Here is a 72,089-nt window from a genome sequence, read left to right as displayed (position 1 = left end):
AACCTGGAAGGGATTAAGGAGCAAAACATGAACAAATAGGTTGGGCAATTAACTTTGAAATCTTTACAAACGCATATGAATATGTCCATGAAGTGGATTCAGCAGACAATACTCTGGCTATCACAGCGTTTTATAGGGTGCTAAATAATGTTGTCCCAGCCCTCCCTAACAAGCTTAGTCACTCTCAAAGAGCAGATCAAAGTTGCAAGCCGTATTCTGCCTAATGTAGCTCAGTGTAAGTTCAATCAGGAAGACAACAGCATCGGGTGTCACACGTTATTTCAATAAGTGATCAGGGGCATTACGCCCCGGCTAGCCAATCATCGCACCTGCTAACCTCTTTAAATCTGCTCTCCCCTTCCTGTCAGTTGTCATTTCAGGTGTCAACGCAAAAGGTAGTAAACGAATACTCCTCCGTAAACACTCAGAAAAGAAAGAAAAACAAACCACAATGTCTAACACAGACTCTTCCGAGAACGAACCGTTTTCGAAGGATCTCGATCCTGGCTCCGATGTACCTCCGGATGCAGCTTCGAACTCCTCAAGCCTCCGGCGCATGAGCGCCCGCCTGGCTTCCCGTGACAGCTCACAATCAGCAGAAGCAAACTTCATAATCACCCATTTACGGCAGCAGGGTATCTCTGCAGCCTCAGATCTCCCTCTCTCCCAGCTCAGGGAGCTCTCGGACCAAGTCTCCGGCGCGGTCCATCAGCCCAGGGCAGCAGCCCCAGCAGCTCCAGCCAACTCTCCAGCTATCACCCCCGAGAGGCCGGAGCGAGGACGCGGGCGGAGCCGCGGGGGGAAAAGGAAAAAAAAGTCAAGTCCCTCTAGAGCCGGTCCATCTAAAAGGTCCACCTTTCCACAGGCTCACCCAAGCGTCGCCCAGCCCGGGAGCCCCGGTAATCAGCCACTAACGGATAGCATAGCAAACTCCCTGCAATCGTTGGCTAGCTCTATGCTGCTAATTGACGCTCGCCTGCAGGCCATGGATAAAGGCCCCATCGGAGCTTCAACCTCTTCTGCGAACTGGGCCTCGGTCCCCGCTTCGCTGCCAACAGGATTTATGCCAGGTCTCGGGGGTTTCCCTCCACAAATCATAGCTCCCCCTCACTCCCTGGCTTCAGCACTCCCAGCGCCTCACTCAGGTAGGCCTCATATTCCCCAGAGCGCTCACATTTCCTCTCGGCTGAGAGCGAAAATCCTCGAAGGGAAAGACATACATTTAGTCACCCTCATCTTGCCTTCCCCGGAGTGCGACAAGTCAATCGCCACGGGAGGAAGCATCACTGCCGTTTTTAAGTCCGCAGATCCTCGGCTCCTCAGAGACCTCAACATAGGACAATTTCTGGTTGCTTTCGGCATCTTCCGCGATGTCCTGTGTTCCGTTTACCCGGAAAGAAGAGTTGAGTTAGACGCTTATCTGGGCCTCATCGGCGATCTTTATCTCAAATTCGGGAAATCCACGTTCTACTCCTATCACAAGAGCTTTTCTAGCAAAGCAGCGCTTCACTTAGCCCACTGCAACGTTCGCCTGGACTGGTCCGTGCTGGACACCGAGCTGCTCGTGATGGCGACTGGCGGGCAACAAGTTGTTTCGTGCATCAGCTGCGGGACGCAGGGCCACACCTCCCCCTTCTGCCCATCAGTGCCTTTCTCCGGGTTCAGAGCTTTTCCTGCGTCACAGTCGGGGAATAATAAACAAAAAAACCAGGTGCAGAATAGGCAAGAGGCGCAGATTAGGGCAGACGACAGGATCTGTTATAAGTTCAACGAGAATATCTGCACCTTTGCTTATTGTTCTTATCTCCATATCTGCAGTACCTGCAGGGAGGCTCACCCGAAGTCAGTTTGCCCCAGGCGCGGGCACGTGAAGTTCCCGCAGCAGAAACCACGTGGGGGAAAAAACTCCTGAAACATCACCTTTCCACCCCCATCAACATCCCACATTTAGCAGCAGCGCTTTCTACTCACCCAGATCCCGTGTTCGTAGAATATCTTCTGTCAGGGCTCTCTCAAGGGTTCAGGGTCGGGGTTATTTCTCCTCCCTCCGTGTCCCTTGTTTCAAAAAATCTGCAATCAGCATTTAAAGAACCCACCATAGTCTCCCAGCTTATCGAGAAAGAACTCAACAAAGGATACCTTATCGGTCCGTTTCACTCACCCCCGTTCTCAGTGTTCCGGACAAGCCCAATAGGAATAGCCACGAGTAAATACTCTGAGAAAAAAAGGCTGATTTTCGATCTGTCCGCACCCCGCTCCGGCCCGTTTTGCAGTATTAACAGCCTTATTCCTCCAGAGCCATTCTCCCTTCATTATGCCTCAGTCGATAACGCAATCAAACTAATTAAGTTTGCGGGGCAAGGAGCCTGGCTCTCCAAGGCAGATATTACTGACGCATTCAAGATCATTCCCATCCATCCATCCCAGTGGAACATGTTCGGTATTAAGTGGGAAGCTAAATTCTACTTTGCAGTTCGCTTGACTTTCGGGTGCAGAAGTAGCCCCTGTATTTTTAATTCCTTTTCCGAAGCTCTCTGCTGGATTCTGCTGAATAATGTCAGGATTCCCTCCGTTCTCCACTTGCTGGACAATTTTCTCCTCATAGATCCCCCTCGGGATAACTCAGGCGCTTCCCTGGCGAAACTCAAATGCTGCTTTCAGGAGCTAGGCGTCCCCCTGTCCGGAGAGAAAACCATAGGACCCGACACTAGCTTGGAGTTTTTAGGCATCACACTCGACACTATAGACATGAAAGCATCTCTCCCCATCGCCAAACTGCAGCGCATACGCGACATCACTAAATCCTATTGCGAGCAACAAGTCATCACCAAACAGCAGCTGCTCTCCCTCCTCGGGCACCTCAACTTTGCCATGCGCGTCATCCCCCAGGGGCGCTCATTCATCTCCCGCCTCCTGGACGCAGCGTCGGCTGTAACAAACCTCCACGACCGCGTGTTTCTAGACGAAGGCTGCCGCTCAGACCTATGCTCCTGGTCTCTCCTGCTCGCCCACTGGAATGGCATCACCTTCTTTTACGACGACCTCGTGTACTCCTCTGATTCCATGAGGTTTTTCACGCACGCTGCCCCATCCGTGGGTTTTGGGGGTTTCTTTCAGGGAGAGTGGTTCGCGGGCCCGTGGCCTCCCTCATTTCCCAATCATGCCTCATCCTCCGCCCTGCACGAGATCTATCCGATTGCTGTTGCCTGCCACGTGTGGGGCCACCTCTGGCTACGGAAACGCATCTCGGTCCTCTGCGACAACCAGTCAGTGGTCTGGATCATCAATAAAGGTCGCTCCTCTTGTAGTGACATCATGCCGTTCATGAGAAGCATCACGTGGTCCTCCCTCACTCACAACTTCCTCATCTCAGCTCGTCACGTCCCCGGCCACCTCAATATAGTGGCTGATTCCCTCTCTCGCTTTCAATTTCAGACCTTCCGGAACCTCTGCCCGGAAGCCAGCCCGCAACCCGTTGGGATTCCTCCTCTGCATCTCCTCTCTCTACATTAAACAAGAGCCCCTTAGCTAGGCACCTAGAGTCGGCCAGATATTTTATGAGGAAAGGCTTAGCCACTTCCACCCTCAGAACGTACGACTTTGCATGGAGAACGTTTGCGTTCTTTTGTGTTTCCGTAGGCATCTCACTTAGACCCGTTCTCATCCCCACCGTGTGCGCCTTCATGTGCTACTGCGCCACTGATCGCCACCTCAAACCCCAATACATCCGGGGCCTCTTAGCAGGAGTACAATTTAACGTTCGCTGCTTCGATCCCAGCTTCCCCAGCTTGCTTGCTAACCTATCCGTTAAACTCATACTTAGAGGTCTTCTAAAAACGTTTCCCCCAGCGTTAGACCATAGACGACCCATTACACTCTCCACTCTGCGCCTTATGCTCTCCAAACTTAGAGAAGGATTATTTTCTCCCTACATCGACGCCCTACTCGACGCCGTATTTCTGCTGGCATTTTATGCTTTTCTTAGACCAGGCGAATTTACCACAGCTTCACGATCATTCAATCCCAATCAAGACGTCTGCCTTAACGACCTATCCTTCCACGCTAGCCATTTTAGTTTAAACATTAAACACTCAAAATGCGGAGGCGCTTGCTCCGTCATCGCAGCTCGCAACGATTCCCCGTTCTGCCCTTATGGATCCATGATCAAATTCCTGCGTCTTAGACCTTCCATTAATCCTCTCTCACCACTATTTCTTATTTCAGGGGATTTTCCCTTAACTCAACACCAGTTCAATCATTACCTTAAGCAAGTTCTCATTAGATCCGGCTTATCGCCCCAATTATTCTCGGGGCATTCGTTCAGGATAGGCGCAGCTACCTCCGCTGCTAATCAAGGCGTCTCATCCTCATCCCTGCAACAACTCGGACGATGGTCCTCCTCTGCCTTCACATCCTACATCCGCCCGGACATCAGTGCCGTGCTGGCTATCCAAAGGTCCCTCAAACACTAAAAGATGGTAAATATACCTATAACTGGTGGTGGTAACATGTCAGCATGTATACGTGTCTACGGTTCCGGATCTGTCAGGCTATGACTCCGGATCTGCGTATGCTAATCCCGCAAGTGCAGGTCGCGAACGTGGGTCCGAGTCAAGTTGCCGACTCAGGTCCGCGGTTAGGTTTAACCCTGCGGGCGCAGGTTGCGGACACAGGTCCGCGCTTAGGTTTAACCCTGCGGGCGCAGGTTGCGGCCAGTGGGTCCGCGCTTAGGTTTAACCCTGCGGGCGCAGGTTGCGGCCAGTGGGTCTGCGTCATGGTAAACCTGCGTGCAGGTTTCGGGCAGTGGTCCCGCACATGACTAACCCCGCAGCCCGGAAGCGATTCCGGCGCTCATCATGTCCCCATGTTAATCTCCTTTTCATCCATAGATCTCCGCAGCCAGCCGCAAGGTAAGGATTGCTCACAGCTCCGTACTTCATACTTCACTTCTTTTGGGGGTTCATCAGAGCGATTCTTTCCCTCCTGAATGATCATCCTGCAAACCCGGGGCCTAGTCGCCAAAACATCATTACAGTTACTTGTTGTAATACGTCAATCACTATTCCCGCATATCATGTGTCCCGATAAATAAACATGTACTCATACATCACGTCTCTCCTGATTGAAATGTAGCTCAGTGTAAGTTCAATCAGGAAGACAACAGCATCGGGTGTCACACGTTATTTCAATAAGTGATCAGGGGCATTACGCCCCGGCTAGCCAATCATCGCACCTGCTAACCTCTTTAAATCTGCTCTCCCCTTCCTGTCAGTTGTCATTTCAGGTGTCAACGCAAACCCTCCTCCACCCCTTCGCCTCCTGTCTCCTAAATACAGGGCCAAGCTAAACCTTCTCCCTTCAGATCGGACTGAACTACTATCACCACCACCAGTGTCTAGACCCCGGGGGGTTCATCAGAGCGATTCTTTCCCTCCTGAATGATCATCCTGCAAACCCGGGGCCTAGTCGCCAAAACATCATTACAGTTACTTGTTGTAATACGTCAATCACTATTCCCGCATATCATGTGTCCCGATAAATAAACATGTACTCATACATCACGTCTCTCCTGATTGAACTCTTGTTCTTTTTCTGCAAACACGTGGATCAGGCCTCCGTGAATCTGTTTCGGTGAAGTTAAGAACCTGGATCCGATTAACATTCAGCGGCAGCTCTTACTTTATTTCTCGGAACTCATTATCAATTGCTCACTGTTCATGCAATTATTTGTCAATGCAAAGAAAAGACGACATGCCTCACACTTGTGAAGGACATTCACATCAGAGCATATAATTATCTCAACATTATAGACATTTTGATTATATTACATTTTACAACTTTTGCATTATTGATAGTTGTGTGGAATGGATTTTCTTTTGTTTGTTGGCTAAAGTCAATCATCTGTGAATGTGTTAAGCAAAACCCTGACACATTACAGTTTTCAGTAATTGTAAATGATTATGTTTCTTAGAAAGGCATTCGGTAAGTCCAAATGACTAGGGAAAATGTATGTTCCCTGTTGCTATGACATCAAGTTTTCCATAAGAGTCAAGTATATGGCCATCCACATTTGTCAAAGCCTGCCTCCTTTAACAGCAATCAAGCAGATGTTGGAAGGTATACTTTAGGGCAGGGGTACTCAAATACAAATCTTAAAGGTCCAAAATAAATGTTTCAATAAGACAAAGGTCCGTTTATTACGGGCATTCAAACTTTTAAACAATTGCAACAAGATTCTTAACACGGGGTTGCAAAAACAAAAATAATCTGTATGCAGCAGTTTTCATTGTTATTGTGTCTGTGCTTGATCCCTCAGAGTCGCAGTGTAAGAGCTGCACAGTTATGAATAAAGGCAGCTGCACCCTCTTTCATTCAGCATTCCCATTATTGCTTTATAAATGTCTTGCCCCCTTGTGTGTCCACTGAGGTTCGTCAGGCCCAACACATCTTCAACAAACTCCCCCTTTGCCTCATCATAAAAACTCACAAACACCAGCAACTGAGCATTGTCAGTGGTGTCAGTGGACTCATCCACAGCTAAGGAAATGCACTGTGCATTTTTTTATTCCATCACAAAGCTGATTAATCAAATCACCAGCCAGTATTTATGTTCTTCTGGTTGCTGTGGAATCTGAGAGGGGGATTTGCTTGATTTTACCTGTTATTTCCTCTTTTTGTTTGCCTTCAACATGGTCTCCATCACTTCCGTCATGCATTCTTTTATACTTCAGTTATGATCCAGTGGAATGTCCTTACCTGCTGGCCTAGTTAAATCAAAGTGGTTACTTTTTTTTTGGCTGGGCAGTGTAGTTTTACACACCGTCTTATTTGACTTTCTCAGGACTTAAAACAGTTTTTTGGGGGCAGACCCCCTCAAATAAAAAATATATTTACACACGTAAGGTCATCATCTTAATAGTTGTGTATGCTCATCCGTGAGCAGAGCATCAAGTTGACATGTCTATTATAGCTGAATGCGGCGATTACCATTTTGTTCAGCAAAACGCCTCACAAACGTATTAAGATCAACAGCTTTAGTGCGTTTTGATTCAATGCTGAGTACAGCCAAACTGACAGTCTCTTCTATGTCAGTATAGACCGAAAATACCTCATTCCTTCAGTGCTTGGGTCCGAATGGTCCGAATGCTTCTCGTTTTGCGCCGTCCCGTTCAAATTAAATCGCCGCCAATCATATGTCCACGCTCGCGCCAGGACCGGGGGAGGGGTTACATGACGTGCATCTTGTGCTGTATTCACTTGCACTCGGACATTAGAGACTTTCTCTCATAAATGTCCGATGAGCCACAACTTTTCTTTCAAAACAAAGCTGCCAACTGGGGTGGCAGCTGGGGTGGCAAGGCCTATTTTTAGGGTGTCAGTTGCCACCCCGGTAGGTGAAACTAGGCTACTAGCTACAGTACAGATGGAACTAGATGAGCTGTTAACTCTCGCTCTGACTCAGACAGGTTGAAAGAGACGAGACACACGTTTTTCCCACCCGCATTCCGCGAAGACCCGCCCTACTGTGCCTCTGATTCGCAGATTGTCTGGGGGGAAAAAACGCCGACGGGATGCTGAATGTGATTAGACCAATGCGTTGACAGACACACACAGACAGTGGAACAGGACATGCAGAGCGCTGTTTACAGTCTATGGACATAGCGGATCATTTTGACTCGTTGCGTTGTGTCGATGTCTCGCAGATAACACAGATAATACATATGAAAAGTATAATTTGCTCAGAGTCCAGAGACAGTTGTGGTTCGGTCCTGATCCGGACCGGAGTCCGGACTTTGAGGATGCCTGCTTTAGGGTGTGCTATCAGCTTGGGAAGGTTTAAAGATTTGTGTGTGTGTTTATGGTGGTTGACTTAGTTTTGCTTGGGGAGCGATATACTTACAATTACCCTTATGTAGGCTATGTCTTTACTTTTACAGTTTACTTGTTAAGCTTGAGAGATAAACGACTCAAGGTCATACTGCAATTCGGAGCCTTGAATGAGACTTAAACTCAATGTTCATGTACCATGTCAGCCAATGTTACAATACACTGCCATCTGCTTCTACTGGTTCGAAAGTGATGTTTGAGAAGGAATACTTTTTATATATAGTTTATTTTTGGAAATTCCAATTGGACCTTCTAAGTATTGTACAATGAATGGGAGTATTTACATTTAAGGCCTGAAGGAATTAGGTTGAGCTGAGCTGCGGCCCACATTTTGAGTTCATGCAGATGCTGTAGCAAGAAAAATGCAGATTTCCCTGTACTGCATAGTAGGGGTTGTGATGTACTACATATATTGTAATATTTTCTGGAAATGAATTTAGAAACCATTGATAGATGGAATAATGAGATGGTAATGCAGTGCAGGTCTTTGGTCAGTACAGTGAATTAGTCACAATAGGCTACTTGATAAATGAATGTACTTCATTCCAATATGAAGTAATCCTTTTTGCCATGAAGCCGATGTGCCCTTTGATTCCCTCATACTTTGAGGCATGCATTCTCTACTTCCTGCAATGGCCTAAAACGACTTCAAACAGTGTCCTAATGCTCAATATGCACAGTTGGAATGAGCGCTTCCTTTTTAAATGAGGACGTTTCGAAGCATGAAACACGGACTCGGGGAGAGACAAAAGTGTCTCTCACTGTTTTCCAAACCCAACCTGCCAGTGTAGTCACAGGTGGCAGACAGTGACAACACACACAGCCCAACAGCTAAACTGCTGGCGCCCTGGTGAAGCAGCTGTGCCAGGAGACAGATACAACATATCCAAGATGGTAACAAACATGAGACCAAGCCTTTTCTCTAATTAACCCATCCAGCCGACATTGTTGTAGAAAATAACTTATTAAGTGTCTCTAGATGGTCACTGATTCAAACGTATTATTACAAAATATGCACAGATGTAATACAAAAGCTCGTTTCTCTGGGCTCCAGCAGTATGCTGAAGGAATTACACTTTTCTTAATTTGATTGGGTTGGTTATTGCTTTGCTTGCCGAGTTGCCATGCGGTTGCCAGACAAACATTACTTATGCAGTGCATGGATTTAATGTGACTTTATGGGGATGAGAAAGTCTTGGCTCCAGTACTGCAGGTCCACGACTCTTTAGAGGAAAGTTAAGTGCAGTAGTGAATTAAAGAGTTACGTTTGTGTGAGACTACTACAACTGTTATAATCCATAATCCATCCAAGTACTTTTCCAATGTTCTGCTTCTTAATATCCATTATGTTTTTGGCTCTCATATGTTATACATAGGGGCATAACCTGCAGCTCTCCTATCTATTTGTATGCCGAATATATTCTATTTTGAAAAACAGGCACCACTTTTCTGCTGAGAAAAGTGGTGTCAATAAGTGGTCGGAAAAAACGTTGCTAACCTACAAATAGATTATTGTGACCCTCCCTCAAAATGTAAGTTTTTGCTTTGCCTGGATATCTTATTCCTATTATCCCCGACTCAATCCTGAATCTCTCTCTGTAGCTACTTTTTTCTCTTGAGCCTGTGGAATAAGCTCTGCACCCTCCCCGTCTCATCTTTCTCTTCTCACCACTCTCCACTGCATCAGAGGAGAGTCATGCTCCCTGCAATGTGCCATGCCTGTGGGGAGTCACGTCACTCACCCAGACCTAGGACACCTCCTGACAAGGTCACAGAGGTCGGCCACTCCGAGATTAAAACAGCTCCATCCTTCCAGCGAGTTCCCCCTCTGGGCGACCATTATCATAGCAGATCGCCACGCCAAAAAGCTCAAATGGATATGTAGTGCACAGGCTGTGACCTTCCAACAGACTGCTGTCATTTTCAGGTCTCTCTGTCTCTTGAGATGGTAGGTGGTTATAGTGTCCCCCCCGTTTTCTTTTTAGATGGAATGACGCTGTAACACCGTTCTCATATTCACACAAATTGGCAGACAACCCTCATTAGTGCCGACCAGTGCGCCTGTTTGCTTGTGTGAGCTTTGTTCATATCACCATGGGAGTAAGAGGGCAGTCTGGTTGGGGAAGACGGAGCACTTTTATCCATCCATCCATCCATAATTTCTATCTTGAGGTTTGAAATACAGTCTGTTTGGCATCAAATATGTTTTTCTGTGTTGACAAGTAAAAACCACCACGGACCCGAGCACGGATAAGCGGGAGAAGATGGATGGATGGACAAGTAAAAAGTATAAATATCCCAGACACTCCACTTCACTGTAAATCAGTCATCATAAACGGTGATATACATTACATGCTGCGTGTCACCTTCCCCCTCACTGCTGTTTAACTATGGTATTAAAAGCAGCTCGTGACGGAAGAACATCTATGAAGCCAATACAGCAGGTTGAAAAACATCAAGTTAAGACTTTCTTCTTGGAGTAGTGCATTGCAGTTGAACATTACTTTTAAAATGCTCTCAGCTTTAAAAAATGTCCTTGCATAAAGTAATCCAGCAGAGAATCCCTGTAAAGTCCCCACCAGTGTTGTCTTCTGTAAAATGCAGCGTAAAGGCCTACTGACTAACAAACAGAACCCATCTGTTTGTTTCTCATGAGCGCACTAATTGCTGTGATTATAGTAATGTATTTTAATGGGGTTAAGATTGATTCATATTTAAATGTGACACAAAGCACCTTTTTGAAGGGATACACAATTCATTGTTTGATAAGCTTATGATTGTGTGCTGAGAAAGATACTGTAGCATGCCAGGTTGTATTAGCAGTAACTGTTTTTGCTAATGCACAATACACTTTCATCCTGGTTGACATATTGGCTTGTTATCTTGCGGCAGGGGAAAAATAGGTTCACATAAGATTTAGGATTCTCATCTTTTAAAAATATGAACGGATTTGGATTATAATATTTGTAATATTACTGTATGTGCACGATAAAGATAAATCAGTTCATCTTAACCCTCTGGAGTCTAAGGGTATTTTCTTGAATTGTCGATGTTTTCTTATCTACAAATGTATTTCTTATAACATGGCACCCCATGTGTTACATATCAAAATGTTCAGGACAATCTCTGGTCTTGCTATAAATGCAAATTACTCACCCTAGAGCACTGTGTGATGAGATAAGTAGCTCAAAAGCTTAACATTTGACATCCAATTTTCAGAAAATCTTAAACTCTTGTGAAAACTAAATGTACTCATGCCATCCAATTTTTGTTGTTGTTGGTGTTTTAGATTTGGTTACCAAAGTCTTAGGATCACAAAAGTAGTGAAATATTTGAATTACACGTATATACATGTGTTATTCATGTCTAAAATGAAATTGAGTAAATTCTATTTCTGAGTAAAACAGCTGTCAATCACTCTACTTTCACCACAGCAGGGGCTGAGATAGACCAGGACTGAATAATGACTTCATATTACATAACAAGGTTCATGTGATGTGTAAAAAAAGAAAATAATTGAGCATTAGAACTTATTTTTTCAACCAACAATTTATTATAATTATAATATTCATTATACATACAAATAAAAACAGCAACAACACACTTGTTACAATATTGAACTATTTATAAAAAACACTTTCACTCAGATTAAGAGTTTTCTCTTTCTCTTGCCTTCGATGTAGCAATGTTCGCATTTCCTGCGACCTGTGGTGGCCCTGTCGCTTGCTGCCTGGACATCAGCAATGGGCACAGGAAGATGAGCTGCAGGTGCCCGGACAGGAGGTGTATGGACACAGGCTTGCCACAGAGCTCAGCACTCAGCTCCCCCATGAATGCTCTGTGTGTCATGGGTTTCTTCTGTTGTGACAGACTTCTTTGTACATAATGTAGCTCTTTGTAGTGGCAATGTCCAGGAAATGATAAAATAGGCTCCTGTACCAGCACATGGTCTTGTGCTTTGCAGAGTAGTACTGTATGAGCTGATCTGACAGATCAACTCCACCCATGTGTGCGTTGTACTCAGCAACAGGTGTGGAACAGGGGGTCTCTACTCGGGTCCAGGAGCAATCTCTCTGCTTCTGCCTTCTGTGCACGGTGTTGCCAGAGTATGCTTCATGGATGGTGGAGCAGACAGCTACTTCCCTGGTGTCCATCCACTTGACAAATACCAGTTGGCCCTCCCTGGTCCATCTCTTTGGGATTTTTTTTGTGAGGGCGTTAGTTTGTGGCCTTGGGCAGTCCTTGCGGTTCTCTCTGTAGGTCCTACAGGCAGTGCACTTTAGGGCATGGAGAGCCTTGAACAGCTTCAGGCTGGTGTAAACATTATCCATGCCTGGACCTGAGGTAACCTGCCTGCACCAGAGAGATTACCACATCATACGACAGGCCATGTCCGGAGAGGATTTCGCTTTTACCAGTGTAAACAGAAAAGTCTATTGTGTAGCCATTCCTCGAATCAGCTATGACGAACAGCTTGAATCCCCACTTGGTTGTTTTGGCCTTCATGTACTGGGTCATTCCAGTCTTAGCCTTGGAGGCAACCATCCTCTCATCCACATCCAGGTATTTATGGGGATGGTAAAAGGCCTTACACACAGTCTTGATGGTGTCCAGGAGGGGTCTCAATCGGAACAGTCAGTAGAGGCACTGACACAAAATGATCCTGCCTCCAGTAGTCCAATACATTGTCCAGTTTCAGCAGGGCCATGTATAGAAGCAGCCCCATGTATTTATAAAAATCCTCTACAGTCAAGTCAGTCCATTTGTATGTTTTCCCCTTTCCCATCTGCTGTGCAGCCCGCTTGCTTGTGTTGGTACAGAGTGTCTGTACTGTTAGAGCACTGAAGAATAGTTTGAACAGGGGGTTTGCATGATGATGTTGAGCTGAGCTGTGGCCCGGGTGTGTGAGCAGGTTGAAACCTGAAGACGGGGAGCAGTGTCAGGTAGGGCTGCACGATATTGAAAAAAACTGACATTGCGATATTTTTTTCCCCTGAGATATTTATTGCGTTTTTTTTAACTATATTTAACCGGATGAAGGATTTTAGTCACGGACGTCTGGATCTTAACTGGTTGACTCATCATACCTTAAGTCATGATCTAACATGTCATGATAATGCATGTTGCTTACCCTCAAATAAGGGGGTTGATCTGTGAATGAAGAAGAGAAGAACCTTTTTGTATCCATAATAGTTCCAGATGGCAGATGTTGCTTTTCTTTTTGGAAGTAAATCTTCATTCTCGCCGTTATTGTCCTCCTGTCCCTCGCTAATTTTTTACCAGTGTTTTGATGGTCTGCAAACTACTGGGGCGGGGCCTGCTGTGATCTGATCAAGAATGATTGTGATTGGTGGTTTGCTGTGCATGCAGAGCCTGCATGTCACTCACTCAAGTACCCCTGACATGAGAGCCGCGCACGTTTTCCTTTTGTAGCAAGCAGCAAAATAATTGTAACATGACGTGTTACAATTGTGACGTGAAAAAAAAGAAATACATTTTTTTTATAAAATGATGTGAATATCGCGCATATCGCGGTTATCGCCATGACACGATATATCGTTCAGCCCTAGTGTCAGGGTCTTTATCTGTCTTCCAAGACAACACACTCTCACTCCTTAAATGTCCAGGAGTGACGCTTGGTCAGGGAACCCGTGGCGTGCAGTTGGGACGCGCTGAGGCTCCTTCAGCTTCATAAACGGACGCAAATAGCTTTCAACTGATTGCAATGTATTCCCATCGGTGGCGGTATTTGACGCTCATGGAAGCACCGCATCCATTTATGTGGGCAGCTCTTAAAGGCAATGTGAGCTAGTGGATCGCCGGAGCTGTAGATTAACATTAATATGCTTATTGTAGTTGTAATTGTACTGCCTTGCGGCCTATAGCACCATCCTTGATGGAGCATGTGTGGGCTGGACCTGTATTTTACAGGAAAGGAGGGAGCAGAGGGTAGAATTGTCGATTCTTGTTCTGTTTGCTGTGACTATCTTCCTCACCCTCTCAGACTTTCAGTTGCGCGCGCTACTAAAGGGACGCGCTATCATGGAAACCAAACAATGGTGTAGCTGTATTAATGTCCGAGTGGAAACAGTCCTGAGTAAATCTGATTTTGTCAGAAATCGGGAGAAATGCGGGAGAAATATGACCCCGGGAGGAAACCGGGAGAGGGCAATGAAATCGGGAGTGTCCCGCGAAAATCGGGAGGGTTGGCAAGTATGCCCACAATCCCCAACTATTGTTGTGACGACGCCTGTCCGCTTTGCGACAAACCCTGTGATTAATCTTCAAGCTCTGGGATTGGATGTTGGAGTGGCAGTGCGCCAAGGTTACGCCGAGCGTCAAGCTCTTTGAAATGGAACGAAACCACGGCAGACTATTCAAAACTGGACTTGAACGCCCCCCGAGAACTACACATGCTGGCTATTGTGTTTCGCAACATGTTTTCTATGGCACGTCTCTACTGGGAATTGTAGTTTTAAAAGACGTTTTCATTTCCCCCAAAATTAGAAGTTGACAGTATTAAACTGTGTACAGCCCTGGAGGTTTAGGCGATAGGAAACACATTGGTGTGTACACATTTAAAACATGTAATTACTAAATGGGTGAAAATCGCTTGTATCCATAATGGGCAGCATAAATATATATACCCACACGACAGCTCATTGTTACTTTGTTATTCTACTCCACTACAATTCAGAGGATAACCTGGTATTTTTACTCCACTACATTTACTTTAGTTACTTTGCAGATTCTGATTAATGATGTGAAATATAAACAACCCTTAAAGCAGACTTTAGTTACACCTGAGTAAAATTCAGGGAAAGTGCCAACAATCAGGAGAGATATTTGATTGTTGGTGCTTGAGAAGACTAAACATTTATCTGCAGATCATTATAAAGTATATTCATTACTCGTTATTCTCTACTAATAGTTAATTAAAAACTGTATATAATTGCTATTTTGTATATCCCTTTCAAGATTTTAAGATTTTCTAAGGTTTATTGACATCATATACACAACTACAGTACGGTGTAGTTATGCAATGAATGAAACACTTGGGTCACAGGTTCCTCAACAGCGCATTACAAGACATCTATCAATATGTGTGTACCTTCACCATTAAACTGTCATATTCTGCACATTTCTTATTATACTATCTACATACATAAGAGTATAATTCATATGTATAGTATCAGTTAAAATAAGTGCTTCAACATAGTTAATATTGCAGGCAAGCAATATATTAGATGTTAAATACTTTGTCAGGCTTAATATGTATCTGTAGTAGATAGATACCCCCAAAGCTTTTTTCTTATTTGAAAGAAGACGTTAACCAAAAGTATTATTTAATGTGTTAATAAAGGTTAATTAGTTTGTCTGTTTTGCACATCCTCATATTAATATCTTTGTACATCCTGCACTAAACTGTTTTATTGTAGAAATCACTTACAGTATCTTTTTGATTTTTGTATGTTCTATATTTCTATCATTGACCTTCTACTTCCCCCCTATGAAAGTATGTACTCTTAATATTTTTTTCATCAAATAACATTATTCAACAAAAATAACGAATAAGTAATTCAATAACGTGCTTTAACCACTAGGCGGTGCACACAAGGTACACACAGCATACTAATAATAACTTAGTATTTTTAGTGTAGGACACTTATGTATGTATAACATCTGAAGATGTGTAGTTTTATTCATGTTTTTACATCATTGTACAGGATATTCAGGGTCGGCGTCATGGGGGGTCATTTGTGGGCCATGCCCCCCCAAATGACTCACTGTGCCCCCCAACGCAGGGTGGGCAAGCCTTGCACTTTGCCGTTTTTTTTGTAATCATATAAGTGACCTGGGCGCCACCTGGGCGCCACCTGGGCGCCTCCCTAGGGAGGTGTTCCAGGCACGTCCAGCTGGGAAGAGACCAAGGGGTAGACCTAGGACCAGGTGGAGGGAGTATATCTCTTCGCTGGCCTGGGAGCGCCTTGGGATCCCCCAGTCAGAGCTGGTTGATGTCGCCAGGGAAAAGAAAGTTTGGGGCTCTCTGCTGGAACTGCTACCCCCGTGACCCGACCACGGATAAGCGGGAGAAGATGGATGGATGGATGGATAAGTGAAAACGTTTCCACTAAAGATTTTTTGTGTGAAATACATCAGAAATAAATAATACAAATATGAAACACAGCCTGAGGTGTGCTCTGCTGCTCTCTGATTGGTGTGTTGCTTGACCAATGACCCCCGACCTTTGTTTTGTTATCATTACGTGGCTGTGTGTTTAGATGAGAGCCCAGTGGCAATCTGTTCATCTGTTACACTGATTATACAGTAAAGCCATCGAAAATAATATGATATACAGTACAGTACAAGTAGCCTACTTCTGGGTCTCTGTGTTTCATTCAAGCTCGGCTCTCTGTGTGTGTGGCAGGAGCGCATTTTGTCAGTGCGCGAGTGGTAACGTGGAATGTTGTTGTTAGCATCTGGTTAGCTAGCTATGCTAACGGATATAAAGGGCTGTTTCTACACCAAGGTGGAGGAGAGTCCTCTCATGTCAGACTGAGAGAGGATCTTATAACGTCAGCTCAGTGAGGTAAGGACTCTCTCAGTATTTAGATAGTTAACTTTAGTGTAGGTTAACTTATCTCAGTGGGTCTCAAACGGTTTGGTCACCATTTATGCTAACAAGTATTTGCGAGGAATAGGCTACCTTTATATGATCATATAGTTATTAAGAGAATAAATGAAAAACGGGTATGAAATACTATAGGACAGTAACACAAGAATACAGTTTAAAAGGGGAGTGATTAGTAAAATATAAAGACAAAGTAAATCTGTGTAGGCCTACAGTTCTGTTTCATATGGATGTTGAGAGATGTAGGCTACCCATAGTAGGGGTCGACCGATTATCGGCCTGGCCGATTATCGGGGCCGATATTCCTCATTTGACCGATTATCGGTATCGGCCTTTTTTTAATAAAATTGCCGATAACACTTTGGCCCTGATGCCAATAGAGTCTGTCTGCAGACCGCAGCAAGGAGGCGTTTCCTATAGGGGCGTTTCCTATAGTGAACGACGGGAGCCGGCTCTCGCCCGCGAACGAGACGTTTTTTGTTTTGTTTTTGCGGAGGGATCTAGATCGGCATGAAGGCACATTATGCGATGTGCAATGTGGACATTATCCCGCTTATTACACATGGCCATATTCTCAACAAAGTAACGACATGACTCCCAATAATAATTGAAATGCTTTTATGGATTTAGAAAAAGATTTTATTGATTTAAAAAATAGTTTTTTGTATTGATTTAAATTGACATGCATCCGCTAAGAAACGTAACAACGGCAGGAACTGCTTCTATAGTGTTTTTGAGGAGCTTTTTGATTACAGATTTGAAAACATCGTTGCTTGCTTTAAAAGTAGCACAATTCATTATGTCAAACCTTGAAAGATATCCCTGCCCTAATGCCAAAAGTAACTGGCAACTGAATATATGTCGCCGTAGCTATGATGTCTATGTCTGGACCGCTGCGTAAAAAGGAGGGTTTCTGACCCATTACTTCTCTTCCTACTTTTTGTCCCCCTCTTCTCCCCGCTGCAGCCTAGCAGTTGATCTCAAAGCACGCTCCCCTCTCCTGCAGGGAGAAAAACTATATTTATATAATTTATATAGGTTGATACAGTAGCCCCTTTTTTAAAATAGTTTTTATAGGTGTTGCCATCTGTTTTGTGTAGCGTGGTTCTACAAGCAAGTCAATGCATTAATTGGGTGGTATCAGAGAGTTACACGGGTCTGTAAATGCAATGAAAACAATTGGCCACAGCAAATAATTTATTTTAAACATGTAATTTTTACTTTTGAATACTTTAGTACAAAGGATGTCTTGAATAATTTAAGTGATATATGTGTGTACACATATAAATCATTAGTCAAAACAGCGCTACATTTGATTTAATTAAAAGGTATAATATGTGGTAAACTGAAGAGCCCTTTGGGAGCCGAAAGAGCCGGCTCTTCTTGGTGAGCCAAATGATCCGGCTCAGCAAGAAGAGCCGGAATTCCCATCACTAGAACAATGACTTCTTCTGCGAGGATTTATAAAAGCAGCTGGATAAAAAAAGTTAGGAAACGCCCCTATAGGAAACGCCCCTATAGGAAACGCCTCCTTGCTGCGGTCTGCAGACAGACCCATCTCCCTGATGCGGCCGTTTCTCTGTCTGCAGTCACCACTCTCTGTACACGAGCAATGTCCCGCCCACAGCGCTATCTGATAGGCTATTACTGAAGTGTCAATCAACACTGAAGATTTTCCGGGCGGGAGCCAGCCATAGAGGCGGGACCTTCTCAGATTACAGGCAGGTGCGAAGAACGCAGACACAGACAGAGGCAAGCAGCAGCGCTGAGCGGCAGAGCCATACATGTGTTTCGAAGGTAAATCAGTTGAAAGCCGAAGTTCAATAAACATCCCAATCCCCTATGCTGAAGTTGCAAAAACAGCACGATCTATTGATCCAATTATATCAGCTTCCCAGTTACACAGGGACGCGGGAAGTCAGTCAGAGTTGGGGTGCGTGCAGCGTCTCGTAGCAGAGTAACTGTGGTGCGGAGGGGGGGGGGGCTGCGAGTGGGGCCTCGCAGTTTTTCAGGTTGATATGTGAAGCTCATTACCTAATCAACATGTATCTAGCTAATGTTTAGCAAAATATTATAAGTGAGGCTACTAGACTAACGTTAGGTCTACTGTAATAGCCTCACTTTTAATAGTTTGCAAAACATTAGCTAGCACTAGTGTTTTGCAGTTGCTAGCAGTTTATTGGGATTTTATGCTAGATAGACAGGCATTGTTTTGCTATAATAAATCAAGCATTATTGTTAGTTAAGCATGTCAGCCTGCAGCCCCACTTCTTGTCTCTCTCTAACTCATTGCAGATGGCTGCACTAAAGAAAAGGGCACAGAGAAGAAACCAGTTGTAAGATGTTTAAAAGTTCATTAAACATAATATATGCTTAAATGCATTTCAAAGAAGTTGTGTTGAGTTGTGTTGGAGTTTGTGTTATTCTACATATTGACACTATAGTTTTTCTGATTTTACTGCAAATTTATATCGGTTCCAAATATCGGTTATCGGTCTCCTTGATTACTAATAATCGGTATCGGTATCGGCCTTGAAAAAGCCATATCGGTCGATCCCTAACCCATAGATCTCTTCATTTTGCTCTCTAGTGCCCCTTTCACACCAGCGCCTTTTCAGCTCCGGCTCGGAGCTAGAGCCTGAAAAGCGCCGGGTTTTCCTGTTCACACCGCAGCGGCGCCGGCTCTTAGCTCCGGAATCCGCTTCATTTCCAGCTCCAAAAAATTGTCGGTCCAGAGGCAAGAGCTTTGGAGCTAAGAGGCGACGTCGCTTACGTCTCTCTTACGTCGAGGCGTGCAGGAAACTAAACCCACCTCCCCTGAACATGGGTCGACTGTTATGCCTGCCTACAAGCAGTAGTGCCTATAAACACACTTTATAAAGTCAGGCAACACTAACCAGGCTTCGTGTGATTCTGTTGATTTGTACCTTACTTTGACCATCCGTTCACTGTTATCGATCATTGTGGAGAGAGGCAGACGTGTTGTTTTGTATTATTGTAGCTATCGGATGCAAGTAGTCAGTTTAGCTTCAGTTGCTATGCTAACATCACCCGTTTTATACCAGAGAAACTTTCATAACAGCGTTGTGATACCAAACAGTGTCAATTCAGACTGACACACATTCACTTAAGGGGAACTGGGGATATGCATCAGCTGCTTGTGTGAGTCGGACAGTGAATACTTTAGAGCGGCCGCTGCAGTGTGAGCTAACCGGGAGCTAACGGGAGAATAAACTCCCGTGGAAGAGCAGCCAATACTGCAGCGGTTGGTAAATGCTGCAGAAACACATTAATAAACAATGAACCACGGCACTCTGGAGCAAAGTATAAGGTTGGAGAAGTCGTTATTCAATTTATTCTGGCTTCGTGTGATTAAAAGCAACACGATCATCAACCCGACGCAGTTGTTGTTGTTGTTGTGAGCTTCCGTTAGGGAGCAAATCAGCGATGTAAACGGTGACGTCATGACGCAGCAGGGGCAGCTCTGGGGCGCCAGTGGGCGGTGTGAACAGAGCGGGAGCTGAAAAGAGAAACCGGAGCTGAACCAGAAAAGCTCCCGCTCGGAGCTAGAAACTGAAAAGCGCTGGTGTGAAAGCCGCAAGAGTGCACCAGATTGATGCATTTAACTTCAATATTTTAAAAATAATCTTCCAGGGGGAGCATGCCCCCAGACCCTCCTAGAGGAGGTTAGGTCCACCCCCACCTAAAACATGTTCACATGGATAGGATACTAAATACATTTGCACACTTTTTGTATGGTGGCCTATGTCCATATGTTTCTGTTTTGGTGGTCGTGCCACAACCATGCATGTAAGCAGAAGTCATAGGTGCGCTATAAAATCGCACTACACCCTGCAGTGTGAAAGACAATAGACTTCACAGCATGTTTTTTGAAATTGAAGTTGCGTTGGTGTTTGTGTGTTGGTTGTTGACGGCAGTGTGTGCCCCCCCCTTGGTAAATGATTGCCCCCCCATTTGATTTGTTCTAGAGCCGACCCTGAGGATATTGCTATACTATTTCTCATGTTTTACTTCTACACATTAATATCTGAATTGTAAAACATCACAGACAGAAAGGCATATCCGTCATTTAATGGTAAGCTATTGAAATTGTGATTCCATAGATGTGTCTCCCATCACCCAAATCCCCTGACTATTCTCTCAACTCAGTATTTACATTCTTATATTCAAAGAAAATCAGTAATATCTTTAAAAACGTGCATTGCGGCTAAAACATCCAATCAGCGACCTGAGGATCTTTCCTACGTCTGTTTCCGGTATTGTTCCTGTAATGAGAGTTCACATTTATGCTACATTGAAGGGTGGAATTGACTACACATCTTCAGAAACATAATTTGCTTCAGATATAATTCATGGTAAATAAAGTAGAAAAATATAAATAATAAAAAGATAAAACACTGGCATGTAATTTACGTTAGAATAAATAGAATGGTTTTGAATAATGAGAGTAAAATCTACGTCACGTTGGGAAACCAACGCTGTCATTTGAATGGCGATCAAGCCTGAAGCCACAGAGATCTTCTGTTACTGTCCTTTCTTCATAGAGGAAGTACAGAAACACGTAACTGTGGATTTGTTTTAATGTTTGAGGTGCAATAAACGACAGCAGCTTTTTCTGCCTCGCTCATGAGAGTAACAGCTGGCAAAATTACAGCCTCGCCTACTGATTTTAATTTAACCATATATCGAGCCCGATTCTCGATTTCAAATGTGTGCTCTAAAATGATATTTATAAATGACTATTACCATTATTATAAGCAAGCCAATACATGGCAAAGATGTGTAGAAAATAAACGTATTTAAGATACGTTCATAACAAACGTAACGTGGGAGAAAATAAGTTTCTCGCTAAACGTAATTGAGAATGCAGTTTAGTTCTGTGGGAATGTAATTTTTAGGAGACAGGGCTGGACCTTTTTTGTATGAATTTGTTTCATCCAATCATAGAGCTTGTTGACTTATCACGAGGTTTGTCAAAGCGGACAGGAGTCGTCACAACAATAGCTGGGGATTGTGGGTAGTGCAGTCTCTGTGGCGCTCCACATTTCAGAGAAAACAAGTTGTTTCTCAGAATTGAAGGGGAAAAACACAAAAGCATTCTACACAATTTAAACCTATCAATGTCGTTTAATTAACAAGGATAATCTGGTGTTTTTGAGTTGATGAGTAGTGGAGATATCACTATCAAATCAATCGACAGTAAGGAGAATACTTACTTCCAGGTGTACAATTCTCCGTTATCCAATGGGAATGGACGCTCACATTGCCTTTAAGAGCTGCCGACATAAATGGATGCGGTGCTTCCCTGAGCGTCAAATACCGCCGCCGATGGGAATACATTGCAATCAGTTGAAAGCTCTTTGCGTCCGTTTATGAAGCTGAAGGAGCCTCGGCGCGTCCCGACTGCACGCCACGGGGTCCCTAACCAAGTGTCACTCCTGGACGTTTAGGGAGTGAGTGTGTTGTCCAAGACAGTGGAGCTGGCTGCTGTGCAGGTTGGGGTGATGGTGTATGGGCTGCTGGTGGCTGTGTGGGAGGTACATGTGCTCAACGAGACCTCTTTGCTGTCCGGGTTGATGGTGATGGCTGTGGTGGAGCCGAGGTGTGTCTTGACCTTGTCGCAGGCAGAGATGGAGACAGATGTCGTGATGCTGGTCCGCTGGTCCTTGGTCCAACACACACACACACACACACACACACACACACACACACACACACACACACACACACACACACACACACACACACACACACACACACACACACACACACACACACACACACACACACACACACACACACACACACACACACACACACACACACACACACACACACACACACACACACACACACACACACACACACACACACACACACACACACTATAAACCTATTGTTAATTTTCACGGTACTCCCCACAAATGGCAAGCACACATAAATAAGTCTGACAGTTCAGTGTTTCCCCTAGGATGGAGTCATAGCAGCGGTGCTAAGGCACGTGGGCCCAGCATAATGTGAGCACGGAGTGTGTGGAATGTTTTAGTGTGTGCGCGTGCAAAGTGTGCCCCGCCAATTTGTTTCTATGTGTCTGCCAGCACAAGAAAGGCTCTTGAGGCCTAGTACCAGGGCAGGTTCTAGACAATTTGCTGCCCTATGCGAGATTTTATATATAAAGAATAAATGAAAAATCTCTACAAAAGACAAATACACTACAAAAAAAAGATCGGTTTACATTTTAATAATCAAATAAGTATGTGAACATAACCAATAACTTACCATAGCCAATAACAAATAAATGTAACTTATTTTTTTTGTTTTGTTCATTTATATCTTATTTTACCAGTTAACATTTATTAATGTATGCATATTTTTGTATCTCACCAACTTTAAACGATATTTTTGGTTTACTGTCCTATAGTATACATAGGAATGATTTCAAACCTGTTTTTATCATAATAATTATAAAGGAGTGCCTTGGAAATATGTGTTTACATAATTTGTAAACACATATTTGTTTGAGACCCACTGAGATAACTTAGACTACAATTAACTATCTAAACACTCAGAGAGTCCTTTACCTCACTGAGCCTCTCAGTCTGACAGGAGAGCTCTCCTCCACCATGGTTGTAGAAACATCTGCTTCTTATATCCGTTAGCACCAGATTCTAATAACAACAGCGCCAGTACCGGTGCGCCCCTCTCTCGCTCTCTCTCTCTCTCTCTCTCCTCTCTCTTCTCTCGCTCTCTCTATCGCTCTCTCTCTCTCCCTCCCTCTCTCTCTCTCTCTCTCTCTCTCTCTCCCTATCTCTCTCTCTCTCTCCCTCTCTCTCTCTCTCCTCTCTCTCTCTCTCTCTCTCTCTCTCTCCTCTCTCTCTCTCTCCCTGTGAGCTGCGGGCGCCTGATAAGCCAACATCCCCCACTTTCATCACTTACAGCGCCTATGTCAAAAATCGGCCCTGCCAGTATACAGTGGCAATGTCTCAAGATTTAGCAAAAATACACCTGTATTGAACATACAGTAACACAAATACTACAAATCCACATAACAAACAATCAAAAACGAAAAAGGGTCGCCATTTATTACTTTTTTTTTTAATATAGTATATAGGGGAAACACTGCAGTTTCATCTACAGAACAGTATGATAAAATAATCAGATTATTCATCTACACATGTAACCTTACTTATACACATCAAAATAACGTTTACACAAGGTAAACGTTTGCTAATGGAGAGTCTATTGTGTCCGAAGATAAAGTTCATGATGGAAAATTGCTCATTTTCGCGGTACTCCCCACAAAATGGCAAATGCACTATAAGTTATATTTACACTTACCCATCCTCAAATGGATCCTTGCTGTCCCTGTATTCTTCTTCTTCAGAAGAGTCGAAGCCTTCAGGTTCTGATGCGCCATCTTCTTCACTGCTGCTCGCGAAAATAATATCCAGCGCGTCCACAACGGTAAAGTTCCTTCGAGCCATTTTCTCTGGGTGTTTCTCAATGTCAAGGAAGGATGCTCCAGAGCCACTATTTCAAGGATGCTACGTCATCGAGTCCTGCCAAAGGACTGTTCCAATGTCCAGGCTCCTTGGAATTCTACCGAGCCCGGCGTCCTTCGTAGCGAGAAATTTCGAGCTGCACATGTGTTTCCTCCGGTCTTAAAATACCCACAATACTTTGCGCACTGACCAATTTCCAAATCTTTGGCAGAAATCGCGCTGTTGGCCTGTTCCACCATTCTTATTTTTCCGAGGCTAGGAAGGATTCTTGCCTCGCTTCTAAAGGAAGTGACTCAGAAGACATGTCCTACCAAGAAAGCGTCCTCGACATTGAGAAACACCCTCTGTCTATGTATCGATCTCGTCCTCACAGACTAAAATACTAAAACTGATGGGAGACACCTGTTATACAGTGGGTCAGCCACCAATTGTGCATGTTCTCCCACTTAAAAATATGAGAGAGGCCTATAATTGTCATCCTAGGTACACTTCAACTATGAGAGACAGAATGGGGGGAAAGAATCCAGAAAATCACAATGTAGGATTTTTAAAATTCCTCGGTAAAATAAGTATTTGGTCACCTACAACAAACAAGATGTCTGGCTCTCACAGACCTGTAACTTCTTCTTTAAGAGCCTCCTCTGTCCTCCACTCGTTAACTGTATTAATGGCACTTGTTTGAACTCGTTATCAGTATATAAGAAACCTGTCCACAACCTCAAACAGTCACACTCCAAACTCCACTACGGCTAAGACCAAAGAGCTATCAAAGGACACTAGAAACTAAATTGTAGACCTGCACCAGGCTGGGAAGACTGAATCTGCAATAGGTAAGCAGCTTGGTGTGAAGAAATCAACTGTGGGAGCAATTATTAGAAAATGGTAGACATACAAAACCACTGATAATCTCCCTCGATCTGGGGCTCCATGCAAGATCTCACCCCGTGGGGTCAAAATGATCACAAGAACGGTGAGAAAAAATCCCAGAACCACACGGGGGGACCTAGTCAATGACCTGCAGAGAGCTGGGACCAAAGTAACAAAGGCTACCACAGTGTGAGAAAAAGTTCTTAGAGAGTACTTGTCCATGGACAAGTGAGTTTGGCAATTTACTTGTCCGAATACATTTTTCACTTGTCCAGAATGGACAAAAATTGGGGCCACTGGAATCTTCTTCTTCGTCATCGTATTTTACACTTTCCCACGGTTTTTACAACACCGCTAACGTAAGTGAAAGGTAAGATTTTACTGCATCACACATAGGGTTGGGTATCGTTTGGATTTTAACGATTCCGGTTCTGCTTTTCGATTGCGGTTATTTTCGGTTCTCGATTCCGGTTCTTTGAGAGGGTAAAAATAAGTCCCATGACAAACTGGGAGAAAAATATATTTATGAAAACATTAAGTCAAATCTGTATTCCTATTTACAAATCACTTCATACTGTTTAATTTCTTACGGTTATTGAATACAATTATATAAAAATAATCTCTGCATTGTTTAGTTAGTTCTAAGTGGTGCAGTTTGAGAATGTACAGTTGGTCCAGTCTCCTCTGATGTTACACTGCAACCTGCCTGTGAGACACAGTCCAACCACACATCTCCAACACATAGGCCTAATAATAATAATAATAATAATAATACATTATTATTATCTCAAAAAGAAAGACGCTAACAAATAATCTAGGAAGTTTAACCACTTGGATTAAACCGGAGGTGACAAGTCTCGGTGTCATCCTGGACTCATATTTGAACTTCAACGCCCATTTAAACAAAGTGACCAAAATAGCTTTCTTTCATCTCAGAAACATAGCGAAGGTAAGACAGAGAAGCTAATTCATGCTTTTATATCTGCAATGCACTATTCACTGGTCTCCCCAAGAAAGCTATTGGAAGACTCCAGCTCATTCAAAACTCTGCAGCTAGCTCTAAATGGACAAGGACCCAGCAACATTGCTGACTCTCTAATGAACTACTGTACACACCTGCCAGAACACTGCGATCATCAGATGCAGGTCTATTAGAGGTCACCAGAAAGAGTCATAAGAAGATCGGTGATGCAGCCTTTGTAAACTACGCCCCAAAACTGTGGAACACGTTACCCAACAATATTAGGGAAGCCAATACATTAGGCATTTTTAAAAGGCTCTTTACCAAAGCATTTTACTGATTTTACACTATTATACTGCACTATTCTCTGTGATTGACATTGCACTATTTCTCTGTTTTATTCCCCATGTTTTTATTCTTAATTATTTTATCCCACTTTATGCTTTGCTCTTGCTGCTTGTTTTACACTGATTGTATGTCTTATTTTTTACTGATGTAAAGCACTTTGAACTGCAATCCCCTGTATGAAAGGTGCTATACAAATAAAGTTATTATTATTATTATTATTATTATTATTAATATATTTATAGCCTATAGGCCTAGTGCTTTTCTACAACTCAAAGAGCTTGCACGCTTACACATGTCCTGCAATACACATGCTGCAGCTGCCCAGCTACTCACTGTTTGTAAAAGTAAATAAATAGTATTTTCATTTCAATAATGTATTTTCTATACCCTGCTTCATAAACAATACTGACATCCCTGTGCTCCTCCGAGTCTGGGGGTCCGGGGATGTGAGGACAGCGCGAGGACACAGACAGGGAGGCTGCTTCACTTCATAAAGGAAATGGTGGTCAATATTAACAAAATAGGAGCTAAAACGCTTAATAACCTTCATTACGTGTTAGAGAAAGAACATAAGAAAGTTTGACAAAGATGAGGCTGTTAAACGGGCAGCGGATCCGCTGTGTGTAGAAAGAGAGAGAGAGAGACGCTGAGCTGCACCGTGGAGCGATCAGCTGATACAGAGCATAGAGAGAGAGAGCTGCGGTCCACGGGGCTTGGCCTCGCCTCCTGTCCTCACAACTCTTATTAATCCCGGGATCGGACAATTGTTATTTGTTCCTACTCGGAACCGAGTTTTTCTTCCCAACCCGGCCACTGTGCTACACTTCCCGCTCCGCCCTGTACAGAAAGCAGCGAGATGCATTTCCTTAGGAATCGACAAGCAGAACCGAAACTAACATTTCTAAACGAACAATGGCGGACACGGACAATTTGCGAATGAGTTCTGCCTTTTGTAAACTGAATTTATCAATAATTTGTCAATACATCGGGGCGAAAAACGTCACTTGTCTGCCGGACAAGTCATTTGAAAGATCTACTTGTCCGATATTGTAAATAACACGTCCCGGACGGTGGGACGTGTAGTTTTTCGCACACTGCTACCATCAGTAACACACTAGGCCGCCAGGGACTCAAATCCTGCAGTGCCAGACGTGTCCCCCTGCTTAAGCCAGTACATGTCCAGGCCCATCTGAAGTTTGATAGAGAGCATTTAGATGATCCAGAAGAGGATTGGGAGAATGTCATATGGTCAGATGAAACCAAAATAGACCTTTTTGGTAAAAACTCAACTAGACGTGTTTGGAGGAGAAAGAATGCTGAGTTGCATCCAAAGAACACCATACCTACTGTGAAACATGGGGGTGGAAACATCATGCTTTGGGGCTGTTTTTCTGCAAAGGGACCAGGACGACTGATCCGTGTAAAGGAAAGAATGAATGGGGCCATGTATCGTGAGATTTTGAGTGACAATCTCCTTCCATCAGCAAGGGCATTGAAGATGAAACGTGGCTGGGTCTTTCAGCATGACAATGATCCCAAACACACTGCCCGGGCAACGAAGGAGTGGCTTCGTAAGAAGCATTTCAAGGTCCTGGAGTGGCCTAGCCAGTCTCCAGATCTCAACTCCATAGAAAATCTTTGGAGGGAGTTGAAAGTCCGTGTTGCCCAGCGACAGCCCCAAAAATGTGACTTTCTGGATTATTTATTTTTTTCTCATTTTGTCTCATAGTTGAGGTATACCTAGGATGACAATTTCAGGCCTCTCATCTTTTTAAGTGGGAGAACTTGCACAATTGGTGGCTGACTAAATACTTTTTGCCCCACTGTATATATTTTTATTGGTGGGTAGGTCCTTAGATTTCTCGAGTGTCCATTGGTAATTTCAGACCGACATGGCTGCCGGCCGGCCGAGATTTGACTGACACACAAATCCACCAATCACACACAGAATTCTCAATTCTCAATTCTCTAATTTCCCCTCCTCGACTCCTTGGTCCTCCGGTAGTGTAAACCGGAAATGGATTTCAGCGTGCCATGTTGAAGGACATCTCATTTCTCTAAATGCACATCGAGGACCGAGCATCGAGGAGGCTCTCTGGAGGAGCTATAATCGAGGATACACTGATGGTTCCTCAGTGGGCTCCACCACGGATGTATTTCCGGCAACAGTGATGTTTCAAAGAGTCGTGACGTACAGCCGGACTTATCTCAGCCAATGACAGCACTGCATGCATCCCCTGGATATTATTTCATTAACTGCTTTCATCGCGACGCAATGTTTCCAGTGAGAACAGCTGTGAGGTCCGTGCAGAAAGCAGAGCAGTGTGTATAATATATATCACTCAGTATAACAGGCCTACTCTCTTTATTTGTATGCTTTAGTTTAGTAGATATCTACAAACAAAGAATCAGTATTATATATCCAGTCTCTGATTGTGTAACGTTGTTATGAGAGTGCTCTTACTTGTTTGTTTCTGAAATTGTATATATTTATATAAATATGTGTGTGTGTGTATATGTCCGCATCTGTAGCCTGTTATTGTCTCATTATACCGCACTGTGAATTAATTAAAAGTAAATAAGTGGTCATGAACACAGTTCTGTCCATCAGACAGAGTGCTGCTGTGCCTCCTGTCATCATTAATGGACGTCTCTTTAAAATGACCGCTCAGAGGAGAGGATTTCTAATTTCTCTAAACGCATGCTGCTTCCATTCCTCTCTCCTCGGTTCCCCTCCTTGACTCCTCCGCTCGCATCTCCTGTGGGCGGGACTAAGACACGAGGATAGGAGTCGAGGAGGGGAAATTAGAGAATTGAGAAGCCTTCACAGTGTAACGCCGATTCAAGCTGCTTTGAGCGGCAATATTGGCTGCTGTGCCCCGGTTACAGTCTCACAGGAGGTACCGCTGGAAAGCTACACTTCCAGCGATTCCGCGGATATCTGAATCATATTTCTACTCCTTTACAATCGAAAATATATGATTTTTAAATATGTAAAATATGCGCATCGGGGCGTCCACCGACTCCAGAGGGTTACATGGGTTAAGGTAATAGAATAATTCAGTGTCTTGCAGATTTTCTGGAAATGAGGTCAATTTAGCTGCTTATGGATGGATTGATTAAAGCTTCAACGCTTCTGCCGATTCACTTTGAATGGGGTGACGTCACGCTTTGCCGAACTGCATTGTGGGAGCGTTGCTTTGCTCGCTTCAAAAGTTGAGCAATGTTCAACTTTTGAAGCTTCGACGGAAGCGTCAGCCAATCAAATCACATGCCAGTACAAGCTCTAGCCAATCAAACCGCTTGCTTGTGTGTCCGGGGCGGGAGATTCATGTGATTGGTTGTTGGTCGAGTTTCAGACAAGCTCACCGGCAAGCTTCAACGCACGCCGCCGTGTGGACGCTGCGTTAAATACCAGCTTCTGTACCTAGAACTTTAATAGTTTTTTACCACATAATTAGGGAGGCGTGTGGTGCAGTGGGTTGTGCGTTGGTGTTGGGATCAAGGGGTCACAGGTTCAAACCCCACTGCAGTCAGCATGTCGTTGTGTCCCTGGGCAAGACACTTCACTCCAAATTGTTCCTTTGGGGATTGCCCACAGTATTGAGTATGTAAGTCGCTTTGGATAAAAGCGTCTAACAAGTAACATGTAATGTAATCATTCTCTCTCTGCTTGAGAGGTACATTTGTCTAGACCTGTTAGCTTAACTGCCAGTTGTTTTTTGATGTTAAAACAAAGTGGACTAAAAACACCAGTGAATGGTTTGGTGCACATCTCATGGGATAAGAGCCTGTAAAGAGCTCTCAGCTTTACTGAATACTCATTCTTACATTTGTTTTTTCAGCACTTAAAAGGTGACTCAAACAAAGTTCTAGTTTTACAACCGCAGGTAAAACACTACTACAGCCATATTGTACAACCATTTTTAGGAAGTGCTCTTGGACATTCTTGAATGTTTTGAGTACTGTGTAATAGTGCATCTTATGACAAGGCAACACCTGGTTCATTAAATACGTGAAGACGTATACAATTGATGTCATGATTCCTCATATAAGGAGTGTTTTCTGAATCAAAGGGGATCATTTTATTGTAAATGCTGTGTTTGATTACGTTTAACTGATGTACTGACATGAAATATCAATAATTTACTACTTTATTTTCGTTTATTTACTTTGTAGCCTCGCTGCATACTATCCATTCTCCCTTACAGCTTGTTCCATTTTTAGATGGCATTAGATCTGAATTGATGAGAGAGATTGATTGTGTGTGTGTGTGTGTGTGTGTGTGTGTTTGTCTACCCTGGAGCATCTAAAGGCTTAGTGGGGGAAGGGACATGGGTATGGGGAGATTGGGGGATCTAATGTAAGTGTGAGGATAGTGTGTGTTTGTGTATGAATACTGTCAGGGGTGTTGCCAAGACTCTGGCACTATGAACCCTGGGAGTAAGGAGGGCCGGATGTATTTGTTTGGAGATGAATTCACGCACACATTTCACATAAAGGCACGCACGCACGCACGCACGCACGCACGCACGTCTAATTGGCAGAAGACAGCTGCTGCCAGACAGAAAACCCATGTGAAAGTACTCATCGTGCTTTGTCCCACAGGCAGCCACGCCACAATTAACAATTTACCCTCATCGTAATGAGAGCAAATGTGCAGCAAATTCATTTCCCATCTAAAGTGTTTTATTTACAAGCCATATAGCAGCACCATGGCTAACAGCCCTTTATTGTCATATTCTTCTCATAATAGTTATGGAATATTGCCTTTTGTTTTAACTCAAGGACTCATTGGACTGGTAACAAGTCCACTGATTGGTTGAACTTGGTTCCTCAGAGCGGAGAGAGATTGTAGTTTACCGCTATGGCTTGTTTATTTCCATTACATTGTTATGTTGTTTTTCAAGCATGCAAATAACAATTGGAGTACACAAAGTGCTTTATTTGATAAGCTGACAGAGTGGACCTTAATAGCTAGAATACAATTTTTTTTGCACAGATTTAAGTATTTTTGTTAAGTTTTATAGTCCATAACCAGCACCTCTCAACAATTAAGATTGTAAGTAACCTTGCCAGAAACACTGGATGTGTGCATGTTGGCCGTGGAATAACAATTCCAACAGGAATTTTGATTGAATATTTCATCAAACATTTAATGCACGACTATAACATCTCACAATCAGTCATCAGGCTCAATCATTTGTATTGTGAGGCAGGCCAATGGATCAAGGACTTCCAAAAATGTTCAAGATAATTTTTGCCTGCAATGACAACAGCTCCTAATGCTTCACCAAGGACAAGACGAGCATCTGATGGGATGTGGTGGATAGAAGTGAAAGTTATGTTTTCCTCAAGGGAGGACATTTGGCTTCAAATAAATGCTTTTATTTTTGTCAATTTGATTTATACCATTTTTATCTGCATATGCCTTCCAATATTACCATTTGTCTAAGCTCTAAGGTGTGATTGTTCACATTGTTGCAGTACAAAGCACCAGTAATATGTGAAAGATGTCGACAGCTATTTACATTTCAAATATAGAAAAAAACACACTTCGACCTGCTTTATTATCAGGGTTTTATTCAATGACCTTGATAAAGGTCAGTTGCTCAACAGCCAGTTTTACATTATTCCTAAATATTTTCCAAAGCATGCACTCACCTCCTTTCCTGGGAGATGATTTAATTCCAAATGGTCTGTCTGGTCATACAGTAGGTAACTGTAGTGTGTGCTGCAGAACGTTTCTACCATGTGCTCTTAAAGGGTAAAAACCACAGAAGTGGAAAAACTGACCAAATTAAATGATAATATGAATTTAATCACAATTTAAAAAGATCAGAATCACGCATTCTTTGCCCCATTAGGATGCACATTAAATGCTTGGAAATCTTACGCAGCGTCCACACGGCGGCGTGCGTTGAAGCTTGCCTGCGGGCGTGTCTGAAGCTCGACCAACAACCAATCACATGAATCTCCCGCCCCGGACACACAAGCACGCGGTTTGATTGGCTAGAGCTTGTACTGGCATATGATTTGATTGGCTGACGCTTCCGTCAAAGCTTCAAAAGTTGAAAATTGCTCAACTTTTGAAGCGAGCAACGCGAGCAAAGCAAAGCTCCCACAATGCAGTTCGGCAAAGTGAATGGGCAGAAGCGTTGAAGCTTCAACGCACGCCGCCGTGTGGACGGACCGTTAGAGACAACCTTCATTTAAAAATTGGGGGAAATCACCGACTTGGGAGGAAGGATCCGAAATCGGAGAGATGTGAGCTAAATATAGTCAGGAGATGGATGTCATGGTTGTTTACTGAACTTAGCAAAAAGTGTCATAAGTGAGTAACTCACTACAATGTTCCTCTCACTGATTTGGATTAAACTCTCACTGATGCCAGACCCTTAAGCAGTCTCGGGTCCCAGTTTCCCCCACCCCCCACGTCTCCTGGCAGTTCCCCTTCTTCCCAGTAGATGGAAGCAAAGCCTCACAGACATTACTGCTGGTTGGGTGTGAGTTTCTCCAGATGGTGAGTGGCACGGAGGAGCTCCTATGCCCTTCTTTCCTCGAGCAGGCAGACAGGTCCTTTCAACTCTCCTCAATCAAGTTTCCATAAAGGCAGAGAGACGCAGTGCTCCTTACAGCGAGGGCTGTGCGAGAGCCTCCAAAGTGAAAGATACAGCGGCTTTAGATCCAAACGACCTGCAACGAAACAGGGGAGCGTAGGATTGGAGAGAAAAATAGCAATGGGGAGTGGAATGTAAGGAGGGGGTGGTTGGCATCGAGAAAGTACAGATTTGATTACCAAATGGAGTTTACAGGAGCCCCTTAGTCCAGAGCACACAAATGGAAAGAAATCATATTGACTTTGAAATTCTGTACATCCCTTTCTCTCTACTGGCCCTTGATCTAACTTTGAACCAACCGTTTTTAAGCGTTGGGTGTTTGTAATACTGCCGCTCTCTTGTTCTCTCTCCTGCTGCATCTCCCTCTCTAATTAATGCTCAGCTATGTGAACCCAGGATTAGATCAGGCCAGGGAAATCAATGGCTGACAGCACAGAAAAATCGAGAGGGTAATAAACAAGCTGTCCCATTTTAATCAGGATGGGTGAGGATCGTAAAGCAACTTTTCCCCTTTGAGGCTGTGTCAGTCACATGCATGTGCAGAGTATATAGTGTGTGTGTGTGTGTGTGTGTGTGTGTGTGTGTGTGTGTGTGTGTATCCACAGGTAAAAGCCAGTGTCAAGGGTAGCTTATGAAAAGAAGTCCGTGTGATGTCTGTGGGAGAGGTTGGACCCTGAAGTTCCCAGACGGACCTAGATCCTTGGAAGTCTTAGAGGCATGCACCGTGTGGAAGACTGCAACCTCTGCGGCAGCAATGGTGGGAATGGGAACCTCCCTGCAGAGTGTTTCTACAAATCTGACTCAAATTAAAAACATGACACTCTACTCCCCTTGCATGATCTCAGGTTTAAATCCTGCTAATGAGTGTAAAAAGAAAATCCAGGATAGCAGTTTGTTTAAAATATACTTTATCAAAGAAAACTGGCCCCGACCAAAACCCTAATTTTGAACTTTAATGAGAAAAACATTAAGGCAGCTCAAGATTCATATTCGTGTTCATCTCGAGGGCATAAGCTAGTGTTCCAGGGATCTAGCATGGATGGCTCCAGTATACAGCAGAACTGAGCTATTTTTAAAGTGCTCTGGCTAGGCGATGCATGCCTTGACAACAGCTGTACTACACTGAGGACTGGGGAAAGTGAATCAACATAGTTTTTTACGATTTGCTTTTATATTGTGATGCACTACTTTGACTTGGATTGGTAAATGTTCTGTCAGCACAAAGGTTGATGTGTACAGTATATAGCGTCTCTTTCTCACACTAAATGCTCAGGTGATATACACGTTTTCTCTTTAAAAATGATGGTTGGAGACATAAAAGACAACCCTTTTATAAGATCAAGTTAAACAAAACAACAGCAGTGTTTTTTTGTACCGTTTTTTACGAACAGAAATGTTGTTTTCTGGCATTACGTGGACACTCTGCATTTCGGTATGAGGGCACACGCTGAAAGCAAGAGGGCACAGCGGCCCTGTTACCCGGTTTAGGCAAAGCCCTGCATGAGTCCCTTGTAGAGATGACCTGTTGCCCAAGAGTCTGAGAACAGCTTGTGCTTCAGTCCATCTCTTCCCCGAGTCATGTCCTTCATCTCGACCCCAGTTCTTTAACAATCAGTTATGGAGAAAAACCATCATCCTTCCCTGTCAGGCTGTATGTCTCATTTAGATAGCTCTTTTTTTAAATAGCTGAAATACATTTACTCTTATAAAAATGCTTGCTTGTGTGGTAACTATAATTAGTTATATTTGTTTGTTCCTCTGTGTGGCTGAATATCCTCTGCTTTCTCTCTGCTGTCCATTCATTGGTGCCAACCACATTCCCAAGGGGAGGCTCCGGAGAGGAGCCACTGCTTTTACAATTAGCTTGCTAAGCGATGTTCGTGTGCTTTAATGCATGCCAATACACGTCGCAAGGCCCCTCAGGACTTAATTCCCTGAGGCTGATCATTCCTCTGGAAAGACAACGATGCACTTTTACATCCAAGATTTACATTGATTTTGTCAGGGTCTTCAAAGCCAACGGTAGTGTATTTAAATTCAAGGCAGTTGCTTAGAGAGATGGAAAGTTAAGGTCAGGTTAAATGGAAAAGCAAAAGCCTTGGGAGCTTTTTTTTCTGTCCGAAAGTACAGAAGAGCTGAATGTGCACATTTGGAACACAAACCTGCCTCTCATCTGCCAGAGCAGCAGCTGTCGGACCGATGCTTACACCTTTTTGATATTGGAACAGGCAACACATTTTGTCCGTATTTATGAAAACGTGAATGCACACATTTGTGTGTTTACAAATAAACTCCCCCCAGTTGTCTTCACTAATGCAAGATAGGGAAAGAAAATGGGATGCAATGTGTGCAAATTAGTTATTCTGCACGTGGTTGGGTTTTTGAGAGTATTTGGAAAGGAAAATAAGGACAGAAATACTGAAAGTATTAGGTTGGGATAAGGGTAAGACACGGTTAGTCTTCATTGGTTTCTGCTGTACAGGGAAGTGAATTCTGAACAAAAAAAAGCACATAACAGATATGTACACTTGATATAACAATTACAAGTAATGAACTATGTGCTTCTTAGAGCAATGAATCATTTAAATAAACAATGCAAACTTTTATATCAATATTTGGCTTACAATGTTTCAACCAAGAGAGGAATAATTTATCAGTGAAACCCAAACCAAAAGACTTTGGTATTTTTGAGTCCACTGTGCACATTAAAGCCCATATTCAGCTGTCTCTATACAACAGGTTATGGACTGAACATGTACAGTAGGGAGGATTGAGCAGGTGTAGTAATATGGTACAATATCTTTTTTTATGGTGTGCATGCTTTCTTTGGTTTGTTGATCAAGGCGGGATTCACTAATTGACAAGTGTATAGTAAACAGATTTTACTCATACATGAATGATAATAAAAAGATGGAGCAAAGCAAAATTACCAAAGTATATAAAATGAAAACAGGAATATCAAGCTTTGCTACATCAGCGGAGGCACAAACAAGGAGCAATGCACAATAACTGTTACGATGTGTGAAGCAGGTAGGACCCAAATGCAGATTAACGTAAAAATAATTCCTTTATTCCAATTCCGCATCACTAAGCCACCAGGGTGGGAGGAGGGGGTCAGGAGGACGGGACTGAACTGACCGCACAGGGGCACGGCAGAGGACCAGGAAGGGGTCTCGGGCGGACGGCTCGGGGGCAAGGCAGTGGACCAGGAAGGGGTCTCGGGCGGACGGCACGGGGGCAAGGCAGAGGACCAGGAAGGGGTCTCGGGCGGACGGCCCGGGGGTAAGGCAGAGTCCAAAAAGGGGGACTCGGGCGGACGGCCCGGGGGCAAGACAGAGTCCAAGGTGGGGACCATGGAGGGGACCATGGAGGGGCGAAGGCAACGGCAGGAAGAGTCAGGGGACCGGGCCAGAGGGCGAGGACCGCTGCACTCAGGGGGCCGGGCTCGAGGGCGAGGGCCGGGCTCGAGGGCGAGGGCCGGGCTCGAGGGCGAGGGCCGGGCTCGAGGGCGAGGGCCGGGCTCGAGGGCGAGGGCCGGGCTCGAGGGCGAAGACCAGACAGCTCCGCATGCCGGGCAGGAAGGCGCTGACGGGACAGCGCCAGAGGCCGGGCAGGACCCGGTGTCGGAGCTGGGTGGGACAGGCCTCGGCAAGATCCCCCACGGAAGAGGACCAGGACACGGGATTGGCAGGACCCCCGGCAGGAGAGCAGTCGGCGGGACCCCCAACGAGACAGGACAAGGAGCCGGCAGGACCCCCGGCAGGAGAGCAGACGGCGGGACCCCCAACGGCACAGGACAAAGGGTTGGCAGGACCCCCGGCAGGAGAGCAGTCGGCGGGACCCCCAACGAGACAGGACAAGGAGCCGGCAGGACCCCCGGCAGGAGAGCAGACGGCGGGACCCCCAACGGCACAGGACAAAGGGTTGGCAGGACCCCCGGCAGGAGAGCAGTCGGCGGGACCCCCAACGAGACAGGACAAGGAGCCGGCAGGACCCCCGGCAGGAGAGCAGACGGCGGGACCCCCAACGGCACAGGACAAAGGGTTGGCAGGACCCCCGGCAGGAGAGCAGTCGGCGGGACCCCCAACGAGACAGGACAAGGAGCCGGCAGGACCCCCGGCAGGAGAGCAGACGGCGGGACCCCCAACGGGACAGGACAAAGGGCCGGCAGGACCCCTGGCAGGAGAGCAGTCGGCGGGGCCTCCAACGGCACAGGACAAAGGGTTGGCAGGACCCCCTGCAGGAGAGTAGTCGGCGGGACCTCCAACGAGACAGGACAAGGAGCTGGCAGGACCCCCGGCAGGAGAGTAGACGGCGGGACCCCCAACGGGACAGGACAAAGGGTTGGCAGGACCCCCAGCAGGAGAGTAGTCGGCGGGGCCTCCAACGGCACAGGACTAAGAGTTGGCAGGACCCCCGGCAGGAGAGCAGTCGGCGGGACCTCCAACGAGACAGGACAAGGAGCTGGCAGGCCCCCCGGCAGGAGAGTAGGCGGCGGGACCTCCAACGGGACAGGACACAGGGTTGGCAGGACCCCCGGCAGGAGAGCAGTCGGCGGGACCCCCAACGGCACAGGACATGGGGTTGGCAGGACCCCCGGCAGAAGAGTAGTCTGCGGGACCTCCAACGGCACAGGACCTGGGGTTGGCAGGCCCCCCGGCAGAAGAGTAGTCTGCGGGACCTCCAACAGCACTTCAGTAGGGACTTGAGATGGGACTAGAGAAGGGACTAGGAAAGTGACCTGAGGAGGGACTAGGGAAGGGACTACAGAGGGGACTAGAGGAGAGACTAGAGAAGGGAACTCGAGAGGGGACTCGAGAGGGGACTAAAGGAGGGACTAGAGGAGGGACTAAAGGAGGGACCAGAGGAGGGACTAAAGGAGGGACTAGAGGAGGGAACTCGAGGGGGAACTGGAGATGGGACTGTGGCAGCTGGGGCCACATCTGGGTCTGGAACCAAGGCTGCTGGGACCGGGACTGGGGCCGGAATTGAAGCCAGAATCCTGGCTGAAAGGTCCGGTTCTGGAGCCGGAAACATGGCTGTAAAGTCCGGTTCCGGAGCAGGGACCATGGCTATGTGGGATGGTACTGGGGCACGGAACCATGGCTGCTGGGGCCAGAACTGGGTCCATAACCATGGCTGCTGGGGGCTGAACTGGTTCTGGAACCCTGGCCCTTTGGGCTCGTGCTGCCAACCTGGCCTTGCGACCCCTTCCTTTAGGAGCCGTTTGGAGGCTCCGTGGACCTCCAAAGGCCAGATGAGTACCAGCGAATGGCTCCTGGACAGTAGCAAACACTGGGTGAGAAGCAGGGGCTGACGCCAGACGGACCACACCAATGCGTGTGGTGTCAAAACAGGAGTTGGGAGACCTGGGTCTGTCAGGACCGGGAAAACAAATTGTGAGGTAATCCAAAAGCCTGGCAGGTAAGAATTTCACCAAACTTTGATTCCTCAGTGTAAGGTGGACTGCTTCTGCCAGAGCAGCATCTCGCTGCTGAACCCTGACCGCTCCTATCCATTGATCATAGCAGGTAGCCAAAGAAAACGTAAAATCCAATCATTCCTCCTCAAAAGAATCTGCTGGGCCCATACTTGAGGTCGGGTTGTAATGTTACAGTGTGTGAAGCAGGTAGGACCCAAATGCAGATTAACGTAAAAATAATTCCTTTATTCCAAGGCTATACTGACAAAGACCGAACAGAACACTCACTGAGGACAAGCCAATACACAAGACAACCCGACAAAGAGAGACAGAAAACCCAGCACTTAAATACACCCAGGACTAATCACATAAACACAAGACAGGTGAGGAGGGAGGAGAAAACACATAGGTACCAGGTGAACACAATTGGGTAATCAGAGAGGGAAACCGACAGAAAGCAAACAGGCAGGAAACGGGGGTGAACACTTTACAAAATAAAACAGGAAACCCAAAGATAGAAAAGGACAAGAAAAATACCAACACAGACAAATCCTAACAATAACTAGTGTTTACAGGGGTCTGATGGTGGTTTGGCTGACTGTGAGATCAACATCTTAAGATAAATCCAGTATAAAATAGGAACACGTGAGGGGGAATTTTGACGAACAGCTCAGTAAATTGATTTAAATAAATCTGAATAAATACAGCCACAAGAGGTGTTTAAAAGAAATGTTCATGCTAAATAAGTATAAACAGATCGGCTCTTAAAGGTCCCATGTCATGGCCATTTCTACTGATCATAATTCCATTGTTCAGGTCTACTAGAATAGATTTATATTGTGCAATTTTCCAAACTCACATTGGTTTCACATACAGCATCTCTGTATAGTATGTGTATTCACTCTCTGTCCTAAACGGCTTGTTGGAGCTCCTGCCCCCCCCCCTCCCTATGAGGCCACTGTGCTCTGATTGGTCAGCTCGCCCACTCTGAACATCAGTGATTATGTGTTACAATGGCGTTTGTTAGCAACCAGAAAATGACACCAGTAATGACAAACAGATGAGAATGCTGCGTGGGGTCCGGGTGCCGTGTTGGCGGGACGTTGTGCGGCTCGCTGCTGTGAGGAGCGGACAGTGTGAGCTGGGTTCATTTCCTGCTTGCTGCGTGCGGTCTGCGAGACATCGCGATTGGACGCGGGAAGGGTGCGAGGCTCCAATAGCCCCCCAAACGCGGCACACCGACTGTAAGCGCGCCACACTTTCACTAAAACTGTTTGAATATGTTTGAAAAGGGAAAGAAGCATTATGGGAAGTTGCAAAGGCAAAGAAGCAGTGAGGAGAGAAAGTGTAAGAGAAGATGCATGGCAGGACATTAAAGAGTGGGAAGCTGCGTTTTAAGAAAGTAGTACCACAGAAACTCGAGATGAGGTGTGAGAAAACGTATGAGTGTCTGAAATTGAGGATAGCGCAATGTTGAGCATGAAGTTGTCATGAAGAGATTTAAGAAGGGCACCTTTTTTCCTGAAAAAAAATAAAGTAAAAGAAACCGTTAAGTTATTTTGTTGGCAGCTGCAATGTTATTATAGTTTTCTTAAAATAGTTTTCTATCCGTGTTTTTAATTTTAGTTTTACTTTTATGTATGCTCCACGACACCAAGTCAAATTCCTCGTACTTGTCGACTGGGAATAAACCTGTTTCTGATTCTGATACATTATTGTAGGAAGTTGTTTGTATTAAATGAAGCATTGTGAAGCATTGCAGTGGTGACAGAGGAGGCTAACACTCTCCAGTCTCCATATTTTTCCCTGAGATTTTCATTTGAGTTTTGTTGTGATGACTGTAGCCCCTTGTGAGTACGTGAAGAATGATGCATTCAAATGAAATCAATGATTCATAAAGGTTATGTCTATCTATTGTATCTCTGCCAATTCTGGCTCCTGCTTGAAGCGTGATTCTCTCTCCTCTCTCTAACACCCTTTCTCTTTTGCCTTCCCCTCACATCCCTCTTCAATCTCAGACTCTGTTCAGCCGCTGCTGTTTTTCTTTCACTTATCTTACTTGAAAGTCACTTTAATTGTACACTCATCAGATGGATTGTCAAAGAAGGAATGAGCAGACACAAAGACTTGTGCTTCACTGTGTGAGGGAAACTGTGTCTCTGGCAGCTTTCAATCTTTTTCTCAGGACGGATCAATAAAGTTCACCCAGGATTTAAGTTCACCCTGCTGAGCAAGAGAAACAATTCAAGATGGGTGGCTGAGGGATGTCAACATTATTCCTTTTGGGATTTTGACCATAGCCGTCTTTTCTTCTTTTGAAGAAAGATGCAGTAATAATCTCAAATAACTTAATGGACATCAATGCAAAATACTAGATTTATTGTTTCAGTACTCACTTAAATTAGCTGATTTCAACCCTTAAAGTTTTAAGGTTTACGGTTATTGGATTATGTTAATGTATCACCAACATGATATAAGCCTCTCCAGCAAGAGTTTTAGGCTTCATCCAGTCAGTGAGGTTACTAATTTCACAGTTCTATTATGGGCCATATACTGATAACTTATAAGACAGGCCCCTTTTGGCTGTGCAACGTTGGTGCAATGATTCAGCAGCAGCAGCAGCAGTCCTATATTGTAGACCGTTCTAGAGGTCAATTTTCTGTGGAAACGTGCATATATGAAATACGCTGCTGCTTTTGGCCTGCAGAGCTACTGAGCCACATCCATACCGTGCAATCAAATGCGTCCATTAATTGTATGGCCTATAAAAGTACACTGATAAAACGCTCATTTGGAGTATTAGAAATGAGTCCCCTTACCCTTCTGAGTTCCGGCTGAATCAGCGCTCCTGTCTTAACCTGAAGACTCGCCTCTTTTTTCATCTTCTGCCATCGTGTAATCGGCAACGTGGTCAACTGGAAGGCAACTGAATAGCCGTCCTGTTGTCTTTGTGGTGAGGAAGTTCATGATGTCCACAATACAAATGTAAACATAATGAATCTATCCAGTACAGGCATATTGGGCAAAAAACCTGACATACGTGTTTGTTTTTTAATTCCTGTAAACAACTTTTTTTAATTTCAAATGAAAAATAAATGAATAATTGAAGCATATAAATAGCAAATGATCAATGAGCCAAGAAACACAAGACAAATTAAACAATCAACCAATCCTATTTACAAAAAAACCAAAACAATGCTGTTCCATCGATAGGATTTTTCAAATTAGGAACTCTTTTCACCATTTTCCAATTGAGAACGGACCTGATAAATGTTGTATGTGAGGTAATTGAAGGAGACACTTTTTTTAATAGTGATTCCAGGTCAGCTACTGAGGGTTTTCATGCTCTTGACCAAGGGCAATTTAGCTGGGGATTTTTGGACAGATTTTCCCCTTATTGATTCTCCATTGTATCTCCTACTAAAAATAATGTTGAGCCCTTTTAAGTTGGATTGTGGTGGTTCAGTTGCGTCCAAAGAAATGCTGGCGGATGAAACGTTTATGGCATTAACAAGTGCCAAACATGAGGTGATTACTTGCATTTCTTGACTTCATGCTGCCAAATTGATTGGACAAAGCGACGTTCCTGTGATAATGGCCAAGAAAAAGTCACCTCACACTCCTGCTGAGTCCGCATTACTGCCACAGTCTGAGATGTCCTCACACCTTAGGCCAACCATCAATCAATACACGCTTCCGTCATTATTTGACCAGCGCTACAGTTTAATCACCGAGCTCTGATTTCAATAAAGATCCTCATTTAATGGAGCATCGATCAGCTATTTTGGCCTCAGACTTGCTCGTTTCAGTTAAAGACCTGCTGTTATGAGGCAAGGACAAAGATGCAAAAATAAAGAATTACAGATGTACTGTCTCCTCACAACACATTTATAAACTTTGGACTGCGGTGAAAGTACAGCTCAATACATTTAGTCATTTTGTTGGCTTGTTATGGTTTTTAGTTACGAAAGATTTACAGATTTTATTTTTGCTGGATTCGGGCCTCGGCCTTGCTGATGTAGAGCCAATTGTTGAATGTTGTTGATTGCTATTTTCTTCCCTGTGGAAATTATAGTGAAAACATTTCAATTTGGGAATGGACACAAATTATTTATGAAAAAGATTCTTCAGGTGAAATTGGAATGTGTGCGTTGGACATTTTTCTTCACATGTTAATTAAAACAGCTCTGAATAAAAACCCCTTTGGGAAGTGATACACTGGATCTCATTTAAATCTACCATTCCTTATAACCTCTTAAATCCTGTCCCTTGGCGATGAGTTGTAAACCTGTACGTTGTGGTTTTAATTGGTCCAGGAATTAACTATGAAACAAGATTTCATTTCATCAGATCACTTCAGGATCGTTGTAGTAGTAGCATTACTGTCAGGCAACTACATTTGTTATGGTTGGCAAATAGCATAACCTTTATTACTGTTATCCATGCATATACTGTAGTATGTTAAATGGTGTCAAATACCAAATGATTGGGTTGACGGTTGGGTGTCATGATTATCTGTGCAGCACAGCTTTGTTTTCCTTCATTTTCCCTTATCCAAGAGCAAAGCAATGGTGTAGCTAACTGAGGGCAACAGGGCATGCAGTAGATAAGGGTAACAATGCATTTCACGAACACCCACACTGGTGCGCAAACGATTGCCTATTTAGCTCATATCACTTTTCTGGAAATATTTATGATTTACCTACATCGGATGCAGAGATGTTTTTGAGCAATTAAGCACACACTCACTCATGTGTAAGTACAACAACTAGTGTGAGGTAATGGTTAACGAACACACTCTTTTTCACTGGGAGCATATCCCTCCAGAGTCTAAAAGTGCCTAACACACAAAGTCATATTGTCTTCTAAATTAATTGGACTCATAAATGCTGTAATTGGTTGGATGTCACTGCCATGTGAGGCAAGTCAACCCTAACAATGCTCCCAGTGGTGACAGTGAAATCTCCATTAGGGGACATCAGTATTGCTCCCTGTATAACCTTCAGTTACTGCTGAGTCTAATGGCCATTAGACCGCAGTGCAGGATGGACTCGGGCAACTGTCGCTGCCCATGACGGTTTAATTAAATTCTGCAGCTTGGCCTTCTCTGCTTTTACCTGCATGTAAATGTGTTTTTCTCGAAATATAGTGTTTGTATAATTTAATAAACTTTATATGAGGGGAAAAAATAGCAAGTTACACTCTTCCAGTTAAGTTTAAAGTGAAGCATGATAATGACAAAGCCAACTTAATCTGTGGCCCCTGGAGTCCTAAGGCCCTGGTGAAGTCATCTGCTTTGCTCTGTCGGTAATGCTACAACTAGATCATATTTACTTATGTTATTATTATTATTACATATTGCCTCCCTACAACAACTGATTGGTTGCACATTTGCCTTTCCGTGTAGGTTAAGAAGGGGTGAGTGTGTAGGTGTGTGTGTGCACATTATGTTAAAAAATACAAATGATCAGTCACCAGGAGCGTAGATATGTTGTGATATGGTTGATTTATTGGCCGTAGCTTTGATGAAGGCCCAAAGTCGATGGTGCAAGTGTGATAGGAAGAAAAGATGGAAAACAGTGACAAAGTTATTAAAGATAGATCGCCTGTTTCCAACCTTCCTGTGACTTACGATGACTTACAGGGAGTTCGCACAGCTGGGATTGTTGGAGGCATGAATCTGAATCATGAAGACGCACATTAGTGCATACCGCAGGCGTTTTTGAAATGTATTCCCCTATTGTAATATGAATGGCACCATATTGAATAAAAGTATTTTGTCGAGGTGATTTTATGCACACGACACTGCATATTACAGATGACGCATATATTCATCTCATCGAAGGAAACTTTATGTTGAGTGACTTGATTGCCTCACTCAATAGTTGACCTTACCGTCAGCCCAACATCATGACTCAAACCCTATGGTATTTTCTTTAATAGACATGAGGTTTACACATCATTACGCTCATTAGTATTGTTGGGAGACTCCAGCTCCAGCTTTTCCTCGCTCTGATGCATTTGATGTGGACTGGTTTGCTGAATAAGTGTAAATTGGAGTAAACTTGTGAAATAATGACTTTTGCCTGAATATCCACTTTCTCAGTGAAATGAAGTGTTGGTGTGTTTATTTTATTTGTCGGACTGCAGGTGTTTTGACCTATCAGTCACCGTACTGGTGGTTGCTTGTAATGTTAATGATGCAGGTTTTTAGTCGTTGCTCTCCTTTGAACAAATACAGTGGGGCAAAAAAGTATTTAGTCAGCCACCAATTGTGCAAGTTCTCCCACTTAAAAAGATGAGAGAGGCCTGTAATTTTCATCCTAAGTACACTTCAACTATGAGAGACAGAATTGGGGGAAAGAATCCAGGAAATCACATTGTAGGATTTGTAATGAATGAATTGGTAAATTCCTTGGTAAAATAAGTATTTGGTCACCTACAAACAAACACGATTTCTGGCTCTCACAGACCTGTAACTTCTTCTTTAAGAGCCTCCTCTGTCCTCCACTTGTTAATTGGAACCTGTTTGAACTCGTTATCAGTATAAAAGACACCTGTCCACAACCTCAAACAGTCACACTCCAAACTCCACTATGGCCAAGACCAAAGAGCTATCAAAGGACACCAGAAACACAATTGTAGACCTGCACCAGGCTGGGAAGACTGAATCTGCAATAGGTAAGCAGCTTGGTGTGAAGAAATCAACTGTGGGAGAATTTATTAGAAAATGGAAGACATACAAGACCACTGATAATCTCCCTCGATCTGGGGCTCCACGCAAGATCTCACCCCGTGGGGTCAAAATGATCGCAAGAACGGTGAGCAAAAATCCCAGAACCACACGGGGGGACCTAGTCAATGACCTGCAGAGAGCTGGGACCAAAGTAACAAAGGCTACCATCAGTAACACACTACGCCGCCAGGGACTCAAATCCTGCAGTGCCAGATGTGTCCCCCTGCTTAAAGCCCCTGTCACACTGTCCCGAAATTGACACCCGATGGACACACGATAAAGGAAATGTTCAAATTCGGCTGTGATCGTAGCAACATCGGGCCATTCGTGAGGGCATCTTAAGCCATCGTATGACCGCCGGTGGAGTTTCTCAGGCTCCGGCAGCAACTTCGTGAGCGGCAACTTCGTAAGGCACTCGTGAGGGCATCTTGTCAAGTCGTGTCATCTTCGTGTTATCATCGGTGCATTCACCCTCACTCTGATCGGGGCGAATGCCCGATGGCACCGATGATAACAAGATGCCCTCACGATGGCCTTACGAAGGGCAAAATTGACACACGAATTCAACACGAAAATGAACCTTCGCAAGGTCCTCTGGCTATTTTTTGGCATGCCAAAGATTTTTCAACCGCTCACGAAGTTGCTGCCGGAGCCTGAGAAACTCCACCGGCGATCATACGATGGCTTAACCTGTTAAACCCCGAGCCTGTTTTTCAGGTTTCAGGCTCGAAAATGACATTCCCAGAACAAATGACTATAACTTCACTTCTAAAAGTTTTATATGAATAATTGTTGTTGTCAAAGCAAGGTTACATCTGTGAGTTGGATGTAGAAGTGTCAGAATCAATATAGATTGTTCTGTGTCAGAGTAAATTTAGATGGAACATAGCAAAAAAATGTTAATTCCTGTCTCCGCCTAAAGAAAACCCATTACTTATAGTGAAGACCAACCTTGAATGATGGGTTAGTAGCCTAAAAGCTTTAGGAATCCAAACTATAACATATAATAAGTACCCTGTATCAAGATTGAGGCAAAACAAGTGACATTTGACCTTTTTAGAGAGGTTTATGTAAATAAAGTCCAGGCGGAATAAGCTTTGGGCACATTTGGGCACATTTGGTTCCATCAGTGCCATTGGACCTTTTCCATCAGTGCCATTGGACCTTTTTCAGGTACCACTATAACAATTATTGTATTATATTGAATCATCACTATAGTTATTCATTCCACCCAAAAAAAAAAATTCTTAAAAAAATGTTAAAAATATGTTTGTGTGTGAGTGTGTGTAGGTTTGTGTAAGTGTAGGTGTGTGTGTGTGTATATGTGTAAGTGTAGCTGTGTGGGTATTGTTAGGAGATATAAATGTTAATTAGGCCGCATTTCCAAATCTCCTCGCGTCCCTACACGAGCCATTATCTTACAGGAAGGAAACCCAGAACCTACAAGTAACCGTCTAACAATAATCCACTTTAATGGTAATATACAATGCAATACAATCAAGTACAATCAATACAGTACAAATTACATACAGTTCTGTGGGATCCCACATTTACCTGATACTCACGTGAGCCAGCCAGCCAGCCAGCCAGAGGAGAAAGAGACCGAACACAGCGGGGTTTCTGTCTATATCCCTTGCTGACCCAAGGAGGAGTTATCTGCGCCTCCCTTCCAGACCAGTGATTGGCTGCCCAAATTATCATCAACACCCCACATCTTAAGTCCCCAATCCCAGTGGCTCAGCTTCCTTATCACAGGGATCTGAGATGACTGTATGTCAACTCCACACCTTCCCCCTCTTCCTTTGTCCTCACAAAACCACATGTTAGCAGGCCCAAAACCAGCCCAGTTTTCTACACAAATCATTTTCAAGCTTCTTCACAGTTTGCACGAATACATACAAATATTTCCTTACAATTCCCTCTTTTGCACTCTTAAAAAGAGAGTGCAATTTACACAAGGCACTTGCAAAAAACTGCATCCTTGTCTGCTGAGTCTCCATACTTTTTATTCTCAGTGTCCACAGTGAAGGGCACTCCGTCCAGGCTCTCGTTGCAGATGACGCAGCGGAAGCAACCGGGGCGGTAAGACTTCCCCAGGGCCTGCCGGCCTGCATGTCCATGATTAGATGTCCACTTGCGTTGCACTGGTCTGCAGACTGCTGGAACCCAGAGTACAGAAAGTCCTCTTCACAGAAAACCCTTCCTGCGTCATAGTAGAACGCCTTCCCTCTCAGCCTTCGACTACAGGCGCTGCAGGTGAAGCAGCTGTCATGGTAGAGGCTGCCCATAGCTTGGCAGGCCTGGCTGGCTCCATACACCGTCTTGTTGCACTTAACCCACACTCCTGTTTCAGCGGAGAGTGGAGTCCCCTGTGCCGTCCTGGCTTGCCGTGTCTTTGTCCCCTCTGATCCGCTGATGGCGGCTTCCGAGTCGATGCTGAATAGATGTCCTCCCGATCTTCCTTCTCCGGTCCGATGATGATGCCTCCCAGTCGACCTCCATGATGAGAGCCCGATCCGTCCTGATGTCGTCTAGGGTCCTCGCAGGTGTTTTCCCCCGCCGCACACTGGCTCCGCACAGTGGTACCAGTTGTCCCCCTTTCCTTGTAGGCGGACGTCACGGGATGTCCTCTGGGTCACTCGGTCGGGGCCGGAGAGCTTGGGGTTGACAGTCAGCCTCCTGCGTCTCGGGTCCCTCTTTCGGCGTCCGCAACCTGTGTGGAGAAATCTGATACAAATCCCTCAAGCCTACGCTCCGGGCTCTGGGGCCCTCGGCTGTTTAACCCACCAGTGCGTGGCAACTTGGAGCCTGTTGGTGGGGTGTCTTAAAACAACAGACGTGTGTGCACAGGTTTTCTAAATTAATTGTGCTGCTTCAGAATCTTGGACTGTGCCCACTAAATAAGAACCCCAACATCTTTAGGTAAACTAAATAACATATTTCAATAGCTCTGGATTTCTGACAAGCATCTGTATTTATTTTTAAATGAAATCCCTGAGATCCCATTAAAAATCTAAAAATATGATTTGAACTGCTAATGTTTCTGGTAAAGAAACACACTAATCTTATGGATTCAAAAACAACCAAAATCACAATACTAACAAAGTGAATGGCTTCCTGGTGATACTGCTTCTACCCGTCAGTGCTTAGATATTATCCCACTGAAAAAATGAATACAGAATTCCCACCAACTGTCCTCAAATGTCTTTCTAAATGTAGATGAAATGTATATCCCCATAATGACCTAAACAATAAAGTCTATGGCTTTTACTTCTTTACCAGACTAGTTACATGATGTTGTCCAAATCACATTGTGTCTCATTACATTACTATGTTTTAGCTTAACTGTAAATATGTTCTTTCTACATTTCAAACCTCAGTTACTTTAATACCTGTTGAAACATTAGTTGACACATTACTCACCGGTCAGCCTCTCCAGTATTTCATTCTGGACTTACATCTCTCTGGCAGCCCCTTGGCCACTGATTCTCTACCTGTGTTACCTGCTATAACTCAATCAATACTAGAGACATGTCAACATTCACCAAACCGCCTCTTATCCCCAAATATGGAGCAGGTCAATTCTAAAACTGTCAATCAATGGTCAGATTGAACAATGGAGTTGGGCAGCAGGTTCCTTTCAGTCCCTAAATGAAAAATGTACATTGTAAAGTTTACACTCCCCCTTTTTTACACATTCTCTCATGTGTAAACAAAAACCTGTATGGGAAGAAAACCTTCAGGTCATAATGGATTATAAGACAATACCAAAGATTTTTCCCAGTAAACACTTGAGAGTGTTTCTCTCCATCATTCAGTTCTAAAAGAAACAGAATTCCAAATTTCCTAGTTTGAGTTTCACATTCTTCAAACCGCCACCTCCTGTGGGAGTGAAACATCATCAACCAGATTAGATACGGTTTCCCCTTTTGTGCAATGTTAGGAAAGCTCTCATTTCACACATTATTATCACACAGAAATAATGTGTTAGTCCAAAACATGCTTGATTAGTCATTGTTTCAAATCATTCAGTTGCACTGATCAGGTGCAGACATACACACACTCACACTCACACTGTCAGGTTGTAAAGTCAGGTTTGGTCAGGTTCACCGCAGAGTCAGTCATTGACAGTGCCTTCCCAAGTTACCCTGTCGGTCAGTTGGTCTCAGTCTTTTTGGCCATGTGTTGTGCTCTGCAGAGACTTTGATGTTCCAGCACAGGCCAGCATCCTCCGTCTATACAAATCTGTATATATGGAGCGCCATAATTTATTAATTCACAATTACAACTATAATGTTCAAGATATCTCCAACCCCTCCTTGCTGTTTCCCACATTCCCTGAAAAGTGTCTAGCCAAAAAAATGTCACTTCCTTATTGTACTATTACTATTACTGCAATTCATTTACACCTAATTAGTATTAAAATGACTAATAGATCTATTTCAGAAACATGTGTACATCACTATCTTGTGTCAAAACATTACTAGGATCTGTAAAGCTCTGCTATTTATTCCATAACTCATTCTATCAATTTATCTTCAATTCTGGTGCACTTAAAGAACAATGTTACCCTCTTTCACAGTGCGTGGAACTCTGGGTGTCTGAACATGAAACCAGTACCTCAAATTGAAATACTATATTTTGTTTAGAACCAGCTTTCCCTTCAACATGACCTATATAAATAAATATTTATCTGATCTTATAGAGCTGTTACTACAACTCTCCCTTTGAACTGATCAATACTGTAACAAATTAAAACACTACCAAATTCACACACGAATAAAAAATCCAGTGCATACTTCCTTCATGCCCCCCCCCCTTTTTTTATCAGTGTGTATTAGACTGATTTTCCACTTCCCTTTAATAGTTCCCCTCTTTTCCGCTATTTTTATTTACCACTTGACTAATTTATGGGCCATACATCTTCTTATCTTCACTTATTTATCAAGTCAATTCAAGTTCTTTACAATACATTAGTAGATACCTTGTGGAGTCTTCACAATAACTAAATCCCCTCTAGGATATGAAATCCATTCATCTTCAAGCAGATACTATGTCCTTATTTATGTTTTGTTCACGATAACAATGGTATAACAACCACATGTCATCCATTCTGGTCCACCTAAAAACCAATGTTAAACTCTTTAGCAGTGTGTGGAACCCTGGATGTCCGAACATGCAACCATTCCTCCCTCCTTTATCAAGGATTTAAAAACAGAAGTCATTTCATATTTCCCATGGTAATAACTATGCTACAATGGTGAAATCAATTATTTAGATTGGAATACTATATCTGGCTTGGCACCAGCTCTCCCTTTAACATTATCCATACAGATAAAGATTTGTCTTATAGAGTGGTTCCTAAAACTATCCCACTACTTTATTCACACGTGAATAAAAATGTCAAAGAATATTATGTTAACCTGATGAAAAGATTGAAGAATATGGTTGTATTCTGAACCCTCAGTGTGTTCTCATTTTACTCTAATAGTTTACTGCTATTTTTAATTTAATAAATCTTTCTGTCTTTACGTATTTATGCTTTAAATGTGCGTTTTGTGAATAAGTGTGTTTATGTGCAAACTCACTCATTCCCGTTTTCCTTTTCTCCTCCTCTGGTTTTCTCAAGCCGTGACCCCGGCCTCCTCACTTCTAATCGACCATGCCAACTCCTCTGATTCTGTGTTCTCTTCAGTCCATCCGCTGTAACTTCATCCGCTGTCAGCCATTGGCCCAGTTACATCTGCATGCGCCCTCATGCCAATGTTCTTGCACTGCTTTGCATTTTATCCCCTCCTTTACAGTCTCTCTGCTGTTTTTATGGAGGGCAGATTCTGCTCTCATCTCCCACACTTTGCTCTTGTGCTCAGCTTGGAACTTCATGGTCCTGTCTGAGGGACTGATGAGCGTAGATTTCTGCCCGTCAGCATGCTGTCTGGTTCTGGATGCCACAGGCGGAGATAGTTCTGGCTGCGGTCTTGTTGTTGTCGTTTCAGCTCTGGTTCTCTGTCTGTTCGATGGAGAAGGAGGAGTTTCCTGTTGGGTTAGGTCTTTTGTCTGCTTGGAGGGTCGGGATCGAAGCCTTTTCTAACTCAGAGGGGGAGTCCAGGTCTCGGGACGCATTACCTATAAAAAATCTAGCACACTGAGGTTAAATAAATCCAACCCTTTCCACTCTGACTCTTTGTAATCATACTATCTGTCTTAATTGTTAAATGCCATCTAAACAACCTAATTGATGTCTACAAATGATATTACAAAAACTCACTCTAAAAATTGTTTCATCCATTGCTACATATGTACCCAACATAACTCTTTCAGGAAAACATTTTCTCCTATACATTGAAAAACGTACATGTTTCCAGCATCACATATTCCACACACCACGAAAGAACATCTACATATTTTCTCCAATATTTTAAGCTAGTTTCTATAACAAGATTATCATGTGTGACATAATAATCAGATGTCTTGTTTGCTAACCAAGAATATTAAACTTTAAAATGTCTTTTGGCCAGTTGAAGTCCTGCTTACTTCATCCTTAAACTCTACTTTAATTTGAAACCAAAAAAGGTCTTCCTTCTCCACCATGATCCTATCTCTATATCAAAGTCCAGACAAACTGATGATTTATCTTTATAAACCATGAGGAATGACTCATAAAACACTATTCTCCCTTACTTCAGTTCTAAATCAAATGAGCCAGACAGGAAACCCCCTTTAACCACTTGCTTATCCTATTATTTTGATCAAAGTGGTGTTACAAGCAGGTTAGATCTGTAATGAATTAAAATCAATATTTAAAGACGCAATATAAGTTAAATATATTGTTAAGCAAATTGCTGTTTTATTGTGAAGGCCTCTCTGGCGAACAGCGGCCTTTGGCTTTTATTTTGAAAGGCCGCTCCGAAACAGCGAGGCCGATTCCTAGAAACACGAGACAGAGACAAGGAGGGGGAAGGCGTGTGGAAGCAAGCAATGAACTGAAAATGCCACCAATCCTCTGTTTTAACGTGATGGCGGACATTGAAAACCGAAGCGGGCATAAGTACCCCTGTCTTTTGTACCATTACATTTACCAACATAAAACAAGGTCTTTACTAATCAACAATGACAACCTACAGACAGCTCATTTCTTTAAATATACGCAATATATTGACTTCGCTTTTATTTATCTGACTTAATTAACGTGCTTCCCCCCCTTTCAGCCACTAGATGGCAGCAGCAGAGCACAAATGAGCTTCACTCTTCTGAGCGAATGTGTGATTATCACAGACAATCGGTCACACAGATTATTCAGGTAAAAATCACACAGATTTATTCCCCGTACAGTTTGTCCGGCTTGATAACGTGTTACATATGTCGTCACGCAGGACTCTCTGCCTACCTTGCGATCAACGTTACGTTTACGTCAGCCTTTCAAATTAATTTTTACAGACAAGGGAAACGGGAGCCGGTCTCGTCACAATGTAGGTGACGTTAGCGCTCTCTCCCAAGGATTTAACAGAATAGCAGTCCACTGACACTTTCGCTTATTCGGTCTCAGACTGCTATTTTACCCCCAGTTATAAACGGCGGACCGATCTTGGAGTATCGATCATCCAGGTTCCGCCGTGTGAGACTCACACTCACATCCCACGAACTGCACCGCTCCTACGCCACTTCAGGACTAAAATACCTGAGATCCACGCAAACTGCTCTAATTTCTCGTTACGCAGGACTCTCTATACCTGGCGATCAACGTTCACGTGTTATATATAACTTTCCTAACATGGTAAAAAAGATGCATTGCATACTCCACTCAAACTTCAAAAACACTCTGAAACGCCTACAGACAATCCCACAGGGCCCTGCTATTGTCCGAGGCGTCTAAAAGTGCTTGTTCCCGACCCAGTGTGGTCCTCTGAATCCTTCCACAGCTCATGTTTATTCAGCGTCGAGTCACCATTTGTTAGGAGATATAAATGTTAATTAGGCCGCATTTCCAAATCTCCTCGCGTCCCTACACGAGCCATTATCTTACAGGAAGGACACCCAGAACCTACAAGTAACCGTCTAACAATAATCCACTTTAATGGTAATATACAATGCAATACAATCAAGTACAATCAATACAGTACAAATTACATACAGTTCTGTGGGATCCCACATTTACCTGATACTCACGTGAGCCAGCCAGCCAGCCAGCCAGCCAGAGGAGAAAGAGACCGAACACAGCGGGGTTTCTGTCTATATCCCTTGCTGACCCAAGGAGGAGTTATCTGCGCCTCCCTTCCAGACCAGTGATTGGCTGCCCAAATTATCATCAACACCCCACATCTTAAGTCCCCAATCCCAGTGGCTCAGCTTCCTTATCACAGGGATCTGAGATGACTGTATGTCAACTCCACACCTTCCCCCTCTTCCTTTGTCCTCACAAAACCACATGTTAGCAGGCCCAAAACCAGCCCAGTTTTCTACACAAATCATTTTCAATCTTCTTCACAGTTTGCACGAATACATACAAATATTTCCTTACAGTATGTAAGTGTAGCTGTGTGGGTACGTGTAGGTGTGTATGTGTAAGTGTAGCTGTGTGTGTATGTAACTGGGGCAGATTTATTTCAAACATTTTACCAACACACTATAGGCATGTAAAAACAAACATTTTACCAACGTAGTATACAATAAAACCACACTGTAGGTTTGCAAACAATATTACAACAAATATTTTACCAACACACTATAAAATAAAATCACACTAGGTATATAAAAACAAGTATGTTTTTTTAAATAAACACTCGCAAAATGTTATACCTACCTGAACTTTATACCTACCTGAATGTTCCAGTATTTAGGTCGTGCCACTCCCTGAAACAGTTCCTTTTGACAGTGAAGCACAGAGGGACCTGACACTTCCTGCAGTACACAGGTGTCTTCACCCTTTTGAGTCCAGCATCTAGGCACCTCCTGCAGTTCTTCCTGACCTTGGTGGCATCTTCCCCATAATACTCGGGCATGCATGTGGGTGGTGGAGGAGGGGGTGGTGGAGGTGCAGGGCCTTCAGCAGGGCCTTCAGCAAACTCCAACAATTCTGCAGCAAGCTGCTCCCTGAAAGTCTTCTGGGTGTGTGGCTTTGTCCTGCTGGGGTCACACCTCATCTAACAAATGTGGAAAAACAAAGAGATTAGATTAATTCACTGGCTTATACTTATAGGATAATATTGGACTATAAATGAATAATATGACACCAAATAAATAAGTAAACACATGTATATTCATTCACTGGCCATTCATTTAGAAAATGTAACTCCAAAAAGACAAGTAACACTATTTAGCATTTTTGCTAATCATTCCTGTTGGCTAAGCTAACACTGTGATGCAGTTCCACCAAACACAAAAGTAATATATAAAAAGGATAATATTGGACAATAATTGAATAATATTACACCAAATAAATAAGTAAACACATATTTATATTCATACACTGGCCATTCATTTAGAAAATGTAACTCCAAAAAGACAAGTAACACTATTTAGCATTTTGCCTAATCATTCCTATAGCTTCTTGGCTAAGCTAGCACTATGACGCAGTTTCACCAAACACACAAGTAATATATAAAAACAGAGAGATTACATACCTTTCCCGTGGTGGAAGTTCAACATCCGAGTCACTACTGTCCGGATCCAGGTCTGGCTGGAGGAGATCTTCATCATCCGACAAAGAGTCATCTGGTATGATCATAGCTATCATCAGCTAGCATATCTAGCACCTGCTCTGTGGTGAAGCTCTCCCTTCTGGCTGCGTAATGCGTAATGGAGCCGGAGCGGGCTTAGTTTATACCACGCAGGATCATATCTTTGGAACCCATTGGTCGATTTGGGTGATTGACACCTTTTCTGAACCGTTAGAGCCAATAGAATCGAGTGACAGTTAGTAAGTCCCACTAAACACTTACGTCAAGTAGAGAGAGGTTTGCGTAAACAGCACGCGAGACAGCGTTAGCTCGGGACTGCGAAACGTTATACCTACTCTGCTGCCATGAATGTAATGATAGATTATCAGGAACAATTCTAAAGTGACTAAGAGACATTGGATTAACTTTAAGCAGCGTTTTTATTCCCTTGAACACGAGCTTTGATCACAAAACAGCAACGGTAAGACATCATTATTGTTATGGTTTTGAAAACTGTTGTTTTTTGTCTTCTCTGTTTTGGCTGCTAGCTCAGTAAGTTTGTGTCCTACAGTGATGATACTTATAACCAAATAATCTGTGGAGTATCAGCTTTCAGATGATATGTAGTTTGTGCAGAAAATATTAAGTTTTAAAGATCGTTTTTGTTAGTTAGCATCGGAAGTAGGATCTGCCCGTTTTAGCTAAGGGCTAATGCTAACGCTTCTTGTGAGACTTCTGTTTTGTTTCTGTAAAAATGGTTCGTATTGTCAGTTAGCTGAGATTCTTCTCGTTAATCTGGTATAACACATTAATAGTTTTTAAATATTAAGATGCCCTGAGACACAGACGGGGACCTTCGGGCTTAACAGGTTAAGATGCCCTCACGAATGGCCCGATGTTGCTACGATCAGAGCCACATTTGAACATTTCCTTTATCGTGTGTCCATCTGGTTGTTTTATTGCACAACAAAATCATGTAAACATATTATGTAAATAACCCAATTTGTGTTCTGTGAAACTGAAAAGGATATAATATATTAGTTTGAAGGCAAGTTGACAGGAAGAAACGGAGAAAACGTAATATCTTCTACATATAAAGACGAAGAAAATAAAGAACAAAGTCTGAAAATATCAGTACAGTATCATAGTACTGTAACATAATTGTTTTTGTTACTTTCGTTGCAGTTGTATGTCTTAAATGTAATGTAAATGTTGCCTTCGTGTGTGGTTCGGGGCCATCTTCGTGCGAAATTCACAATTCCATATTCGTGTGTCCATCGGGTGTCAACTTCGGGACAGTGTGACAGGGGCTTAAGCCAGTACATGTCCAGGCCCGTCTGAAGTTTGCTAGAGAGCATTTAGATGATCCAGAAGAGGATTGGGAGAATGTCATATGGTCAGATGAAACCAAAATAGAACTCTTTGGTAAAAACTCAACTAGACGTGTTTGGAGGAGAAAGAATGCTGAGTTGCATCCAAAGAACACCATACCTACTGTGAAACATGGGGGTGGAAACATCATGCTTTGGGCTGTTTTTCTGCAAAGGGACCAGGACGACTGATCTGTGTAAAGGAAAGAATGAATGGGGCCATGTATCGTGAGATTTTGAGTCACAACCTCCTTCCATCAGCAAGGGCATTGAAGATGAAACGTGGCTGGGTATTTCAGCATGACAATGATCCCAAACACACCGCCCGGGCAACGAAGCAGTGGCTTTGTAAGAAGCATTTCAAGGTCCTGGAGTGGCCTAGCCAGTCTCCAGATCTCAACCCTATAGAAAGTCTTTGGAGGGAGTTTGAAAGTCTGTGTTGCCCAGCAACAGCCCTAAAATATCACTGCTCTAGAGGAGATCTGCATGGAGGAATGGGCCAAAATACCAGCAACAGTGTGTGAAAACCTTGTGAAGACTTACAGAAAACGTTTGACATCTGTCATTGCCAACAAAGGGTATATAAAAAAGTATTGAGATGAACTTTTGTTATTGACCAAATACTTATTTACCACCATAATTTGCAAATAAATTCTTTAAAAATCAGACAATGTGATTTTTTCTTATTTTGTCTCTCATAGTTGAGGTATACCTTGGATGACAATTACAGGCCTCTCATCTTTTTAAGTGGGAGAACTTGCACAATTGGTGGCTGACTAAATACTTTTTTGCCCCACTGTATGTCAAACTGTAACTGTCTTAAATTGCACATTTCGTGATATATCAATGCAAACAATTAAGGAGAGTCCTATTAAAGTGATACATCACATTGTTTCTTGGGGTTTTCCACTACTCATAAGACAAACACCTGGCTTTTCTGTTGATCATGAACTTGCTCTTTCTTTATTTCTTTAAATTGACGTTAACATATAATTGATGTTACATTACTTGGAGATTTTACATTTGACCATTGTAATACACCCATCCATTCATGTAAGAAAGCCGGTATACTTTTATTACTGTATTACACATTTGTATCATGCAGAACATAACCTAGTGATAGGGGCTCTTCAGAGAGACATAATAAAATTGGGGTGATGCCATCTTTCATCTCAACCTCCCATTTGTGGTCTCAGCCTCCCCAAGCCTCCTCCCACTCCTCCACCTCCTGCTATACACTCTCACCTCTGCCCCCCTGTTCCCTCCCTGCTCCTGCTTACCCTTGCCCTCTCCCAGAGGATAATCAGTTTAATTAAAACACTTAAACTCCATAGGTCAGGACGGAGGGGAGAATACAAGCTGGTTGAGATAAAAAAAAAAAATGCTTCGGCAAATTCCTCCCCTCTCTCTCATTCCTCCATGCCTCTTCTGTGAGGTTAATCACAGACATTTAAGAACAAATACAGCATAAATACATTATTAAAAAGGCATTTAAAAACAGGCATAATAAGCAAAGGTAATGAAATAAATAAAATAAATAAACACAGCAGGTACAGAATACATGGCTAAAAAGGCATACTGTAGTGTGAGTATGGGCAGCTCAATTAAAAGCAGCGGCAAAATAGGTGCGTTTTTAGTCGGGATTTAAAAATAGGAAGTGTTTCGGCGGACGTGCACGATTTGGGCAGTTTGTTCCAAATTGTTGGGGCATAATAACTAAAAGCTGCTTTTCCATGTTTAGTGGTTATTCTCGGAACAGAGAGCAGACCTGGGACTCCTGGATGCTTCATAGTGATGGAGTAGGTCGTCTCGCACATGACAATATGCAACAAGGGAGCTTTCTGAATAGGTGACGTTTAAACATAATGGATAACCTCATCCTCTTGTAAAGAGGATGAGATCATTATGTTTAAACGTCTATCTGATGGGTGGGTTGAGGTTTAGCAACGGGAATGATAATGTTGCTTGTAAAGAACTTTGCAATCTTGCAGGACTTCAAATGTTTTGTTTTGTCAAAAAGACTGTTTTTGTTTTTCTCTTTTATAAACTTAGAGTTCATTTAAAGGTTTTAAGCTAGTTTCCCTCTAAATAACAGCGAAGCCCATGTTTTCTGAATATTTTCTGAATATTCTAACAGTTTTATAAATGTCCTTTCTTTATGCTAAAAAAACATGTATGCACCATTTCTTTAAGCTTCTAAAAATAGTTTCTCCCTCACTTCAGCCCTTGACTTTATTAGCCTGTTCCCAAAGGGAATCGAAAGGGCCATTACAAACCTTTTGTCTCTTGTGGTTCTTACTGTGCACGGTAACAAGATACTGTAACCCAGACTTTACTGGAATACACCCTTTTGGCAAGACTTGCGCTCTGTTTCTGCCTGCTGTAAGCTCCATATCTAACAGCGTAAATATGTTTGGCTGAGGAGCGTTCCTTCTTGACGATACACAACATATGTCAAAGTATAAACACATGAAAACACGTGCTCTGCGTATGTACAAGAAGTGATAAAACCCTTGTAATACCGTATCTGCATGCATATTCACACACACACACACACACACACACACGCACGCACGCACGCACGCACGCACGCACGCACACACACACACACACACACACACACACACACACACACACACACACACACACACACATACACATACATACCATGTATACATCACTTCAGGGGACATTACATTGACTTACATGCATTTCCTGGAGACTTATCCTAACCTTAACCATAACCAACACATGCCTAACCCTAACCCTTACCCTTAACCTAACCCTTACCCTAACCCTAATCCTAAACCTAACCAAGTCTTCACCCTAAAAGTAATGATTCCCCTCATGGGGACCTCCAATGTGTCTCCATAAGGGAATTCAGTCCCCACACATGACTATGTAAACAGATTTAGGTCCACACAAGTATAGTAATGCTAGACCACACACACACACACACACACACACACACACACACACACACACACACACACACACACACACACACACACACACACACACACACACACACACACACACACACACACACACACACACACACACACCACACACACACACACACACACACACACACACACACACACACACACACACACACACACACACACACACACACACACACACACACACACACATGAATATGTGAGGGGGAGATGGGGAAAGGGAGAGATTTAGAGAGGGTTGGCGCTGATTCCCTGTGTGTTCTCTGAGTCTCCCCTGCCCTGACGCACATCGCAACGTGCTTCTCAGGCAGCGGAAATAGATGAGTCTCAGGAGGCTGTGGCGTCCCTAACAAGCCCTCCTCTGTATTCTTATGTTTTTCATTTCACTTTTCCACTGTTACGTGACTGTGCCAAAAACAGCGAGCTATGCCACATCATTTCCTTTTTTCTCAATTCCTCTTTTAGCCTGCTCGTCTCTCTGAGTCGATGCTGCTTTCCTGCATAGTCAGGTTGCAAGTCGTGTGAGAGCAGGATTTGCGGAGGCACATGCGTGCTGCGAGACACCGTGACTGACCTGATTGCTGAGAGGGAGAGACGGGCAGAAGGAGAAGAGAAGGAGATAAAGGCTGACACAACGAGAGAAGACTTTTCAGACATTTCAGAGCTGCCTTTAGTTCCCTTCATTTTTCTGTGCCAAATTAAGTACATTATATACAATGGCCCTTCACAATACTCATGATATCATAGCTTAGGCAGAATATGCTCTTGTTTGTATGTCCAACACTGAGTTGCAGTTGCAAAGCTATTAAATTAGCTTTTCTAGACAAGAATCTAACCCAGTTAATGTTACTCAAGGGTTTGTTTAAAGCCATGACACACATCCGAGAAAACTAGTGCAGGGCTCCTCTGAAAGAAATACTGTGTTAGACAACACTTTGCCCAGGTTTAGGCCTCAATCAAATTCAAGGCTGTGTTGACCATACGAAGGTACATGCCTTTGTCCTTAAGCCAGCTCATAAATATACTAAGTTTTACATTTGAGGTGATCTTGGGGACTTTACCAAGAATAAAATCTAAAAGGCAAAAACAAAAGTAAAAATGTAAAAAAGCTAAATGAGTGACAACAATTGTTGAATGTCCTTGGGGAAATGTAGCATGTAATATAATTTAGATTTATTTTGTCAAAAAAAAGACTACGGACAGTTAGGGTTTACTATTCCAAATTGCATTGGCTAAATATTCGATGTTTGCCTTTTCTCAGAATGAAGCAAGGCCTGTCTTTTGTCCCAAGAGGAGATGACCCTCATGAGGAAAAAATGACTTTACTTTGGTTATTAAAGACATTATTTGGTACTCTTAACTTGCACATAACAGGTGCTGAAGTAGCAGCTCTTTCTTAATCCGGCTTCTAGGAATATACAACGTTGATTACTCGTGCATCGGTAAAAGATATTGCAGCCCTAAGATTTAGCCATTGTTAAGTTTTAATATAGCAGCTATAAAGACTGTTCTCCAGTCCCTTTAATTGTTTTCATTCGTCACAATAACACCGTGGCTTTCTCTCAGCCACTGCTCTTAACTTCCCTCCTTATTTGAATGCTCCTGTAAGACCAATTTCCAAGTCTCTCATGTAGTTCGAAATCCATAATTTGCTTGGCCTCCACGGCTTCTATCTCCCTGAGCTAGTCTTTTTATTGTAAAGAAAAGATACAATTCAACTCTAGATATTTCTTTTTTTTGTTGCACTGAGCCTGCAGCGAAAATAAGACAAAGGTGGTTGGATTCAGGCCAAACTCATCAGGGATGTATGTAAGTCCAGAGGCAGAGACATTAAACTTTGTCACTGTCTTAAGGCACTTTTCCTCTATTACGCTGCCATCTTCTCTTCAAATCTGTCAGTCTCTCTATCCACATTGCCTTCTTTCTCTCCCCTTTTCTCCTTAAAACCCCCTTTCTGTCTTTTTTGTTTCCTTTTTTCCTTTTAGTTTGTCCCTCCCTGTTATTAGCCTGAGAAGATATCTGTCAAACTCTACATTTACTCATACTCAATGTGTTTGTATTTCTCTTTGTTGGCAGTAACATCTCAAGTGACTAAACGCTGTAACAGAAAAATAAAGAGATTAAGGGAGCCTTTAAATTAGGCTTAAATGTTATACCAGCTGTTTATTTGTCCCATGCAGCCAATGATGACGTTACAGGTGTAAACTGAGCTAAAAGAAACTAGGTGTTTAGTATTCTAGCTCAGATTTATATGATGACTCATTTCAGAGCTTAGTGTGAAGTCCTTTCCCTGTTTAGACTTGTTCTAATTTCCCCTTTTTGTTTTTGTCAGTTAATGAAATGTACAACACACAGCTTTGAACTGTCTTACCTCAGGTCCATCGTCCTAAAAAAAAACACCACCCTACTTACAATACCTTTTCTTTGACTTGCAATATCCCTGGCACCCATCCAACCTTTTCCATCCCCATACGTCTGCTTAAAATATGTTAATATCGCGATCCAAAAGCAAATCTGTAAACGTCATTCTGTAGAAATCATTAGAATCATTTTAATTCAAGGCACACTGAGGACAGGGATTAACATGGAGATTAAAACTGAGCCAGAAGGATCAGATTTGTGTGTTTTACAGGCAGTTCGCAGTCATAAATCTGCATTATTGTGGGCGATTAAGCAGCACACTCTGGGGCATTTGATTGAAGTTACACGTCATATGTTAATGAATGTTCTCTATATTCATTAGGTAACATTTTTGTTATTATTATAACTATTATATATAGATATAATATAATAATATATTAATATTCTTTCAAAATTGGCCAATAGCCTTCCCTTTAACCTCTGATTTAAACATACAAAACATAGCCTTTCGGGTCAGAGAGCGACCAAGTCATTTCATTGGACGAGAGGCATATGAGAGCTGGTCACAGGGATGCGTTCTAATGTAGTCAGCGTTCTAATGTAGTCAGCGTTCTAATGTAGTCAGCGTTCTAATGTAGTCAGCGTTCTAATGTAGTCAGCGTTCTAATGTAGTCAGTCAGAGCGACCAAGTCATTTCATTGGACGAGAGGCATATGAGAGCTGGTCACAGGGATGCGTTCTAATGTAGTCAGCGTTCTAATGTAGTCAGCGTTCTAATGTAGTCAGTAATTTGAGGAACTGTCATAATTTGAGGAACTGTCATAATTTGAGGAACTGTCGAAAGGACGAACGCAGATAAAGTTGAGTTTGACTGATCATTAGGAATCAAATATTACATTTCTTTCCTCCTTGAGTGAGAATAAGAGTTTGAATGATACATATAAAGTGACAGATCTTGTACTCATGCATGCACTCATTTATCACAGCATTTAGTGTGTGCACACAGAGATGCTCTCCACCTTGATGCCGGTATGAGAGTGTTTGTTTGAGTGCGTCTCCCCAGAGCGTGGGTTTGTTAGTTCAGTCAGTTTACCTGCTCACCTGTGGTACCATATATCTCAGTTTCTTAATCTAATTTGACTGCATTCCTCTGCCTCTGCCAACAGCCTCACTGTGATTCTGCTGTCAGGCACAAAGTAATGAAAACACATAAAGCTATCATTCCCTGCCACTGGTTGTGGGGCCGTCCTGTACTGCACGCACGCACGCACGTGCGCACGCACGCACGCACGCGCGCACGCACACACACACACACACACACACACACACACAGGTGAAAACACTCACAGACGAGGATAATGCTCACATAACGTGTCGTCATACATACGTGCACAGACACAAGCACACATGTGAGCCTGAGGCGTGCTGCACTTTAAATTATTCCGCTGTCATCAGGCTTTTATTGATGGTGCTTTCTTTGATAACTTCATTATGAGAAGTTCTTATTGGCCATGTCATTTTTCTACAGCCACGTTGGGATGGGAGAGTTTATTTGGTCTGAGGTCCGCATTCATGACGATTATAGCTGCTGTAAGCTTGCAATAATGTGTCATTGTTAGGGATGTAACGGTTAACAAACATTTCGGTTCGGTACGTACCTCAGTTTTTAGGTCACGGTTCGGTTCGGTACGTTTTCAGTACAGTAGAAAAAATTATCACAAAACATAAAATATATATATTTTTTTATTTTATTATATTTTTCACTCAAATAAATACAAAATATAATCAAATAAACATTAAGGTACAGCATTTCGATTAACTGAAATAATCTGTATTTGAACTTTACTGTACTAGTACTCGCAAAACATAAACTATTAGTTTTGGGTTTTTAATTATTATTAAAAACTGTAAATATTCAGTCAAATACAAAATATAATAAAAAACATTAAGGTGCAGCACTTCGATGAACTGAAATAATCTGTATTTGAACTGTACTGTACTAGTACCTAAGCAGCCAGTTTGACATTATGACTTGCTTGTCATTGTATTTTCATGTTTTTTTTAAGAAAGATGAACTTGTCCACATTGCTTGCCGAAAGGGCAGATCTGCTGGCACTAACAATGTCTCCTGCTGTGGAGACTTCAATGATGCTGGAGGATTTTCGAGCTCAACTTTATCTGCGTTCGTCCTTTCGACAGTTCCTCAAATTACTGACGACATTAGAACGCATCCCTGTGACCAGCTCTCATATGCCTCTCGTCCAATGAAATGACTTGGTCGCTCTCTGACGCGTAGAACCCAATGTGAGCAAATTACTCTGAATGCTGCAATCTCAGCACCTGAGATTACTTCCAAAAAGTTGTTCACGTTCTCAATTTTTTACGTTTAACGTTATATTCGTTCGGTACACTTCGGTACACATGTGTACCGAACCGAAGGGCCCGTACCGAATAATTTCGGAACGGGTACGTATATACCGTTACACCCCAAGTCATTGTGGTGTTTCTATATTTCTGGCTGGGTTTGTAAAGCTATGGTATTGATTTCAAACACAGAACACATGGTAATGCAGACATGTTTTGCCATAAATGATAGTTGTTTAGAGTATATTTACAAATATAAAAAACGCATCCCTCGCCATAAAAGACGATGTCGCTATAACTCCTATGAAAATGTTCAAAAAGCGCCCAAACTTCACATGTGCGCTAACAGTCCAGCCGTGAAGACATCTACGGGACAGTTTTTAGATTTCTTCAAATGCCGTTGCCATGGAAACACAATGCTCACCATGACAAACGGTTTTCTCATAACTTCAGTGAAAATGCTCCAAACGGCCCAACACTTCACAGGTTTGGTAACGATGCAGCCATCAACGCATCTAAGCGTATTATGGGATGTCATCAAATGCCGTTGGCATGGCAACAGATCATTTGCCATCAAGTTAGTTCAAATATTCTGCTGCTTTTCCAAGCTTTTTTACTTTCTTTTCTTCTCTCATCACACATTCAAGCCCCCAGTGTTCATGTATCATTTCAATCTAAATTCTTCACTTTCTTCTTACACATTACAGATTTCAGCATAGCAATTCGGCGTCAGCTTTTCAGCATAAAGCATTCCCACTAGAATGCAATTCCTGAAGAAATTGCATTCTAGTTCACTTTAGTAATGGTTATTTAACAGCAGTCATTGTGCGAAGTTTAACTTTTTAAGCTCTGAGTTACATTTTTACGAGTTTTATTCATCCGCCTTCCTCTGACATGCTCGTTATTCGTCATGCTGCCTACCCTTTTTTGGACTATTAGCCTTATATAAAAATTATCACACACACACACACACACACACACACACACACACACACACACAAACTCACACACACACACACACACACACACACACACACACACACACACGCACGCACGCACGCACGCACGCACGCACGCACGCACGCACGCACGCACGCACGCACGCACGCACACACACACACACACACACACACACACACACACACACACACACACACACACACACACACACACACACACACACACACAGCCACTTCCACCAACGTCATCCCTATGTGGCCTTGCAGCATAATGTCAGTAATATGATTCTGTCAAAGCGGAGCAGAGGGTGTCACTTAAATCACTCTGAAAGGAAGACTGAGAAGCTCAGGAGGAGAGATTGGATTTATTGTAAAGAGATAAAAAAAAGTTACAAGATTGGAAGACTCAAAAAGCCTGCTTGTGAGTGACGGTGGACGATATACATAAAAATGCTCAACTTGAATGAAAACAAATGCAAAGTTTGCGAGACAGCTCTGACTTCAGAGACAGAAGAAAGGCTCATTGTAAATGGCCTTGAGACACCACCATGTCTTTAACTCATCATAAAGATGTTTATTTTATGTATTTCTGCTCTCTTAGAGTTTCCTGAATTTCCCCCTTGGTGTCTTACATCTTAAACTGGCAGTATATTATCTGCCTTAAACTACATCCACCCTACCTGTTGTGTGTGATAAACAAGAGGAAAGTAAATGTATTTTATTCTCTCTCCAAATCCCTGAAATTTGCTAATTTTGGCTTCCTATCTTTTTATGGTACTCCACGTCACCCTCTTTCCTCTCAATCCTGCTCACCTTTTAAGACCCCATTTACACCCAAACGCATACGAAACGCAAACAAACCGAATACGATATCAAAAAAGGGTTCCGTTCACACGAGACCGCTCGGGAGCGCTGGAGATGCTGTAGTACATATGCCGGGCCTGTAAGTGGCGCTGTACTTCTGTCACAAAATACACCAAAAGCAGCGAAGAAGACCCCCGAGCATGGTTGCCCTTTTGTTTATGCCCCGCGGTGGATTTAGCAACATGTAGTTCATCTAATTCTCCATGTCCACTTGTTGCTGATGGTTGCGGTAGAGGAGCTGTAGATTGTGCACTAACATCTGTAGCATGGTCAGCAGCAGTAGCTACTGACCATGCTACAGCAGTGAGCAGCAGAGGTGGGGAGAGGTGGGGCTATGGCTTCATCGTTATCAGGAAATGATCGTATAGGGCGTACTAGTGTTGTCACGATACCAACATTTTGTTTTCGATACCGATACCAAGTTAAGAATTGCAATTCCGATTCTTTTTCGATACTTTTCTTTTATTATTTTCATGATCAATAAAATTGTAGTTTATCTGTTAAGTGTTTTCTTACAATATGGTCTCTTCTTTATACTTGAGTTTATGTGATTTCTTTGATAGTTAACTTTATATTTTATTAACATGTAATAGTACAGTAATATAAATAATTATTGACTAAATGTACATTGCAGATGTTAGCTACATTGGTAAGTTAGCTAAAAAGATAGCCATATTAGACAGTTATCATTGCCATTAATTGCCTCGTCAAACTACGAAAATGTTCGTTTGTCACAAAATAAATTACACTTGTTTGACTTAGATTTGAGGGCATGGGCTTGAGCATGATGTAATTATGTTATCTATCACATTCGCTAACCTGTCTGTCTTTAAAATATTTGCAGCTCTGGATGCCGGTCGGCGAGGTGCTTAGCCAAGTTTGATGTGTTGGCTCCCTTGGTTTGCAGGGATCTAAACATGTCTTACAGACAGGCCTTGTGGTGTCCGTAGGCTTGCCCTCACTGTCAGAGATATAGCTAAAATACTTCCAAATTTCGCTTCTGGCGTTTTTTTTGTCAACAAGCCGAGGCGCAGCAGCTGTTGCACTCCCACTTGCAGCCATGCTTCTCGTTTTCTCACATGCTCTGGCAGCTAGCGTGCACGAGAGAGGGGAGGGAATGCAGGCACGGCTGCAGTGCAGGGAGTGGAAGCAGAGCGCTGAACACACACGGCTCTTATTAAAACAGCGCTTTCTCACCGGAGTACTTTTCCCCGTCATTCTTAAAGTACCGATACTAATGAAACGGAGGAATCATAACGTTTTTAATGGCTGGGTATTGCGGTACCTTTCGAGTATTGGTACACCCAGTGGCGACTGGTCATTAGGGGCAGGTGGGGCACAGCTCCACCTAGTATCAGCAGAAAGTATTAAAATAATGATTACAACAAAATGCAAAAAATAAATTAAAAATATATAAAATATATTTTAAGATCATGTTTAATCATCTGATTCGTCTGTACATTGCTGTTTTAGTATGTGTTCTTCTAATTAGTGTCTACAGTGTGTGCCTATTGAGCTGTTTAGAGCCATGTGGGACAAAACCCGATCCTGCCCCTCCCTCTCACTGTCTAAGTGAACGGTGACTGTAAAAACTACACTGCGCATGCAGAGTATTTTCCTATTTAATGTGTGTGGCAAAAAATAATGACCATAGGGGCATAGAGCTGCCATCCCCACCATACGTCATCTCACATAATTCAGAGCTGATTGGTTGTAAGTACGTGTGCCGCGAAAAGTGTGGTGTGTGAAGAGGAGGAGAGAGACGCGTCCTAAAACCAGGAAGTAAGCTGCGCATGGCTTGCCTCCACAAAAAAGCAATGAGATTTCTCCATAGGATTTTAGAAAATAGCTCAAAATAAGATCTGTGGGAAACGTAGCTGCACGTTTTGTTCAGCCGGATAATATCCACATGTCTACCCTACTTTTATCATTTTCGAATCATAAATCCATCATTTAGATTTATGATAGACTTTTGAAACTACAAGAAGATAAGGAGGACTTTTACAAAAAAGTAATAGAGATTTTTGTCCAGAAGGATAGGCAAATGGACTTCATCTTCAAGTCAAGGTAAGACCACCATTTTATTGAAAATGGGATCTTACTAAGAGAGAACAATTCAATATTTAAATGATAAAATTACATTTGTTGAGTATCCTTCTGTTTAACTGTCTGTTTAAAATTAATTGAAGCATCAGACTAAAAAAGCTTTTGAAAATAATATTATATTTTGATTTAGGTCAAAATATAATATTTGTAAACCTGAAGAGTCAGAGCCAGTGCCTCACCAGCCATGAACCTTACTGCAGAAGCTTATATATAGACTAGGGCTGTCAAACGATTACAATTTTTAATCAGATTAATCACAGCTTAAAAATTAATTAATCATGATTAATCACCATTCGAACTATGTCCAAAATATGCCATTTATTTATGTATATTGTTGTGGGAATGGAAAGATAAATGAAAGAAGGCGGATATATCAATTTAACATACAGTATCTATGTTTATTATAACATTTTTCTGCATGTCAAAATGAAAGACAACCCACACACCTATCAATCATCAAACCGTGGGGTCTTAATTCATTACGTGTTGATTTATATCAACGGGGGAGTACTTCAGGAAAGTCGACAGAGGGGGGGGGGGGGGGGGCTAGTGGAGTACTTCGTGACCACAGAGTGTGAACGTTGTGATCAGCTCCAGCGAAGGGGGGAGTCTCCCTCCGCAGCCGGTTGGCGTAGTTTTGGCACAGTTCCGTTGTACAGACCGACGTTAACAGCAGCCCTGTCTGTGCACACGGAGACCGACTCTGTCGTCCGGTGATCTAACCGCCTTCTGGAAAAGCTTCACAAGTACGTCGGTACGCAAATGCGCTTTGTGACACAAGTGACGGTACGCATTTCAGATTACGCACATAACCTGCGTACCAGTTATGTGCACCCCTGTACCAGAGCCATATTATTACTATTATATGGCTCTGCCCTGTACTACAGCAAAAGTATTCTGCGTCGGGACTTCCTGCAACAACACCACGCCGTTATCAAAGATGTTCTATTGAGAAGACGATCACTACGTGACAAAAGTTTTCAAAACCGTGGCGACTGAAATCAATCTTACTAACTGCTGTCTGTGCAATTTACTCCGCGCGAGTTGGCAGACTTTATTTTGCTTACTTTAACATCATTTTTCATGGTGGGGCTAAGCCATTTCTTGGTATGGGTGTAGCCTACCCCAGCCATACCCTGGCGCTGTCACTGGTGGCACGTATGGGGCGGGCCATTCTGCACATGCGTTAAATGCGTTAAATATTTTAACGCAATTAATTAAAAAAATGAATTGCCGTTAACGCGATAATTTTGACAGCACTAATATAGACATCTGAGTTTTTTGTGCCCCACCACTTTTGTACATATAGAAACGCCACTTGGCCCCCCAGAGTGTTCCGTTTGCAGATCTATCCACCTTGGGACCCGTTATCGTTTGCGGGGTCCGTTTCCATGTTTCCCTTACGGGCTCGTGTGAACGAACGGGCTATACCAATGAGAAAAGTAGCGGATACAACCGTTTGCGTTCTCGTGTAAACAGCACCTAAAACGGCCACCACCAGATGCTCCTTTCCACCTGGGCTGACCTGGAGATCCAACCCAGTCTCATAAAAAAACGTGTCCAGATTGAGGTTGAGATGGCGGGCAGATTTCCAGCCGCAGATAAAAAGGAGAGCAGAGGCGTGAGCTTCAATCTTGGTGTCAGAGAGAAAGTAGAGTGTCACAGCCATGGCAGCAGGAGATGTTGTGAAATGTGGTTGTAAATGGTAGATCCTATAGTTCAGAGGGTTGTGTTATGAAACCAAATGGTTACTCAGAATGCTAACAATTGGCAGATCTCCCAACCCAGTCTCACAAAAAAACGTGTAATAACTACGTTGGTCCACAATGTAGGACGTAGTATTTCTACAAAAACGCCTCTGAAATTGTAAGATCCCTACGTTTTTTTCCCCCATTCATTCCAATGGCTGGCGTCTATGTCACGTGATCTTCACATTTCTCCCTGCAGAAAAAAAAACATGGACGACATTCGTTTTATTCGCGGTGGAAAATGCCTATTTTAAGGTTAGTTTGGCGATTAAAATGCCCTTTGATGTAATGCGAGAAATATGAGTTGTTATTTCAGATTATGTGTGCAGTGGATGTACATGATCTTTAGTTTGCTAGTTATTACGAAGATTACTTAAAGAAATTGTGTCTATACAATGTTTTCATTGTTACCAAGGTGGTTGCTAGGGACGCTGCTATCGATATTATTTCTGTTATGTTGGGTAAAATGGTGTTATCTTTATTGCTACCCCCTTCCCTGTCAATGTATAGTGTTGGTCCACAGTGCAAACGTATTAGTTTAACAAAATCCGCATCTAAAATTGTGGCATAGTGTGGTGCCGAGAGATGGGAGTCGGAGGCAGGGTATCAAAGGTACAAGCTAGACTTTTATTTAGCATCTCAAAACACATGTAAAGAGCATCATGCCCGGGAAGCGAAGACCGGCGGAGACAGGAAGTCCGGCTCACTAAAATGTCCGTGCAGAACAATACCCTAACCCATAGATCCGTGGGTGAATAATGTCACCACAATAGATACGTTATTTTCCCCTGTGCAATTCTCCATTTACTCAACAATAACACATAATTATCCTTGTGTTTATTTATTTGTTTGATTAATAAACACAAGTTGGAGTCCGTCAGGACCGAGGGTCGGAGCAGCTCATTTGCTTTACAGAATATTACACCCGGAAGTAAGTATTCTCTCCGCTTCGCTTGACAAACCCCGTGATAGTCCTCAAGCTCTGTGATTGGAGAGTGTGCAGAGCGTCGAACAGCACTTGAAATGGGATCGAACCACGGCAGACTGTCCAAAACTGGATTTGAACGGGTCCACTGCTTCCCCGTCCCCCCCACCCCGTCCCCAGAACTACACATGCTGGCTATTGTGTGTTTCGCAACATGTTCTCTATCTATGGCACGTCTCTACTGGGAGTTGTAGTTTTAAAAGACGTTTTCATATTTCCCATAATAAGAAGTTGCCAGTATTAAACTGTGTACATCCCTGGAGGTTTAGGGGATAGGAAACACTCAAATTTAAAACATATAATTAATAAATGGGTGAAAATATATACCCACACGACAGCTAAGGTCAGAAGAGCTTTATTTAACAGCTGGTCTTATGTCTGTGACCCCTCCTGTTGTTCATTGATGAGCCTGAAACATGCACTTGTCAAGGTTCAGAGGCACATTGTGCAAATATGGCAGTAGCCATCGATCATCTTCAGATAAGATATACTTTATTGATCCCAAGTTGGAAACATTTGCGTTACATCAGCATGTGTATAGTTGTAAATATGCAGTGGTGTTTATTTGTAAATCATTTAGTATAATCACACAAATTCTGTGTTTTATATTTAATAATTCTGTGTTCTTTATTTATTGATTGTTTAATACCTGACAAGGTCGGAGATGAAAAACTTTGGTCACAGGTTCCTCAACAGTGCATCACAAGACATCTATCAATATGTGTACCTCCACCATTAAATTGTCATATTCTGCACATTTCTTATACTATCTACATACATCTTATAAGAGTATAATACATATGTATAATATCAGTTAAAATGAGTGCTTCAACATAGTTAACATTGCTGGAGGTATGCACAAATATTGATAGATGTCTTGTAATGCACTGTTGAGGAACTTGCGACCCAAGTTTTTCATTCATTGCATAACTACACCATAGTTGTGTAGGCCTATATGATATGTCAATAAACCTTAGAAAATCTTGAAATCTTGAAAGGGATGTGCAAAATAGTCATTATATACAGTCTTTAATTAACTGTTAGTAGAGAATAACGAGTAATGAACATACTTTATAGGGATTCTATTAATATCTAATAATAAAAATAATGAAATTCAAAAACATGCTTTAACCACTAGGTGTCCCTTTATATCAGCTGTGCACCTTTATGGTGTAAATACAGCCTATCTACCAATTGGATCAAATATAAAAGTCCGCCGAATTAGTGTTGATACTGCAAGGAGACGCATTGTGTGAAAAGAAATGTAAGATGTTGTTTAATTGTTGATATATTTATGATCCACGTCACGTTTCCAGTGTTGGCGGCAGTTCCTCATGTTTGTCTAGAAGTCTTCTCATCAGGGCTCTATAAATACAGAACTACGGCAGATATGTAATATTTAATGCAGCCGAACCGTGTATTACAATGCCGTTATGTGATGACTTTCAAAGAGAAAAGCAAGCACACTTGGAATAAAGTGTTTTCGGTCTGTTTCCGGTATTTGTTAATGACGATGTGCTGTGAGATGTGAGACTGGAATTGTACAGGGGAAAATAACGTTTCTGCACCATTTTAGATGCGGATTTTGTTAAACTAATACGTTTGCGCTGTGGACCAACACTATACTTTGACGGGGAAGGGGGTAGCAATAAAGATAACACCATTAAACAGTTACACAACATAACAGAAATAATATCGATAGCAGCGTCCCTAGCAA

This window comes from Pseudochaenichthys georgianus, chromosome 14 (genome assembly GCF_902827115.2).
Source record: "Pseudochaenichthys georgianus chromosome 14, fPseGeo1.2, whole genome shotgun sequence".
NCBI classification, from domain to species: domain Eukaryota; kingdom Metazoa; phylum Chordata; class Actinopteri; order Perciformes; family Channichthyidae; genus Pseudochaenichthys; species Pseudochaenichthys georgianus.
This window is presented reverse-complemented; position numbering follows the sequence as displayed.